Source organism: Papio anubis, chromosome 11, assembly GCF_008728515.1.
Source record: "Papio anubis isolate 15944 chromosome 11, Panubis1.0, whole genome shotgun sequence".
Lineage (NCBI taxonomy): Eukaryota > Metazoa > Chordata > Mammalia > Primates > Cercopithecidae > Papio > Papio anubis.
The window spans coordinates 22,749,815-22,821,903 of NC_044986.1; the positions used below are offsets into that span (position 1 = coordinate 22,749,815).

General features: G+C 39.3%; 1 protein-coding gene and 1 non-coding gene across 5 annotated transcripts; both read right to left on the reverse strand.

Moving 5' to 3' along the window:
* Positions 1-5,104: 5,104 nt before the first annotated feature.
* SMC3 (structural maintenance of chromosomes 3) lies at positions 5,105-43,508 on the reverse strand. Of its 4 annotated transcripts, XM_017944537.3 has the most exons (29): positions 43,359-43,508; positions 42,180-42,255; positions 37,495-37,533; positions 35,823-35,890; positions 33,438-33,509; positions 33,023-33,102; positions 32,247-32,325; positions 29,943-30,060; positions 28,868-29,043; positions 28,327-28,407; positions 27,581-27,745; positions 27,173-27,294; positions 26,740-26,953; positions 21,681-21,784; positions 21,396-21,495; positions 20,817-20,977; positions 20,205-20,346; positions 18,106-18,256; positions 14,804-14,956; positions 13,094-13,245; positions 11,591-11,749; positions 10,556-10,663; positions 9,972-10,080; positions 9,205-9,452; positions 8,911-9,123; positions 8,431-8,622; positions 8,097-8,274; positions 7,808-7,914; positions 5,105-6,922 (listed from the first exon to the last, which is right to left on the reverse strand). In XM_017944537.3, exons 1-29 carry the CDS (start codon positions 43,371-43,373, stop codon positions 6,851-6,853), a joined length of 3,654 nt encoding a protein of 1,217 aa, XP_017800026.2. In that variant the 5' UTR covers positions 43,374-43,508; the 3' UTR covers positions 5,105-6,850. The 4 variants fall into 4 exon arrangements, with proteins under 4 accessions (XP_017800026.2, XP_021799758.1, XP_021799757.1 ...); XM_021944066.2 differs by lacking the exon at positions 42,180-42,255 and having other exon boundaries at positions 43,359-43,496; XM_021944065.2 differs by lacking the exons at positions 42,180-42,255; positions 43,359-43,508 and adding an exon at positions 38,641-38,703.
* On the reverse strand, positions 34,465-34,566 carry LOC116269619. The gene has a single exon (XR_004177238.1). It is a non-coding gene; the product is annotated as a small nucleolar RNA U13 (small nucleolar RNA).
* Positions 43,509-72,089: the final 28,581 nt, after the last annotated feature.

Genomic DNA, 72,089 nt, shown 5'->3' on the forward strand with positions numbered 1-72,089 from the left:
GGGATTCTAATAAGATTTCTAATAAGAAAAGAAGTCAGCAAGTATTCCCTTCACTCTGTGAAAGAACATAAGAGGCCACCATTTAGACTGTCTTGTTGGGGAGATGACTTAAAAATGGTAAACCGAAAAGCAACATAATAGGTGAAGCCATTTCAATTAAGGGATGCCAGGTTAGAGACAGCGAATGAGGAAAATTACAATAGAACAACCTCTTCTGGGTTTATATGAGGATTCAGAAAGTATAGAGGAAGAAAACTGCTTTGAGGAGAAACAAGTAGGGCTATTGCAAGAAAGGGCTACTGTGTGATGGTTGATACTGAGTGTCAACTCGATTGAATTGAATAATGCAAAGAATTGTTGCTGGGTGTGTTTGTGAGGGTGCTGCCAAAGGAGATGAACATTTGAGTCAGTGGGCTGGGAGAGGCAGACCCACCTTCAATCTGGGTGGGCACCATCTAATCAGCTGCCAGTGCAGCTAGACTAAAACAGGCAGATGGAAAGAGCAGACTTGCTGAGACTTCCAGCCTTCATCTTTCTCCCGTGCTGGATGCTTCCTGTCCTCTAACATCGGACTCCAAGCTCTTCAGGTTTTGGACTCCTGGACTTGCACCAGCGGTTTGCCAGGGGCTCTCGGGCCTTCAGCCACAGACTGAAGGCTGCACTGTTGGCTTCCCTGCTTTTGAGGTTTTGAGACTCTGACTGGTTTCCTTGCTCCTCAGCTTGCAGACAGCCTATTGTGAGACTTCACCTTGTAATCATGTGAGTCAATACTCCTTAGTAAACTACCCTTCATATATACATCTATCCTATTCCGTCCCTCTAGAGAACCCTAATACAGACTGCCATTTTGTTAACAAGGTCCCATTAAATAGCTGCTGCATACCTTTCTAAGCAACAATCCAACCTGTTGCAAGCACTAGGTACCTTGGCTAAAAGCATCCAGTTACTGAGCTGCAGTTAACACATAGTTCAAAAACTCTTGCAACAGAGAAATCTGAAGAATATCACACCTTGACCATCTCATTGCTCCTGGAACTCTACTGTAAGAAACTAGAGTTTGTAAAACTAGACTGAAAAAATGGAGGGGTTGGCATGTGTCAAGGGCCCCCTCTAGTGACTCTGGAAAAAAAAGTGAAGTAATTTGAGATTGAGGATACTGGGAGGAAAAATAGCAGCCCAGACAGTGCTGAAGAAAGCCTCAGCCTTATCTACCTTTGCAGCCCTCATTTCTAATTCTGAGGTGGTACGATAGATTCCTGTGTTTGAAGACCTCTCCTAGCAAAGACCTCTGCCTCAGAAGTGTTAGGGACTTCCAGTACATTACACCTTAACTGCCTCTGTTAGTCCCAAATGATTTGGCCTTAAACCCATGTCCTTCGATTTTCTGTGGTGGTGGGTTTTTTTCACCCATATGTACTTCCATGTTTCCAGCCTTTATCGCCGTCATTGTTAATTGCTGAATAATTTTAGGTGTTTATTTATAAAGCCAAAGCAGGACTTGTGATCACTGCACACTTTGATGTTTGATAATCAACTTTCCAGGCACTGATCTGAACACACAGTATCCATGAGATAACATTCAAATCTTAATGTCTCTTTCCAATAGACTTATACCAACCAATGTGAGGACTTGAGGAAATATATCCATGTGCTTCTTGCAAACCTAATCGCTAGGCTGCCTCATGTCCCTGTGCAATTACTGGCTGCCACAAGGGCTCTTACACCCAGGAGACTCTCTGTCTCTAGGAAGGGGAGAGTGAGTGCCACATGGTGGCAGATTTATGGAGCAACGCTGGCATCTTTCATGCAGAAGACTGGCAGCCAGGAGTAATCCAGTCCCCCTAGGACACTGACACAAGTGATCGGAGTATACCTAAATAGGTGCAGTCTAAAGAAAACAGGAGTGGGGAGGCAAAGGGCAAAGAAAACCAGAGATGGTGAATTGTGCCCTTAAAATCTATTTCTCTGTGTCATGTGGAGGATCAGTCAACACTGTGCTCTCTCTCTCCCATTTACATAGTTAACTTGGGAGAAAGAAAGAGCTAGTGTATTAAAGAGTCTGTCCTACTTCTGAAGCAGGAAAGCCAGGACTTGGTTCTGGCTCTGTGGGTTATTAAGCTGTGTGTGCTCACTTATTCATTTGGGTCACTTACCTAATCTGGACTTCAAATTTCCTCATCTATAAAATTAAAGTATTAAACTAAAAAATGTTGTATCTCTGGATCTAAATATATCCTGTGAAGTACTTAGACAAAGTGTAGATATGAAAGCCATTTTTTTATTTTTTTGAGACGGAGTCTCGCTTAGTCGCCCAGGCTGAAGTGCAGTGACACAATCTCAGCTCACTGCAAGCTCCGCCTCCTGGGTTCATGCCATTCTCCTGCCTCAGCCTCCTGAGTAGCTGGGACTACAGGTGCATGCCACCAGGTCCGGCTAATTTTTTGTATTTTTAGTAGAGATGGGTTTCACCGTGTTAGCCAGAATGCTCTTGATCTCCTGACCTCATGATCCACCCACCTCGGCCTCTTGAAGTGTTGGGATTACAGGCATGAGCCACCATGCCTGGCTGAAAGCCATTTCTAAGAAGACATGTTTTGTGAAATCTGAGCTCTTGCCAAAATAATATTCCTTCTAGAAATGTTAACCCACTTCATCAAGAATTACTTACTGTGACCAAAATAAAAGCTGTTAATACTTCTAGGCAATAGGCAATTGAAATAGATTCTGTTCTTACTTTTCTCGGATGAAAAGAATAATTGTTTCTTCCAAAAGATGAAACTAAGGGAACAAGGACATCACTGTTGCTCAATATTCACAAAAAAGGAGAAGATAATTTCCACCTAATTACATATAACTTTAAAACAAGGGCCAGGTGCAGTGGCTCACACCTGTAATTCTAACACTTTGGGAAGCCAATGATCACTTGAGGCCAGGAGTTCAACACCAGCCTGGGTAAAGTGAGACCCCTATCTACTTAAAAGAAAAGCACATACCTGTAATTCTAGCTACCTACTTGGGAGGGTGCGGTGGGAGGAACCCTTGAGCCCAGGAGTTGGAGATGACATCGAGCTATGATTGAGCCATTGCACTCCAGCCTGAACAAGAGTGAGGTCCTGTCTTCTCTTAAAAAAAAAAAAAAAAAAAAAAAAAAAGGAAAATACCAAGTAGGGAAGGAAAGATCCTCCTAAGTAGCAGGCTAACACTTTGCTGTTACCATTTAAACTGCGTTAATGTGCAACTGGTTCCATTTACACTTGCCTCCATTTAAGATAGCGGACTAAGCATAAATACACAAACCTGGATTATTAGCATTCCAGGATAAGGAGATATGCCTGAGTAAAAAGATACAGAATGAAGAGTATTTCGTAAATGTAACACTTTTTCCTCCCAGGCTCAAGTGACCCCTTCCACCTCAGCCTCCCAAGTAGCTGGGACTACAGGTGTGGCCACCACACCCAGGTAATTTTTAAATTTTTTGTAGAAATGGGATCTCACTATGTTGCCCAGGCTGGTCTCAAACTCCTGGCTCAAATGATCCTCCTGCTCCAGCTTCTAAAAATGTTGGTATTACAGGTATGAGCCACTATACCTAGCAGAATTTTTATGAAAAGTTCTTAAATCTTTAAGACAGAACATAATCTCTGTACCTCTGTAGCAAGCACCCAACAACTGGAAGCTGTATCCTGTGTAAGACCATTTACTGGGTGATAGTGAAATCTGAATACTGTTCACTTTACTTAAACACTAGTATTCTCCCTTTGTGGGAAGCTGAATCAAAGTACTAGTCCTTTTATTTAGAATTTGTTTTGTTTTTGGATGGAGTCTCGCTGTCTCCTAGGCTGGAGTGCTGTAGCGCAATCTTAGCTCACTGCAACCTCCACTGCCCAGGTTCAAGCAATTCTCCTGCCTCAGTCTCCCAAGTAGCTGGGACTATAGGCCCGTGTCACTTCACCCAGCTGATTTTTGTATTTTTAGTAGAAATGGGGTTTCACCATGTTGGTCAGGCTGGTCTTGAGCTCTTGACCTCAAGTGATCTGCTCGCCTCGGCCTCCCAAAGTGCTGGGATTACAGGCGTGAGCCACTGCACCTGGCCTAGAGAGTTATTAAAAGAGAAACACTTTTTAAGAATTAACTAAATATTTCCAAAGACAAGTTTGCTATTGCTTACTTTTAAAAAAGGAATCCTCCCTTTCTATTTCTCCATTTTCTACTGACTATATTATTCACAGTAAAATTATTTCTATAAATTGCATCATTTTATAAAATTACTTTTTCACTAATTTTGAGTAGACAAATCCTTAACCTACATATTAACCATTTCATGTTTTACATCTTTTTCAAAAAGAGCATAAAAAGTAAATAAAAATCCTTACAAATATTCACACTGACTTCTAGGACTCTACGCTGGGAAAATAATCCTAAATTTTGGAAGTTTTATGTATAAAAGTGTTGATTTTTTAAATTCATTTTTGGTACTTTAGCCAAAAGAAAACAATCTAGTCGGATAGTTAAGTAAATTATGCTACTTCTACTTGACAGAATAGCATATGGCTATTAAAATTTTGTTTCCAAAGCATTAAAACAGCAATATTTTATACTGTATTACTAAATTAAAAATCTAAGATATAAAATTATGCACCTAGAATAAACATAAAAATAAACCACAAAACTTTTTATGAAGATTTGAAGGAAATGCCCCAAAATATTAATATTGGCAGGCCAAAGTGGAAGATCACCTGAGCCCAGGAGTTCAAGATTGCAGTGAGCTGTGATCCTGCCACTGCACTCCAGCCTGGGTGATGGGATGAGACCCCCCATCTCTTAAAATATATGTTCAATTCCACTGTGGTGAATGTAATGCATTTGTAACAGTATTAACAAAATCTGCAAGTGGAAGAATCAGTACTACTCTGAGGAAAGGACTCTCCAGCCAAAGAGAAGCACTTAGATTTTATGCATCATTGGCTAACTCCTTGGGTAAATGTCTGTCCTTCTAAGTTTCTGGGTTAAGTATGCTCAGGATTGTCACATTTTTCTATTCAGTTTCATTAGAATTAACAACTCATGACTAAGATATCGCAAAGAATATAGGCTTTTACAAAAATTTATTGTTTCATTATTAGGTGCTTTATTATTATAAATTTACTGGCATTTCATCATACTAATATCTTTTGGGAAACACTTAAGAATAATATTAAGTTTTAGAATGATGCTATGTCTGTAACATCCTTTGAATTGAATCTTGGAACTTACCTTACACCAAATTCTGTATTATAAGGGGTTGGTCATATCAGAGGAAATCTACAAATTATAAACTATACACCAAGCATTCATGATGAATATTCTTAGGTAGATGTTTAAGAAAAATTCTTGGGGAAATGTGTAAGAAAAATGGTAGAAATACTAGAAAGATATTCTAGTTACATAACCCTTTGAATAGAGTCATAGATAGAACATATACCAAATTATCTATTATAGATCAGTTATATTACAGCAAAGCTATAAAGTATAAATAATACACCGAACATTTAAACTCTAAAGATTCAGTCAAAATGAAAACCCAAAGTAAACACACATTTTAAAATTTGATTTAAAGTCCCATTACTATTTCTTTATTTTAAAAGTATCTCTCTAGGTATTTCTGGTTTCCAATGATGGAAGTGTAGCTCCTAACAAATTCTCCTACAGATAAAAAGTATAAACTGAGGCCAGGGGAAATCAACAAGAAAAAGAAATTAAAGGTAAATATTTCAAAAGGAAGAAATAAAACTGCCTCTTTCTTGCAAATGACATGACTGTCTATGTGGAAAATGTCAATCTACAAAAAGCTACAAGGACTATTAAGGTAGTCTTCCAGGGTCACAGGAGACCCACAGTGAGGGCTGCACTTCAAGACCTACTTTCAAAGAAAAGAGTACGGAAAGGGGAAAAAATGTAACCTCACAATGAAGAAAACTGGCAAATACAAGGTTGGGTAGGTGATCGAGGTAAATATCATCAGTGATAAAGCATGTTAATATGTACTATTATATGAGGTAATGAGAATACTTCACTTCTGTGGTATTAGCCTCAATCTAACCATGAGAAAAATATCAAACCCAATTTGAGGGACATTCTACAAAACATCTGAATATTCCTCAAAATTGTCAAGATATAATAAACAATGACAGAAACTCTCACAGACTAGAAGAGATGTAAGTAAATGTAATGTGGTATCCTCTGTGGGATCCTACAAAAGGAAAAGGGCCTTAGTAGAAAAACTAGTCAAATCTGAATGAAATCTTGAGTTGATAGCAATATATCAATGATAAATATACTATGGTTGGTAGGGGCTGATTTTGTGCTTCCCTTCCCAAATTCACATGTTGAAGTCCTAACCCTCAATACCTCAAATGTAACTATTTGGAGACAGGCCTTTTAAAGAGGTGATTAAGTTAAAATGAGGCCTTACATCCAATCTGATTAGTGTTCTCACTGGAAAAGACTATGACAAATGAAAAGCCACATAAAACACTAAATTAGTCACAAACCAATTATTTAATTGAAGCTATAAAAAAGGCAGTATAAGTGATAAAACAATTAGGAAAGAATATTTAGCATGTTTCAAAAGATTTAAAATAGCAGGACATTTTACAAAAAGTTGTACAGGAAATAAAATTCTTAAACTATAAGTACAAACATGACATTACAGAGTATCTTATAAAATACAAAGACAAATATAAAAGGACTATGATGCTTTAAGTCTGAAAACTATTAATAATGGCCAAATATTTAGGTTTAAATTCACAGTTCCTGGGTATGAGAATCATTACTATACACATCTCCCAAACCAGTAGGTAGTATTTTCCAATTAACCATGTGTGGTATCATCTTCTACAAAGTCTTTGGCCATCTCTGCTGTGATCACATCAATATGACTAACCTGAAGAATAAATGTTAAAAACAAAATCTGTTAAATACATCTGTTTGCATTGTATAGGGTAACATATACAGCCCATCACCTACATTTTTAAATTTTTCTTTTTTTTTTTTTTTTGAGATGGAGTCTTGCTCTTGTCGCCCAGGCTGGAGTGCAGTGGCACGATCTTGGCTCACTGCAACCTCCGCCTCCCAAATTCAAGCAATTCTTCTGCCTCAGCCTCCCAAGTAGCTGGGACTACAGGCTCACACCACCATGCCCAGCTAATTTCATATTTTTAGTAGAGACAGGGTTTCTCCATACTGGCCAGGCTGGTATCAAACTCCTGACCTGGTGATCCACCTGCCTTGGCCTCCCAAAGTGCTGGGATTACAGGCGTCAGCCACTGCGCACAGCCTATCACCTATATTTTACATATGAAGTAAAATAATTCTGAAGCACTGACTTATAAAACCTTTATTTACAGTGGTGTTTGTTCAATGCATGGATTTAAAAAATATGTATTTTAATGCTCTGAAGAAATACCATGCCTAAACATCTAAACTACCTTTTGTTCACTTTCTATTACTTTGCTATTTCATCAATAATGTTAAGGTTGGGAAGACACCCAGGAAGAGCTATGCAGTCCATACAAATGAACATATGTAATTGTTAAAGATTGTGCATTACAGAAGCACTGAATAGACTGGATAGAAAGATATGGTTTGCTAATGCCAATGAAAATAAAACGAATGCAATGCCATAAACTATTGCTAAACTTCATAGTTATTTGAAGGAAAAGTTTTTTCTTTAAAAAGACATCAGATAAGCAAAGACTTTCTAAGTTTTCTTTCACTATTTAACATAAAATCAGAATTCAACAAATTAATTACAAACTTAAAAAATTACCTTATTTCTGAACTTTACACCATAGAATTTGTCAGCTGACTCAAGCAGTTCAGGCCTAAAAGTAGTTGTAATAAACTGAGCATGTACAGCAAGTTCCATAATCATATCTGTAAAAAGGAAATAGTGCTTTAACAAATTTCTCTTTTCAGCAGAGCTGAAAATTTAAAAAGCAACTATCTTTACTCTTACTAAAATTCAAAACTGCCTGAGTTTGATTTTTTCATACATGTATCAGCAAATATTACCAGCTTATTGTTAAATACAAAACCAAAACTGTACTGAACTGTACCTGACACAGCCTTTCTGTGCTGAGCATCCAGAGCCTGGTCAATCTCATCAAACAAGTAAAATGGAGCTGGGTCACATTTCTGAATGGCAAAAATCAGAGCAAGAGCTACCAAGGATTTCTGTCCACCTGAAAGCTGTTGCATTTCTCTCATTTCACCTTGTTTTCCTGTAAATGACACCTAAGAATAAACACATGAGTTAATATCCTAAAGGGTAGAACCACCACCATCTTCCAAAAGTAACTTGCATATAATGCACCAATCAGATATGCAAAAGATACTATAAATTCTATTATGGTAATGCTCTGAGGAAAATAGAATATAAAAGTATTTTACCCTAATTCCAACTCCAGTAAACTGGTCAACTGATGGGACACTGCTTTGTGAGCCAGAACCCCTCTCACTCTCACCGCTCCCTTCTCCTTCATCTTGAGACTGACTGCCCTCCACATCTCCTTTCTTCATCACCAAAGTAGCTTTGCCACCAGGTACTAACTTCTGGAATACTTCACTGAAGTTCTTGGATACCTTAAAAAAAAAAAGACTGAAATATAAATTTTGCTTAGGTAGAATTATACATTAACAAGTAAAATATTTAAAAGCTACCAATTATTTTTTAATCTTAACAAGGATAACAGACTGGATCCTTCTAAAGGCTGTGTAAAACATTCAAGTTACTGTAAACCTATATGCTAGATTTGTTCACATGTATTAGATTCACCTGTTAATGAGGAAAAAAGCTTTAAAATCTTTACAAACTGAGTAAGAGCTGAAGCTTTTGTCCTGTGTATATTTTTACTACAAAGCAAAACATACCTGTTTGAAAGTTAACTGAATAGCTTCGTATTTCCGAAGTTCAAGTACATTCATCAGCTCCATGATCGATTTGTAACCCCTATCTAACTCTTCTTGTCGCTTTATTAACTTTTCTTTCTGCTCTGAGAAATTTACAAACTGATCCAAAGCCTTTTTGTTAACATGGCTGTACTTCTTTAATTCTGTGTTGCACTGCTCAAGTTTTCGAAACAACTAAAAAGAGAAAATATGTATTCGTATAAATAAATTTACATACCAAGCAATTTGTAACAAGACTTCAAATTTAAAACCAACCTGTTTGAGGCTCAGTGTCTGGTACTTTTCAAATGCTTCCTGGGGAAGTGATCCAAGTTCTCGAATTTTCTTCATACACTCCTCTTTCTTCTTCAGTAGCATGCCTTGCCGATTTGTCATCTTTTCCAGTTCTTTAGTATCATGATTTATAGCATCCATATGTTCTTTTTCCATATTTTTCCAGCGCTCCATACTCTTCTGAAGCTCCTTAATTCCAGCTTCTGTTTTATCAATGGAATTGTCCAAATCTAAGATGGGGGGAAAAACAAAATTAGGCTATAATATCTAGTTTAAAGCCAGTGTTACAGCGTTATTTGAGTAAAGATTTTTATGATCAAACCTACCAAAATAGATTTTAGGTTTTTGTCAGTGTTTAAAATTTTCTGTGAAAATTTATGAACCACTTAAATCAGTACAAAATTAGAACTATATATATAAGTCACTCAAATATATAATTTTCATTATTCAATGTTAATGCTTATAAACTAAAGTTATTTTCTTAGCAACTAAGTGATAAGAGAAACTTGAGTCAAGTATTTCATATTTTATCAACAAAATGAATCATTTATGGTCTCAATTGTCACAAACATTTTAGTAAAAACTTCCTATTTATAGTCAACTTACTAAATTCCATTCACTATACATTGTTTATAATGGAAAACAAAAAATCATTAGTATATGCTTCTGCCTATTTGGACATTTTATTCTGCAGTAAACAATTTTATAAAACATGTATGTAAACAAAATTTTACTACATAAAAATTCACCTTCTGATCGTGCCATAGTGTCTTTTACTCTTTTATTGATGGCTTCAAGTTCTGATGTTGTGGCAGTGAGAACAGTACCCCCTTCTGTCTCTCTCAGCTCATTAAGTTCCTATAATAAAAAAATGTAAATTCCATTAGTTTCAAATGTTATGACTGCCAACATTTTCTACAGCTATTGTCTGAACAAACATTCAAGAAAACCAAAAAATATAAATACTTCATATAATTAGAAATATACTTAAAGTATCCATTAAAGGGAAGAAAAAGACATAATTACTAGAAAATTTCTAAGCATCTAAACACCACTGAAAAACTATAACATTTACTAAGTACTCAGAATGTGCCACGATAGCAATTATATAAAACAACTATGATAATATTTAATTTACACAAGAAACTGAGGCTTAGAAATAGTAAGTGACTTGTCCAAAATCACACACTAGGTGGCAGAATTCCAACCCAAGGCCCACAGACACTAAGCTTTCTGTCCCCAAAGCCCTTGCTTTCAATCAGAGCCTCTGATATAACCACTTGCAGTAGGTCATGGCCACCAAGGAGCCCTTAAAAAAAAAACACATACACACCTGTTCTACTTGGTCCAAGCGTTTTCTCAGATTCTCATTGAGATAAGTCTCTACTCGAGTAATAATACCTTCTAATTTAATTCTTTCATTTAGCAACTGTCTGTTTTCCTAGAATTAAGAAAAAGTCTACATAAGCATGTACATTTCACACACAGGAAGAGTGCTCATCTGCTGTCCTCTCTAGTACTTGTGCTCACATTGAGCTGAAATGAAGTTTAATACATTATATTCTTCAAAAAAGCCCTATACCTTCTTCATTTTTCTCTTATCAATTCATAATGTTAAATTTTTGTGGCTGGCTCTTTTTGTAATGCTTGCTGTCAAAAACGGTTTCTTTAACTGCTTTTCATTTTTTAGAATCAGTGTTGGTGGTTTACATCTATGCAGTTTTAAAAATCTACTAAAGGCTGGGCACGGTGGCTCAAGCCTGTAATCCCAGCACTTTGGGAGGCCGAGGCGGGCGGATCACAAGGTCAGGAGATCGAGACCATCCTGGCTAACACAGTGAAACTCTGTCTTTACTAAAAAAAAAAAAAAAAGGCGTGGTGGCAGGCGCCTGTAGTCCCAGCTACTCGGAGGCTGAGGCAGGAGAATGGTGTGAACTCGGGAGGTGGAGCTTGCAGTGAGCTGAGATCGTGCCACTGCACTCCAGCCTGGGCGACAGAGCAAGAATCGTCTCAAAAAAAAAAAAAAATCAATTCAAATGTTTAATTAAAATATTAAATATGTAAAGGTAGTAAGATAAATATGGTAAGTCTTAACAAGTTCAAACTTACTAATAGCAATACTTACAACTAATAAGTAATGCTAATTAACTAAACTGTAAGGAAATGAAAATTTCTTGTATAATCCTAACCTAGCTAGAACGGTTTAGAAAAACAAAATCTTATTTACTCCTATGGGTATTAAAAGTCCAAGCCTCATTTTAATATTTTCTCAGTTCTTTTCTTTCATATTCCCCTAGTTAGCAAGAAAGGCACTTTTCACAATAGCCAATTACTAATGAATTTTTTTTCCAGTCAGCCATGTACTTACCTGCTGAAGTTGACGAATCTCATCATTCAGTGCATCTACTCTCTTCTGATCTTCCAAACTCAGTTGAGAAAGCAAATCAGTTCCCAGTTCTGCTTTCAATGATTCTCTGGTAGACTCCATAGCATGCAAGCTTGCCTCCAAACTCTGTAAGCTACGTTGCTATATGACGTTATCCGTTTATTAGTAAGGTATTAGCCTCTGGATTACTTATAGTGAAAATTTTAAAACAATCTATATTTGATCTGAGCTAAATACAAAGACATAACTCAAATATTAGGTGCCTATTAATGTGGTAATTAGGACTCTAGCAACAAAAAACATACGATGTAATAGTATAGGTGGGGCAGGGTGGGCCAGATCATATTCCATGATTAAACTATACAAAAATCTTCAGGCATACTATAACAAAAAGTTGCCGGGCACGGTGGCTCACACCTGTAATCCCAGCACTTTGGGAGGCCAAGGCGGGTGGATCACGAGGTCCAGAGTTCGAGATGAGCCTGGCCAACATGGTGAAACCCGTCTCTACTAAAAATACAAAAATTAGCTGGGTATGGAGGTGTGTGCCTGTAATCCCAGCTACTCGGGAGACTGAGGCAGGAGAATCACTTGAATCCGGGAGGCAGAGGTTGCAGTGAGCCGAGATCATGCCATTGCACTCCAGCCTAGGTGACTGGGCGAGACTCCATCCCAAAAAAAAACCAAAAGTTGTCAGAATGTGTTGGGATGGTACAACTGCAGGCACATCTTGTTTTTTTTTTTTAAGCTCTTTGTAGTTTCAGTATAATACTATGTAAAAGATTGGTCAAAACTGTCAAGTTTATGAGACCAATAACATACTATCACATAAGTTTGCTTTCTAATTTTAATACAGTCTGGACAAAATGGAATCAAATATTCAGCTAATTCCACTGTGCTTCAGATAAAAATGGTTACTGACAAAAACTGACCATCAGACAGTTATGTCATAGCTTCAAATGCCTATTTGTTCAATGCAGGTGGAAAGTCTGAACGTGCCAACAGGAGACTCTGGGTATTCACGGGTTTAAGAATGGTAAAACAGATGCAGACATCCAAAAGTATGGGTCCAGCCTGGGCACAGTGGTTCACACCTGTAATTCCAGTACTTTGAGAGGGCAAGGCAGGCGGATCACCTAAGGTCAGGAGTTTGAGACCAGCCTGGCCAACATGGTGAAACCTCATCTCTACTAAACACAAAATTAGCCGGATGTGGTGGTGCACGTCTGTAGTCCCAGCTCCTCAGGAGGCTGAGGCAGGAAAATCGCTTGAACCCAGGAGGTGGAGGCTGCAGTGAGCTGAGAACACACACTGCACTGCAGCCTGGGTGAGGGCGAGACAGAGTGAGACTCTGTCTTCAAAAAAAAAAAAAAAAAGTATGGGTCCAAACAAAAATGAAGCATAAAATTCAAGGATAACCCATATAATGTATGATCCACATTAATCTGTAACAGTTGGTCTATAACCAAAGATATACTTACGAACCTTAGGCATGAAGGTTTTCTCTGACTGCTGCCTCTTCTCTTTTAGCATCTTCATTTCTGATAATATGCTATCTCTAGATGCTTTAAATTTCCTTTGCTGGGTCTCAATCTGTTGCATTTGGTTCATCAACTGATCAATTTCATTATTAATCCATATACAAGGCTAAGGAAAATTATCTCCAGGTGGTAAATGTATCATGTTCTGAATTCTTTTTAGACACAACACCATATATCCCTTCCTTTTCTTTACCCCCAAATAACATTCATGTCCTCAAATTTATGGACCAAAACAATGCTGAACTGTATTACCCAAAATGCGTTCAATCATAAAGAAGCTTGAAACATTTCACACCCCACCATTTCACTCTCAGAATAACATGTATACTGTTTTACTAAAAGCTATACAAAACAAATTCTTGGAAAACCATAAAGGAGGCTAGGTGAAATCTAACAATATTACATACTTTTAAGTATCTTTTCATTCAACAAATGTTTACTGTTACTATGCTTAAGGCACTATGTTAAGGGTTTATGTATGAAGAGTAGTTCTTGCCATATGTGGAAGAAATAATTCAATCTAGCTGGATTATCAAACACAGGAAGATAGCTGGTACACACTGTCAACATCCTCCTTTTCCTCAGTATTTCCCCATACTCTGTGTCAACATCTTGCCAAATTCAGGCAGTTCTTTAAAGTGTGATATGCAGACCCCTACAAGGTCAAAGCTCAGGTGCTTATTTTTATTTTTCTGTGCTTGCACTGATGGCACAGAAGGTATATATCTGCAGTTTTTAAAAAATGCCAGTTTCACTTGAAGCAGTAAAAACCACTAACTTTATATCTATTCTTGATGCTCAAGTACCTGTATTTTTCAACTTGTTTGGCGAAACGGAAAGCACACATAAAGTACTTTTGTCTTATACCAAAGCACCATGGTGATTTTAAGAAAATCCACATACACAATTGTTTCATTTGTGAACTGAACTAACGACTATGGTTACTCAGACTTGGTTATCTGACAGCCATTTCCTCCACTGACATTAAATTTGCACCAAATAACTTCACGACAGTAAAATCTAACATTTTTCACCCTCCCCTGCCACCCCCCCCCCTTTTTTTTTTTTTTTGAGACAGGGTCTCACTTTGTCACCCAGACTGGAGTGCAGTGGTGCAATCTCAGCTCACTGCAACCTCCACCTCCCAGGCTCAAGTGATCTTCCTGCCTCAGCCTCCCAGGTAGCTGGGACTACAGGCCTGTGCCACCACACAAGTACAATGAACTGCCGGTCCTTACATATTTGACTTCTAAGCAGTATGTAACATTACTGATGCCTCTCACTCTCTTCCTTAAAACATTATCTCTTGCTTACATAAATTTAACAAGAAAAAAAATCAAAAAACACTACCAAGGTTTTCCTTATACAATTCACTAACTGATCCTTCTCAGTTTCCTCTTTCTTTGCCTGATACAACCTGTATTTTGGTGTTCTATGGGTTCTTTTCTTCCAAGTGACTTGATGGTATTAGCTACTTAACACTTAAACAATCATTAAAATAGCTTTTAGTCTTTAAAAGCTAAACAAACATAAGCCCTGAACTTAAAACACAAAGTTTTAATATATATGTGAAAAAACAAAAGATTATATATGGCAACCAAAACACAGTTCTTTCCCCACAATATCTATCATTATACACAAAACAAAAAGATATTTTCAATATTTCTGCGCAGGTTTTCATTGAGCTTTGCTTCAAGTTCGCCTAGTTCTTCTTCTGCTTTTCTAACATCTTTCTGCAATTCAAGTCGAGACTTCCTTGTGTCATAATAACCCCCAGTTAGAGCACCTCGATGACTGACCTGGTCACCTATAAACAAAACATATGTGATAGGTCTGTATAACTTTTATTCAATGATAAATTGACTTATAATGAAAAAAACTAACCTGCAGGCTTTAAGTACATAATGAGAATTGAAAAGAATTTAAACCTCCCTGAAAAAATTGCTTTTCAATGCTAAAATTTCCTTTTTTTTGAGACAGAGTCTTACTCTCTTGCTCAGGCTGGAGTGCAGTGCTGTGGCCACAGCTCACTGCAGCCTCAAACTCCTGGATTCAAGTGATCCTCCTGCTTCAGCCTCCTGAGTGGCTAGGAACAGGTGTGTACCACCACACCTTTTTTGTAGAGGCCAGGTCTTGCTATGTGCCCAGGTGGTTCTCAAACTTCCAGCCTCAAGTGACCCTCCTGCTTCAGCCTCTCAAGTATCTGGGATTACAGGGTCAAGCCACTGTGCCTAGACAAAACTCGCAGTTTTTTTTTTTTTTTTTTCTAACAAAAACTCGTAGTTGAACCTGAACATCTACCAGAGAGCAAGGAAGTACTGAAGACTAATGAGGACATATTAGTAGGACACAGGACCTAGCCTGAAATTTCCACTGGCCCTATTTAGGAAAATCTGAGCATCAAAATAACAATACCAGTATAATAACACATTTTATTTTTTAAAAAATAATCCATGAATCACAGTGATACTTTTAAAAAAATGAAAAGTGGAGACTCTTCTCTACAGAAAAGTGACAGCTAATAAATGCAGTAGCAATAACAGAATTCAAGAATCACCATTTTTAAACTCCCAGTGTAATAACTGATTCAGGCAAGAGTCAACAAAGGTGCTAAAGTAACTGGTAAAGTTGTTGGGATAACTTGACATTCATGTAGTCTTGAAGAATAATCTCACATATTATTAAACTACAAAGGGGCAAAAGGGGTACCTTTACAATGGAGAGATCTGCAGGTGATCAAACCTAGTATCGCTAACAATGAGACACATTATATGGCACCATAAGTATATACATTCATGTTAACAATAAACGATGAGGAAGCAAGAAGACAAATCCAGAAAAAGGAACTTTTCTGGATTTTTCTAGGTGGGGAGAAGGGAGGAGTAACTGTCTTATATTTAAAGAATCTAAAGAGAAGACACTACATGCATACTTGATTGAATCCTAGATAGAAAAATATTTTAGAAAAACAAAGCTTGAATATGGATACTTTTAGAAGATATTAGGTTAATGTTAAATTTCTTAGGTGTAACAATGATACTGTGGCTATACAAAAGAATGTTCTTATTGTTAGGAGATGCATGCTTAAATTTTAGAGATGAAGTGTCATGTTTTACTTATTCTCAGATGGTTCAAAACCACAACAAAATGTACATATACAGAAACAAAGCTTGGGGGGAGACGGGTTTACCTACTTTCTTTAACAAATAAAGAGAAAAAAAAAAAAATTGAGGGCAGGTAAACTTATATACTGGAGGTTTCTTAACCTGAATTCCAAAGATAAAATTCAGAAGATCTGTGATTCGAATAGGAAAAAAATTTACATCTTTATTTTTATTAACCTCAAAATGAGATTTAACATTTCCTTCTATAATGAACAGGACAAGAACCACAGTAGTAGTATTAGTACCTGTGACTTTACCAAAAGAAGAGCTATTTTCATATTAGATTACACTTATCAGATTTCAAAATAGTTTACATGTATCAGTACTTCAAACTTATGGTAGTTATTAGACCCACTACTAAATCTTGTTTTTTGAATACATTAAAGAATTATTATTTTTTTGAGACAGAGTCTCGCTGTGTCTCCCAGACTGGAGTGCAGTGGCACAATCTCGGCTCACTGCAAGCTCCACCTCCCAGGTTCACACCATTCTCCTGTCTCAGCCTCCCGAGTAGCTGGGATTACAGGCGCCCGCCACTATGCCCGGCTAATATTTTGTATTTTTAGTAGAAACGGAGTTTCACCGTGTTAGCCAGGATGGTCTCGATCTCCTGACCTCGTGATCCACCCACCTCGGCCTCCCAAAGTGCTGGGATTACAGGCGTGAGCCACCACGCCCAGCCAAAGAATTATATTTTTTTAAATAATCTTGCCAATACATCTTTGTGATCCAAAGTATTTTATTCTAAGCATTAAAAATTGTGTTGAATGTGGCTTTTGCTGTAGAAAAGAAAAAAAGTAAAAAAAAAAAAAAAAAAAAAATTGTGAGGAAGTATCCATAGGCTTCAAATAGCCAAAGCAGTCCACACTGCAGAAAAGGTTAAGAACCCCTGCTACATACCAAATGATTACATTTCAGAGACATCAACTAAGTATTAAGTACAAACCCTGTCTGGACTCTTAATTGAACAAACCAACTATTTAAAAAACGATAAAATAATTGAAAATAAATGTTTCTTTTCTTTTCTTTTTTTTGAGACAGGGTCTTGCTCTATCACCCAGGCTGGAGTGCAAGGGTGTGATCTTGGCTCACTGCACCCTCTGCCTCCCGCGTTTAAGCCACTCTCATGCCTCAGCCTCCTGAGTAGTTGGGATTACAGGCGCACACCACCACACCCAGCTAATTTTTTGTATTTTTAGTAGAGATGGGGTTTCGCCATGCTGGCTAGGCTAGTCTTGAATTCCCGGCATCAAGTGATCCACTTGCCTCGGCTTCCCAAAGTGCTGGGGTTACAGATGTGAGCCATCACACCCGGCCAAAGGCAAAGGATGAATTTTTCGAATACTCTCAAAACCAGAATCCCTCCAAAATACTGTTAAGATATATTCATCAGACATGCATATAGCTCAAGTGACATATTACACAGATTATATGTCTCTCTGTTTTTTGAGACAGTCTCATTCTGTCACCCAGGCTGGAGTGCAGTGGCGTGATCTCGGCTCACTGCAACCACTGCCTCCCGCGTTCAAGCGATTCTCCTGCCCCAGCCTCCTGAGTAGCTGGGACTACAGGTGCACACCACCACACCCAGCAAATCTTCGTATTTTTAGTGGAGACAGGGTTTCGCCTCGTTAGCCAGGCTGGTCTTGAACTCCTGACTTCAGGTGATCCACCCGTCTCAGCCTCCCCAAGTGCTGGGGTTACAGGCGTGAGCCACTGTGCCCAGCCAGATTATGTTTTAAATGATTTGTTAGAATTTATCTGTTTAAAGCTAAGAATTAGTATTACAAACCTTCCAAAGTAATACAGTCCATAGTGAAAGCACGGGCCAGCTGGGTTGAAACTTCCATGCTACGACAAATAAGAGTCTTTCCAAAAACATGTTTGAAAGCTTTGTCGAATCTGGAATTGTACCTCAGTTTGCTGATCATAGGAATAGCATCCTAAAAATGAAATTTTGTGAACAGAGAGATCACAGTTAACTAAAAACTTAGAATTATAAAAGTACATCTTTATGAAATACAAATAAACCAAACACCATTATATTTCAAAATTATTGGGGTTTTTCCTGAAGTAGTTAGAAGACTCATTCCACTAGAATATCCTGGTAATTTTGCTCATGTAATCAAGGTTTTCAACAGTAGAACCTAATAGCATAAAGAGTTTAGTGGTTCTGTAGCTAGACTGCCCAAATTCAAACACTGGTTTCACCATTTATCAGATGTGTGCTGTGGAGAAGTTGCTTAACTTCCTCAAATAATAGTTACTTCATCTACAAAACTGTAGACAATACATACCTTCCTTATAAAGTTGTGAAGCCTAAATGAGTTAATATATGCAAAACTTAGGATAGTATCTCTCACATAAAAGGGCTAAATATAAACAGCATTTCCTCAATGTTTTAATTTTACATATTTTATATATCTAAATTAGATATTCAGGAAAATATTTTGTCAGATAGAATTTCATTTTCTCTCTCCTAAACTGTTAGAACAGGATTTTTGGAATTTTTTAAATTATGAAAATATATCTCATATACAGAAAAATGTAGTTAAGTGTTCAGTGTAAATTAATAAAGAGAACACCAACATAACCACTACACAGCACAAGAAACAGAGCACTGCTGACACCCCAGAAGCCATGGGTGTGCTCCTTTCCTAATCACACAGCATTTAACTACGGTGGTTACCTGCCAGAAATGACCACTGCCATGACTGTGTTAATCACTTCCTTGTACTTCCTAGTTCAATTGTTTTTTTTTTTGAGACAGAGTCTTGCTCTGTTGCCAGGATGAAGTACAGTGGCATGATCTTGGCTCACTGCAACCTCTGCCTCCCCAGTTCAAGCGATTTTCCTGCCTCAGCCTTCCAAGTACCTGGGATTACAGCTGCCCACTACCATGTCCAGCTAATTTTTTGTATTTTTAGTAGAGACAGGGTTTTGCCATGTTGGCCAGGCTGGTCTTGAACTCCTAACCTCAGGTGATCCGCCCACCTCCCCCTCCCAAAGTGAGGGGATTACAGGCATGAGCCACCAAGCCCCGTCCTCATCTAAGTTTGGTTTTGTTTACGTAGCGTAAACAGAACCACACCCCATGTATTCCTTTGTGTCTCGTTCCATTCATACATCATGTTTTTGAGACCCAATTTTTCTTACCCAAACTTCAAAAACAATTTATAGATGTGATAACAGAAAAAGCCAGACCCTTTGATAGCTTACAGGATTCTTAATGTTCCACTTAAATTACTGATCATTTCAGCTTTAACTTCAGGGGATGGTAAAACAGTTGATACTACCATCAACATTCTGAAGTCAAGTACCTCAAAGCAATTACACTGTTCTAAGAATGGTGTCTGAAGAATATTTTTAATCCACCTAAAGTTCACTAGCTAGTAACAGCAATATTATGTTTCTGAAGTCTATCACCTTACTAGCCATTTTTTTCATTTAATTTGTTTTTAAAATATATCAAGACACTTTAAATCTTTACATGACAGTTCCTTGGGAATTTTTCTCCAACTCCCTAACCTTAATTATGTCACTCCCAGATATACTCTCAAAGTATCCTGTACTTACGCTTTTAACACTGTACATTTGCAATGATTTGTTTCGTATCTTGGCTTTTTTCTCCTTTTTAAATGATCCTCCCACCTCAGCCTCCCAAGTAGCTGGGATTACAGGCGCACATCACTACACCACGGATCATGGCTGTGACTTCTGTCTCCCTCCCCAAAACCCACTCAGCACTAAGGTCCATGGGAAGACAGGTATTTTTATCTCATAGACCATTGAATCCCAGTGTGTAGTGACTGGGCACTAGCATGTGTTAGACTATGTGACAAAAAAATAACATTATAAAAGAGAAATAGACCTTATCACACATTGACTCACATTGGTTTCAGGATAGGCAGTATCCCTGACATCTAACTTGTTAAGAGGCAGAAAAGTAACCTCTCCAGGAAGATTCATTTTATTAAACTCCATTAAAATCTTCGTGCTGACTTCATCTGAATCAACAATGTGATAAAATAACCTGAATATAAAGAGAGTAAGACAAATCTTTATTGGTACTTTTTTTTTTTTTTTTTGAGACAGGGTCTTCCCATGTTGCCCAAACTGATCTTGAACTCCTAGACTCAAGGAATCCTCCCACCTCAGCCTCCTGCATAGCTGGGACTGAAGGTGTGCACTTTTAAAGTGTTATAAACACTTAAGCATCAAACAATTAACTTTTTTGCTATATAATCCAAATAATTTTGGAAAAAAATAAGACTACTTTAAAAATTCCAATGGCGGAGGAGAAACTCCCAAAAGGGGAAAGTTCTAGCTTCTATAATTAGGAACAAATACTTAGCATCTACTTCTTTAATTAGAAAGTCAAATAAGGAACCGAGATATAAAAAGATAATGGAAGGTATGATGCACAAAAACTACAAAAGTTGTTTCTTAGACTATTCTTATTCCCTCTTCTAAAAATGCTAAATATCAAGCAAAAGCTTTAACCTGTTTCCAGCAGTGACTTCCACGCATGTGTAGAAAGCTGGTTCACATTCAAAGTTATTCATCACAATGCCATGATAGCCATTTTGAACATGCTGGTTTATTCCTTTTCGACGAAAGTGGTCTAGCACTTTGTTTATGCTGTCTATTCCATTTAAAATGGCCTGTAAATTGTCAGAAATGAAAAATATTAAAATTTTATCATCAGTGAGACTCCTGGTAAGGAATGACACTACAACAACATACATTTTAAAAAATACCAGTGATTAAACTAAACATCCTCTCCAACAAACACATTACCTCCTCACTATATGCCAACTACATGTAACACCTTATATGATAGGTCCTGTTCTATAACAGTAGTGTTAAAAATGGGCTCTTTATCTGAAAATCAGAAGTGCTACTATTTATAGTATGTGTAGTAATAAAACTATTTAAATCTCATTTAATATTTAGAAGATAATTTGGACTCCTATTTATCACTTGCAACCCACGACCTACACTTGAAAGGTAATAAATTCTTACATAACGATGAACTCAATGACTCAGTGTAAACAGAAGTGATGAAAAGAACCTGCCTACCTTTCCCGTTGCCGCTCTAAGAAGTTGTTGCTTCTTTTCAAGATCTTCTCTTTTAGCAGCAAGTGCTTGCTGTTCTGCATTCTCTTCTCTCCACAAGTAGCTAATAAATAAAAATTAGACTGTCTTTAATTTTAAACACATATGAGGATGCATTAATAGTATACAGTTTAGAATCAAAATATAGAAAACAAGCCTGACTGGTTAATTTGTAACTTAAAGACCACATAACACCTAGTAACAAATATTATTCAAAAAATTAATGCATATTTTAGTCTAAATACTAACTTTCTTTCACTTTGTAATTCATCTTTCTTATTTTTTACTTCATAATATTTTCTGTCCAGTTCTTCTACTCGAGCTTTGACTTCATTAAGATCCTGGTCCAGTTTCTACGGAAATAAAAATAAATTTAAAATTCAGTTTCATCCAACAAATCTACCCTGATAGAAAGCAGATCAGTGGTTGCAGACGGATGGAGGAGGGAGACAAAAGGTGAGGGAGGAATTACAAAGGGGTATGGAAAACACTTGGGTAATAAACATGTTTACTGTCTTTTTTTTTTTTTTTTTTTTTTGAGACAGAGTCTCGCTCTGTCGCCCAGGCTGGAGTGCAGTGGCGCGATCTCGGCTCACTGCAAGCTCCGCCTCCCGGGTTCACGCCATTCTCCTGCCTCAGCCTCCCGAGTAGCTGGGACTACAGGCGCCCACAACCGCGCCCGGCTAATTTTTTGTATTTTTAGTAGAGACGGGGTTTCACCGTGGTCTCGATCTCCTGACCTTGTGATCCGCCCGCCTCGGCCTCCCAAAGTGCTGGGATTACAGGCGTGAGCCACCGCGCCCGGCCACATGTTTACTGTCTTAACTGTGGTGATGGTTTTACAGATGTATATGTGTCAAAACTCATCAAATTATATTTTTGCCACTTTCCTGACTAGGAAAAATTATGTACACTAAATATGTACAATTTACTGTATGTGAATTATACCTCAATGATGCTGTTGAAAAATCCAATTTCAGTTTTGTTTTTTTTTTTTTTTTTTTTTGAGACGGAGTCTCGCTCTGTCGCCCAGGCTGGAGTGCAGTGGCCGGATCTCAGCTCACTGCAAGCTCCGCCTCCCGGGTTTACGCCATTCTCCTGCCTCACCCTCTCGAGAGCTGGGACTACAGGCGCCCGCCACCTCGCCCAGCTAGTTTTTTGTATTTTTTCAGTAGAGACGGGGTTTCACCGTGTTAGCCAGGATGGTCTCAATCTCCTGACCTCATGATTCACCCGTCTCGACCTCCCAAAGTGCTGGGATTACAGGCTTGAGCCACTGCGCCCGGCCTTCAGTTTTTAAAAGTTGTCTTTAGGCAAATGAGAATACCACCAGAAAACAAAAACCATTAAATACTCTAAAACATGTTGCTAAAATAAAAGTTAATTTGTTCATTAGTGATCTAAATCTTCCTATTTCTATAATATACACTCCAGAATTGTAGAAAAAAAATTCTAAGTTCTCATAATAGTGCATTATACACTTTCATACGGCCCCTTCTACACACACACACAACAGAACACAAAAACTATTTTCAACTATTTTACATTCAAGAAAAATGAGTTTAAAATCTTGGCAGAACCTATAACAAATCTAGAAGAATCTAACGTAAGATGCTGTTTCCTTAAGGAGAGTTAATGAACTATATTTAGTAAATTATACTGAGCTGAAAAAAAAAAATTCAATATCCTAATTGGCTAGAGTTTAAGGAAGCTGACACTTCATCCACTTAGTGAAGTTACCAAAAGCCTAGTATGTACCAGGCATTCTTATAAGAGCTGGGGAATCATCAAAGACCAAAGCAAACAAAAATCCTTGCCTTTTTGGGAAGCAATAAAACAAGCAAAATAAATCTGAAGATCATCCTTTAGGGGAAGGGCTTCAAACTGCTTCATGAGTTGATTATATTCATCTGTCTGTATTATAACTAATTATTGTCAGATATCAAAGTAATTGTAAATAGTCCCACAGAGTACTAACAATTATTAGTCCTCAGTAGTAACACTGACTTTTTGTCCAAAATTTTAATGGACAAAAAGTCAATGGTACTACTAATTCCACTGACAAAAAGTCAATGTTACTACTGAGTCATAAAATCTTAGATAATCGGCCAGGTGCGGTGGCTCACACCTGTAATCCCAGCACTTTGGGAGGCTGAGGTGGGCAGATCATGAGGTCAAGAGCTCAAGACCATCCTGGACAACATCGTGAAACCCCATCTCTACTAAAAATACAAACATCAGCCAGGCGTGGTGGCGCGTGCCTGTAGTCCCAGCTACTCGGTAAGGCTAAGGTAGGAGAATCACCTGAACCCGGGAGGTAGAGGTTGCAGTGAGCCGAGATTGTGCCACTGTACTCTACCCTGGTGACAGAGCAAGACTCTGTCTCAAAAAAAAATCTTGGATAATCAGAATGACTTTCAACATCTTGGATAATTAAACCCTTTAATTCTACACATGAGGAACTTGGGACTCAGTGGTATCTGAAACCATAAGAGTAAACAAATTCCCTATGTAAAATTTAACTTTTCTACAGCAATTACTTAATTCATCCCCAGGTTATCTCAACACATGCTAAAAGAACAATGTAAATCTTGAAGAGTCAGTTTTCCTAAATTAATGTTTCAGCTTTCACAGTCCTAAACAATTCAAAGACTGTTGTGTTACTAACCAGCATTACAGCTTACAGTATTTCTAAAGTCCTACGTACTTTGTTTTTTTTCCAGGTATATCTGAACACTAATGGTTCCCTTTCTGAAACCATGATGCTACTCAGAACCAGTAATAAAGTAAGCTACCTATATTAAATTCAAAATACGTTTTGTAGACTTGAAATGCATTACACCACCTGGAAAAGAAAAAACATTTAGTATTTAGTTTGCACTGAAACTATCCAAAAGCTTCCCCTTCTCCACAGCAGTTGCTAGGGCCAAAATACCACCGACATAAGTTAGAAAAGTCTAAAAACTTAGTTTGGTAAGTATGTATGATATATATCACATAAATGAACCATAATAAAGCATAATAAAACCACCAAAACTACATTTTATTTTTCATACTGCAGGTTTTAAAAATACACTGTGGAAAAATTAATTTAGAATTATACCAAGAGGCAAAAGGCTATTTACATAATACAATCAGCACTATAAAATCATCTATGTCCAAAGGAAAGGCTTCATCTTCACAAGTGGTCATTTTGATAACCAAAAGTGTGACTGGAATATTGGAAAATAAATGAACTTCAAGCATGACAAAAAATGAATACTCTCACTGGAGGCTCCTTCAAAAAGGGCATCTGCTGAGGTTAGTTTCATAAACTCAAGAGAAAATACATTTTATTTCAAGAAAGGACGTGTAACTATTACAGTTCAGACTACACTAACCATATAAAGAACTACCTAAAATAACCCAAGTTTTCCACTCCCTCCACAAAGTACCATAACTAAAGCCCACAGCACGACTGGACTTCCAAAAACAGCAGGCTACACTCCTGGCAATTTTACCTACCTGTTTTTTATGCTTACAGAGGCTGTTGCGTTTGCTCCCCACTAAATTTTTTTTTTGTTTATGTAAATGAGAATATGAGTACAAAGAAAACAGCTCTTTAAAACTTCACTGAGGTTTTGGATATATTTAAAGGTAAGTCACCAAAAACTTGAAGTGGGCAAATCACTACAAAAGATTAGGGGCTGGGCATGGTGGCTCACACCTATAATCCCAGCACTTTGGAAGGCCGAGGCGGGCGGGTCACAAGGTCAGGAGATCGAGACCACCCTGGCTAACACAGTGAAACCCCATTCTACTAAAAATACAAAAAATTAGCCAGGCGTGGTGGTACGTGCCTGTGGTCCCAGCTACTTGGGAGGTTGCAGCAGCAGAACTGCTTGAACCCGGGAGGTGGAGGTTGCAGTAAGCAGAGATCACGTCACTGCACTCCAGCCGGGGCAACAGAGCAAGACTCCGTCTCCAAAAGAGAGATTAGGGACAAATAATTACATATAATATACAATTAATGAGTACATAAGTACTAATATATGTACTTTATAACAAATAATTTAAAATGTCAAGTCCCAAAGTCAAGAAAAAACTAAAGAACTGGTCCAGATTAAAGCAGATAAAAGAAACATAACAACTAAATGTAACATATGATGCTGGAATACCAAAAAATGAAGTTTAAAAAAAAAAAAGTTACACCAGGCATGGTGGCTCACGCCTGCAATCCCAGCACTTTGGGAGGCCAAGGCGGGTGGATCACGAGATCAGGAGTTCAAGACCAGCCTGACCAAGATGGTGAAACCCCGCCTCTACCAAAAATACAAAAAATTAGCCAGGCGTGGTGGCGGCCACCTGTAATCCCAGCCACTTGGCAGGCTGAGGCAGAGAACTGCCTGAACCTGGGAGGTGGAGGTTGCAATGAGCCTTGTCTCCAAAAAAAAAAAAGTTACTAGCAGCCAGGCGCAGTGGCTCATGCCTGTAACCCCAGCACTTTGGGAAGCCAAGGCGGGTGGATCACCTGATGTTGGGAGTTTGAGACCAGCATGACCAACATGTAGAAACCCCATCTCTACTAAAAATACAAACTTAGTGGGCTTGGTGGTGCATGCCTGTAATCCCAGTTACCCAGGAGGCAGAGGTTACAGTGAGCCGAGATCGCGCCATTGCACTCCAGCCTGGGCAACAACAGCGAAACTCCATCTCAAAAAAAAAAAAAAAAAGTTACTAACAAGTTGTTTTAGACATATGTGACATCTTGTCAAAATTAAGGGTATGTAAGACACATGCTACCAATTCATAAAAACATATTTTAAGCTGGGCATGGTGGCTCACGCCTGTAATCCCAGCAGTTTGGGAGGCCAAGGTGGGAGGATTGCTTAAGCCCAAGATTTCGAGACCAGCGTAGGCTACATGGCAAGACCTTGTCTCTACAAAAAAAAAATTTTGCTGGGCATGGTGATACATGCTTGTGGTCCCAGTTAGGAGGCTAAGGATAGAGGATCGCTAAGCCTGGAAGGTGGAGGCTGCAGTGAGTTGTGTTTGTACCACTGCACTCCAGACTGGGTGATGGAACAAGACCCTATCTCAAAAACATTAAAAATACATACAATTTAATATACTTAATCTACATAAAGGCTCAATGACATGAACATTCTTAAAAAAGAACTATATTGTGCAGGCCTTTTCTAAATAAGTATCTGTCATATATTTTAAGGTCACATGTAGACTTATTTATAAACAAAACTTGAAGTAGATAAAACTAAACATGTTTATCTCTTCTAAAAGATTTTTACAAAGTGGCTATAAATGTTCTTACATTATACTGCTCCAGATTTTTCTCTTTATTTGCTTCAGTGTCTTCCAAATCCTTATGTATAGCAGCAATCTGTCTTTTCTTGTCATTAATAGCCTGATCTAAAGACTTGAGTTCCTTTTTAATCCACTTATCCCTTTCTTCTTTTGATGTAAACTGGCTTCCTCGACCCTGCTTTGCATAAAGATCCGTTCTTTCCTGGGTAGCTTGAGCCAATCTACACAAAATAGAAGAGAATGGGATGAAAGGAGAATAATAACCAAGTTTAATTGTAACCAATAATGTCAACTGTACACAGAAACATAAAGCCATTTTTCGAAACGATACAAAAAGAATTAAGTGTAAAAAGCAGCTACTATATAATTGAGCTCCTTGGACTATCTAGTTTTATATAATATGATGAAGAAAGTTAAAGTGTTGGTCAAAGTTCTCAGACCTAGCAATTCCTCGTTCTTCTTTCTCTTTTACACTGTTGAATTTAGGTTCTGTTTCTGCCAGTTCTTTCTGCTTTTCTTCTATTTTTTCAAGCAGCTTCTGCCTCTCTTTTAATAAACGTTTCTGTAAATAAAGATAAGTAAAAATGCAAACTGCTTTAAAATTTTTGCATAATTTAGGTCTAGCACGTTTTCTCATGAAAAAAACTTCATAAAAAAACCCACCTGTAACATGAAACTTTTTAAATGTAACAAAGGGACAGTACTAAGTTGTTACTTGAGTACAAATTATGTTAACATAGCAAAGCTTAAAAAAAATTCCAGGACATACCAGTCACAGAAAGGACTGTCTTCTGCAGTTCCTACTCACCTGAACATTCATGTCTTTCATTTTTAGCATTTTAACTTACCCTTTGTTCACTGTTGCCTGCTAGTTCATCTTGTAAATCCTTGGCTTTAAGCTCCAACTTAGTCCTCTGCTTAATTTGTTCTTGTCTTTCAGCACTAAGCTGTTCTTTTTCTTCTTTCATAGCTGAAATTTTTGTTTTCAATTCTCTAACTTGGCGTTCAATATCCTATTCAAAAGTATTAAACAGAAAATAAGTCAGGCAATTAGAAGTACGACAGCAGAATTGTGACACCATTAATTCTCTTTCACTTAACATTTAGTACTACTCTTCAATATTCAATTCCTCTAACTCCCCCTTGTGGTAATCATTCCATAATTCTGGTACAAAAGGGTTTACTATGGTCAAAAACTATACGATGGCTGGACATGGTTGCTCATGCCCGTAATCTCAGCACTTTGGGAGGCCCAGATGGGAGGGATCCGTGAGCCTGTCTTTAAAAAAAACAAACAAACAAAAACTTCAGGAGGCTGAGGCAGAAGGATCACTTGAGCCCAGGAGTTCATGACCAGCCTGGGCAACATGGCAAGACCTTGTCTCTACAATACATTTAAAAACTAGACAGGTGTGGTGGTACACACCTGTGCTTCCAGCTACTTGAGAAGCTGAGGCAAGACGATCGCCTAAGTCTGGTAAGCCAAGGCTACAATGAGCCATAATGGCACCATGCACTCCAGCCTGGATGACAGAACAAGACCCTGTCTCAAAAGAAAAAAGTAAGTTTACATGAACCTTGTTTAGAATCTTACCTCCATTTTATCTCTTGCATCCTGTTGAGCATCTCTTAACTGTCTGGATTTTTCTCCACTAGTCTCTCGCTTAGCAGAAAGCTAAGAAGAAAAAAAAAGTTATATCTAACTCATTTTGTATTTAGTAAATATTTCATAACATCTAATAACAATTTTTATATGAAAATAAACCAGAAGTAACCAAATTTTTTACAAAAATTTTAAAAGTGATTTTTAACTAGAAAACTGAAGCACTACCTAAATTTTTGTACAAAATGTCAGCAATACTAATTACAAAATACATTCTAAAACTACAAGAAACCTTCAAAATGATTTTCCTCTTATCTGCCTAATAACACCATCTGATTATATTTCAGATAATACTATACAGCAACAACCACGTGGCTATTTTCTTTAAAAGAAAAAACTTGCTGACTAATAAATTCATTGAGAGGTTAAGTTTCTATTTAAAATCACTGAAAAGTGTAATTACGGCCTGAGTTTAACAAATTCACAAAAACAAAATTAATCTGATTTTAAGTGTCAAAGGTAAATATTTTACCTCATCAAGTTTAGCACGAGTCTCGTTAAGTTCCTGATTGTAAATGGTATATTCCAGGGCTCGTCTCATTTTATCCCACTTCTGATACTGAGCTAGTTCTTCCTTTTCTTCCTCTAAAGTATGTAATCTCTCTTCAATGTATTTTAACAACTCATTGATTTTTTCCCGTTTGCCCTCTTAAACGAAATAAGGAGAGAGATGGAAGAATTGAATAAAATTTTTATGTAGTATCACTTCTTCAACATACCTTGAAGTAAATTCTTAAGAACCGTAGCATTATTTCTCTGATGTAATGTGGTAACCAAATTTAAAATACTAAAATAGCAATTAACCCGTTTATGCTGGAGGTTGTAAATTCTTTTCTGTGAAAAATCAGACCTTGGCGATGACCTCGGGCAGTAGATATAGGTAATACCCACAAGCTTAGGATTCCAATAACGGAATGCTAGGCATAAATGGGTTAAGATCCTTTATTATGAAAAGCAACACAGAACAAATTTACACATGGTGACACTGGTTCTTTTATAACATGTAGTAAGGGCCTCAGTTTAAGCTTCCTTTTAAAAAGTCAGTGTGCTGGCTGGGCATGGAGGCTCATACGAGTAATCCCAGCACTTTGAGAGGCCAAGGCAGGCAATGAAGTCAGGAGTTCGAGATCAGCCTGGACAACACGGTGAAACCCTGTCTCTACTAAAAATACAAATATTAACTGGGTGTGGTGGTAGGCACCTGTAATCCCAGCTACTTGGGGAGGCTAAGGCAGAAGAATCACTTGAACCTGGGAGACAGGTTGCAATAAGTGGAGATCACACCACTGCACTCCAGGCTGGGTGACAGAGCAAGGCTCCATCTCAAAAAAAAAAAAAAAAAAAAAAAAAACTCAGTGTGCCTTTCCATAATATTTTTAAAAGCTACTAACATCATTGGTGTTATAGATTCTCAATTTTTATTAATAACAGCATTATCTACTGCTGCTGTATACTAAACACCTACTATATTCCTATTATGGAGCTACTCTGTCACAAAAACAGTAATTTGTAACAAAAAAAATAAGGCAGAAACACATTTATTTTACCTGTTTCTTTCATTAAGGAGATGCTTTCTTCCTTTCGTTCATCATACACTCTAGTACCAGCTACTTCTCTTAATAGCTTTAATCTCTGAGAATCTGGTGCTGTTGCCATCTGGTTGATCTAAAATTTTTAGAAAACTAATCATTATATAGCTGTAGCCTCTGTTTAAGAACAAGAACTCCACGTTGAAAGGTTTTTAATACACATGAAGTTTGGATATCCCTTATGCAAAAGCGTTAGAAACCACAAGTGTTACAGATTTTACATTTTTTCAGGTTTTGGAATATTTGCATTTATACTTACCAGCTGAGCAACCCAAATCCAAAAATTTGAAATCCAAAATGTTCCAACAAGCATTTCCTTTGTATGTCACATCCACACTCAAAAGGTTTCAGACTGTGGAGCATTTTGTATTTCAGACTTTTGAATTTGTGACATGCCAAGTTTTAAATAGATTATGATTTGCCTAATGTCATTTGTATAGCACATATGCCTACATATCTATGTCTCCTTTACTTAAATTTACCAAATAAAATCCAAATACAACTGTTACGTTCATAATTCTCCTTTATGAAATAGGGCTAACAAGTGAAGGAGTTATCTCACACCACCATCTTTTTCTTAGTCAATATGATAAGGTACAAAAGATGAGCTCCATTCTCAAAAAACAAAGTATTTTTATAAGGGGAAACCATCACTGACTACACTTTTTTTTAAAGCTATAATAATATACTAACAGTACAATTCTCCCCCACTTTCCATGGGGAATTGGTTCTAGGACCCCCTGCAGATACCAAAATCCAAGAATGCTCAAGTCCCTTATATAAAATGGCACAGTATTTGCATAAAACCTATGCACATCCTTCCGTACACTTTAATCTCCAGATTAATTGTAACACAATATAAATGCTATGTAAACAGTTATACTGTAGTTTTAAATTTGTATTATTTCTTGAACTGTTTTAAAATTTTGTTTATTTTAAATATTTTTGATCCATGGTTGGTTGAATTTGCAGATGTAGAACCCACAGATACAGAAGGCTAACGATATGACAAAATGGTATGCTTTAAATATAGAGAGAATGGTACAACTTAAGTGCCATGCAACTTAATACATAACAAGTATCCCTAAACATCAAAAATGATACCACTGCATTAAAAAATTGAAATTATCTCTAAGAAAATATGGTCTATCAAAAGTATCTACATCAAAGAATCATCCTACAGATCCTCATTATTGCGTGCTCCAATTATACATATTTGTTCAAGCAATTTACTCACTTAAAAACTATTTATCACATGACTACAACATATGTGCCACTGCTGGGGCACTGGAAAAGAGCAAACAAAGCAGAAAAGGTCCCGCCCTCATGGAGCTTACATTCTAGTGGAAAAAGACAGAAAATAAGTATTAACAGTATAAGTGTTACGAAGAAAAATAAAACAGATTAAGGAAATAAAGCACATAGGGTTGAGGGGAAGGCAATGCTTTTAGATGAGGCAATCAAGGATGGCACAGGGGCAGAAACTGAGATGAAGTAAAAAGGCCTACATTGAGAGCAGAGGGATCTCAGAAAAGTGCTCTTTCAAATCAGCCTCCATTTAAAAAAATGCCTCTCCCACAAATAGTAAAATCGGGAAAAAAACTTGTTCTTCCAGTACCACATTTTCTAAAACTGAAACTCCATATTCTTCCTAATCACTTCTTCCGAATGCTAACTTTCCAATACATACCAAAAAAAAAAAAAACCTACAGTATAAAATAAGTGAATATTCTGAGAATTTTCCCTAGTCCAAAAAAAGTGAAAGTACATGAGAAGAGAGCAGAACAATCAGCTAAAAAAGTATGTAGTTTGGCTGCTGAAAAAATGTAAAAAAACACAATCCCTATTAGGGAAAATAACATGTAGCAAAATAGCAGATTTCTGGTAATGTTAGCTTTTCAGTATTTTAATTGTGATAAATAACTGGGTAACACAAAATATTAATTTTAGGAAGTTTTTCAAATCTGATTTTTATAGAATTCCTACAATATTCTTAATTATTGCAACTTTCATAAGCCAATAATGTCTTCCCATACTTTCACCTCAGTAAGTAATACCAGTCGCTAGGAAAACAAGATCCACTTAATATGCTGAAATACTTCCATCTCAACATGCAATGGACAGACGTATTTGGTACTTTATGGCCATGTAAAAGATATGGCCATTTTTGCTTCAGCTTAACCACTCGAATCAACCAAATTCATCACTCAAGAATTACTCAGAAAACAAATTCTATTAAAAAAGGACATACAATTGTTTTACCTTTCCTTGTTTAACAATATAATAAGGATTGCTTCGAGAAAAACCAGCGCTTTCAAGGAGGTTCATCACATCATTTTTCCTGTTGACAAACAATGAAATTATATTCAGGTAATTTTAAAGCACCATTAAGCAATAAGTAGACTAGCCCCTGGGTTGATAGCATTAGGGAGGGCAGATCAGTAATTATAAACCATCTGTATCATCCTCAGAACTTTCTGATTCTTACGTTTATCCTCTATATTGATTTGTCGAAGATTTTATTCCTCATATATGAAGCAGGTAAAATAATACTTTTTTGTAAGGAAATCATAAAGAAAAATGCGACTGGGCAGTGGCTCATGCCTATAATCCCAGCACTTTGGGAGGCCAAGGCAGGCAGATCACAAGGTCAAGAGTTCAAGACCAGCCTGCCAACATGGTGAAACCCCATCTCTACTAAGAATACAAAAATTAGCCAGGTGTGGTGGCGCGTGCCTGCAATCCTAGCTACTCAGGAGGCTGAGGCAGGAGAATAGCTTGAACCGGGGAGGGGGAGGTTGCTGTGAGCTGAGATTGCACCACTGCACTCCAGCCTGGGCAACAGAGTGAGACTCCATATTAGGAAAAAGAAAGAAAAATGCTGGCTGGGCGTGATGGCTCATGTCTGTAATCCCAGCACTTTAGGAGGCCAAGGTGGATCACTTGAGGCCAAGAGTTCAATACCAACCTGGCCAACATAGCAACACCCCATCTCTATTTAAGTACACATTCACTTCTTTAAAAAGAAAAATGCTTACGTGACCATCTTCTTGTCTAAGAAATACTGATCCTTTTTGGCACCAATAACTCTTCGAAGTGAAACTTCCTCTTTATCGATCTAAGAGAAAATGTAAAAGCCCAAAGTTTAATAGTGAAGGAGAAAACTTTTTAAATAAGGTCATTTTAAAGTCCTTGACCATAACTATTGATTTTAAAATTTCAATTATCTCACTAAAGATAATACTACGAATACTTAATACTCTTAACCAAGACACTTTTCACAACTTGTACATTCCCATTTGTTAACAGAGTATTCACTGTAATTTTAAGATAAAATCTATAAAAACTGTAATTATAACCAATTATAAAAGCTTAAAAAGTTTCAAAGTATGAAGATTAGCTACTCCAATTAAATTCTCAGCATTATTTAAAAAAAAAAAAAAGGTTACTTACTGGTAACCGGTTGTCTGAATTATCAAAAATAATCTCCACAAAAGCAGAAATAACACGAGGACCAGTACCTTCCTAAAAATGAAAAAAGTGAGAAATTTTTCACTTAATAGTATATTCATATCCTTTAAAAGGATTCTTAAAGTCTAGGGCATAATAACAAGTCTGATTCAATGGAGAAAAATTTCTACTAGACTCATATATATACACACACACTAATGTCTCTGCTGTTTTGGCAAGAGGGATACAAACTTTGGGGATATCCCCAGAGAGATAGTATATATTCCTCTTGCCAAAACAGCAGAGATGTTAGATTAGGATAACAAAAATTCTCAACCAAATAGTTTCTGATTCTAAATAAAAAATAAGAACTATGCAAGACATGTCAAAGTTAGATATCCTTAAATTTGATTCTACAGACCACTTTATTAGACTGGAAGACCGGGGCCATTTAATTCTACCTATTTGCTAATACCTAACATACCATAAGACTTCTCTTACAGTCTCATTTTAATGCTGCAAAGAAATCCTAATAAATCATGGGATAATTACCAAAAGTCTGTTTTTTAAAAAAATTTGAGACATTCTACAGTTTTAAATCTATTATAGAAATACACACATTTAACATGTGTCACATTTAAACCAATCTGTGACACAAAAACTATGGTACCAAGTCCAGATGCCTTCCAGATTATAGAAACTGTTACTATGTAGTAAATACAATGAAGAACTGTACCAAAGAGGTTATTATTTTAATGCCAATCTGAAAAACCTAAAAAGTTTTCTATGGGAAATCAATTCTGATTACTGGGCTACAAATTCAAACTAAACAAGGGGAAAAGACAGACAAGAGATAAACGAAACAACTTCCTATGTGTGAGAAACACTGTTAAGATATATTGAGGAATTTCATTTTCCAGTCTTTAATAAGCAATATTCAAACCAGAAGGATTAATTACATCATTTTTTGTAGTCTTTCACGATTTTCTATCCTAAAATTACTTTAGTCCATTACTCATATTTTTTTCCACATAACATTGGTAATGTGCCAACATCCTAACAAGGTTTGAGGGAGGCATGACTCACATGAACACGAAAACCCAATCATCGTGCTTATGAATTACAAAAGGACCTATTTAATAAAATATTCTCACATTACTGTAAATAAACAGGTGGTCCCCAACTCAAGATGGTTCAACTTAACAAGGGTGTGAAAGCAATTTACCATCAGTAGAAACCATAATTTGAGTACCCATAAAATCACTTTTTTTTTTTTTTTTTTTACTTTCAGCACAGTATTCAATAAATTATATGAGAGATTCAACACTTTATTATAAAACAGACTTTGTGTTAGATCATTTTGCTCAACCATAGGTTAATGTCCATTTCTGACTTACGGTATTTTCAGTTTATGATGGGTTTATCAGGACATAACCCCACTGTAAGCTGCAGAACATCTCTACTGTTTTTCATACTGGAAAATGATGTTTACTATCTAAGTACAAATATGGCTAAAACAACAAACAACTTGTATGTTGTTTAGTTTGCAATGGTTGTTTCTCTATGCTCCCAATTTTTGGTTCTGCATCTTAAAGTTCCTAATCTCCAGTCTCAAACTCCTCTTCTTTCTCCTCAGCAAACGTGCTTTTAAGCCTTTACAGATCACATCCTTAAAGAAATTTATATGGAAGACATACCCACCTATAGGTAAATCCTATAATTTTCTCCTAAACATCGTATAAAAATTAGGCCTTTATCTGGCATTAACATGTTAAGCTAAATTTCATAGCAGAATAAAACACTTATGAGATATATCACGTCTCCTTTAAGAAATTTATATGGAGGACATATCTATAGGCAAATCCTGTAATTTTCTCCTAACCACTGCATAAAAATTGGGCTTTTGGCCGGGCACGGTGGCTCAAGCCTGTAATCCCAGCACTTTGAGAGGCCGAGACGGACGGATCACGAGGTCAGGAGATCGAGACTATCCTGGCTAATACGGTGAAACCCCATCTCTACTAAAAAATACAAAAAAACTAGCCGGGCGAGGTGGCGGGCACCTGTAGTCCCAGCTACTCGGGAGGCTGAGGCAGGAGAATGGCGTAAACCCGGGAGGCGGAGCTTGCAGTGAGCTGAGATCCGGCCACTGCACTCCAGCCTGGGCGACAGAGCGAGACTCCATCTCAAAAAAAAAAAAAAATTGGGCTTTTATCTGGCATTAACATGTTAAGATAAATTTCACAGCAGAGTAACACACTTATGAGATAGACTGTGTCTGGTTCACAAAGAATCTGAAATTTGAACAAATGCTTTTTTAACCAGCATGGAAAATTTATTTTTAAAATACATTTAATATCAATAATGTCTTAAAGCAGTCTCACTCACATGCAATAAAGCCAACCGCTGTTCTGGACGAAGATGACTAAACTCATCACTGAGAACAAACTGAATTGCTGGAAATACAAAAACAACTATTAGTATACCCTAAAAAAGTGTTTATAACTTATTTATAACTTCCCACACCTCAATAGAACATAGTGTGTCTGGTAACAGACAATGCAAATAAATTATCTGTTTCATATAGACAAAAGGAAATGCAGAAAACGTGCCTGCACATAAGACTAATCAGGTAGGAAGTGATATAAGAAAAATACTGAGTTTTCATTGAAACATTTAAAGTAAGAAAATAAAGAGAAAGCACCGAGATACACGAAAACAGACAAGCAAAACTAAGGTATACTTCCGGCTCAAAGTGTACACTGACCAGATTAGGTTAACACTGTATTTGCTTTATTCCCCACTAGACATAAATGATATGAGTTAAAATCTTTTTTAACAAAATAAGATGTATGAGAATATGCTTAAGTGGATACTTTACCAAAAGAAATAAAACTAAGGAAATACAAGGAAATGTTTGAGATGCCCAACTTCTACTACACTTCTTATATTACACTGAGCTCTGTAAGAAGGGGCCATTCCTACTTCCATATAGAGTACCTAACTGGACCACCCTGCCTAGGAAGTGGAACTCTTTACTCAGCTGTTCTTGTCCCAATCCACCCAAGAGACCTCGGCATTGTGTGTATGTGCGGGGCAGGGGGGAGGGGGTTGCTCGCATCAGCAAGTACGTGCATAAGCATTAATGTGTGTGCTGTGGACACAGGTCGGGGTGAGGAGACTTCACACTGCCCTCAACCCTGGAGATTCTGAAATACTTCCACTTCAGTCCTCTCTCTCATCATTGCCAAATTACAACCACAACAGGATATACAGGCTAGAGAGTGCCTTTCAGATTTGTGTGCACAGAAGGGACAGAACCTTTACTCTTATTAAGCCAGTCCACTAAATGCTCCTTTCCCTCAAGCATTACCCCAACTAAAAAGTTCATATTTTTCAACCTACTCCTTAACAGTCTAATTTTGTTAAAATGTTTTTCTCCTCAAAGGATTTGTTAACAGAAGCATTGCTATTTATACTTAAATGCAATTTATCTTCAGAGAGAATTTTCGAAGCTCTATTTACTATCTTCAAACTGACAACAGTCTGTTCAGTTTCAAGTTTTTTATATCTCTTCATCCTTTACAAAGATGACTGGTTTAGAAAACGTTTTTAAAAAGGTGAAATAAGAAAGATGAACCATTTTCCAAAACAATACTATGAACTATTCTACTGCATTTATATACATTTAAAATATGCATTTATAACACTTATATATTACATTCAAGTTTAAAAAGCAATTTCTTACATACTATTGCATTCCATTCTTACAAACCATCTAAGGTAGACAGGGCAAACATCCAAACATCTCCATTTTTAAAGTGAAAAGAACAATTTGAGAGGCTACGTGCTTTGCCCAGTCTCACATAGCTAATCAGCCACTGGGTATAAAGCAGAATTCAGATCTGTACACTCTAAACCCTCTACACTAAGCTGCAATCCCATATAAAGTATTTCTTGGGTTTCATGCATACATAACCTCAGAAAATTAATGATTTCAATAAACTACCCTAAGATACCCAGGTCTTAATATATTTACAATTCAAAAAACAATACCTACCATAAAAAAAGTTACTTTTTCCAGATCCATTTCTGCCCACTGGAAAATTTCAAAAAGTACAAGTTATTTTACATAAAAACCAATAAAGGTAAAACTGTTTACCTTTTTAAAAATACTCAAAATTTTTAAAATCCCATTTTCTAATACATCTTAACATCTGAAATTAAACAACGGTGAACAAAAGAAACCAATAAAACAACTATAATCACCAAATGAATTCAATTTTGTACAGACTTCTAATAGTTTTTTTCTTTAAAGATATTTCACAGTTGATCCTTTTCCTCTTACCCAATAGTTTACAATGAATAGGAGTAGCTAAATATACTACCTGGCTCTTATAATTTATCATATTACAACGGATATATAATTCTATTTAACTATATATATGTTTAACAATTGAAAGATTCATATATTGCTAACATTCTAAAACAATCATTTTAAATCCTTACAGTGTTCTCATGTTTACAATCAACCCTATATTATCATGTGTAGTCTCACAGAACCACAAAAGTATAAATAATTTTAAGGTACTTTTTGACTAACAAAATTCAAATATAAGCAATTCAATACTTAAAAGGATATCAAATCCTTTTGATTTTAAGTAAGTGTATTTGTTTAGTGAAATTTTCAGTGTTAAGACTCATAAATAACTATGTCAGTCTTCTCAATCTTGAGCCAGAAATATTCTGAGCAAATTAACCACACAGTTACCACCTTTAAAGCAAAGTAAATCCCAAAAAGATCATGTCATGCCAGAAAGGACACACTTTTTAAAAAAACGCATATGACAGACGTAGGAGCCAGCTTGAAAGGGGCTTTCAGTAGCTAAATCTAGGGGTAATCTGAGCACCAAAATGACTAAATAAATTATAAATTATTGGTGGGGGGAATAATCCATGCATCCATACCAATAATAAAATGATAAATAAGTAGGTAAGGAAGGAGGAGAATTACCAAATGCCAAGTTGTAAATGTGAAAGGAGATCTGGAAATGAAAAATCATTTTGTGACCATCAGAATAAAGGCAAGGGTCATCAACAGATTCTAAATGTAGGCACAAAGTTTGAAAAGGAGCACAAGATTTACATGGTCCAAAAGCATCTGCCTATATTACTTATTAGTTGCAAGGGAAAAAATAATACCTACACAGTGGAAACATTAGACCTTGACTGGGTGATCAAAAGTAATATCAGTAAGAGTCAGACCTCATGTGCCTCCAGATGTGATATCCTGAAAGGGATACAACATCACTTATGTCTTAATTCTCAAAAACAACAATGTTGTAAAAGACAAAAGCTGTGGAAATGATCCAGATTAAAGGAGACTAAAGAAGCATGACAACTATGCAACGCCTGCTCCTAAATTAGATCCTGCACTGGAAGGGGGAAAATGCTATCAAGAACATTTCTGGGTCAGTCAACATAACTGTAAAATGGACAGATTTTTACTATGAATTAAATTTACTTAAGTTGTAAACTGTACTTTGATTATGAAAGAGACTATCCCTCCTCTTAGAAAGTACACATTAAAGTCAGAGATAAAGGACTGTGGCATAAATAACTTACTCTAAGGAAAAAAGTGTGTAGAGAGTGGAAATGATATAGCAAGTGGGGAAAATGTTAACAATAGGTGAATCTAGGTAAAGGGTTTATGAGTAGTCTCTGTACAGTTCTTATTGGGGCAATTTTTCTGTAAATTTGAAACTATTTCTAAATAAAAGTTTAAGATGACAATTTATCATTAAATGAATAAATATTTCAAACCATAATCCATCTATAAATAACTGAAATTTTAAGAATTTCTTTGTAAGAATTACTCTTACCTATAGAGTGGAACACTACATAGCAATTTTAAAGGATGCTGAATATTTAATAAAGAAAGATATTTCAAGATTTATCCTGAAGGAGAATAACAATTATCAATAAATTATATGATGAACCCATTTTTATTTAAAAAGGCTTAATTACAGATGTATACAAAGACTAAAAACAAATTGAGGCAAATACAGTTTATATATGGCCCCAGATTCATCTTTCTCAACCCAGGCCTTGGCTGCCAATCAATGGAGAGGCTCAGTCTACTAACACCTCTGGTAGATTCAAGCTACCTTGGGAGTACATTCAGGTACTCCTGAATTGTGAAGATGGAAAGGAGGCTATAACTCCCTGACTACTTCCGGGTGTTAGTTCCCAGGGAACCATAATCCAAAAGTTTGGAGGCATTAACGCCGGATGTAGAAAACTTTGACCAATGAAAGACAGGTGCCAGCAAACAAATCCTTGTCCAAATCCAAATCCATTCCTCTATCATCTGACCTTTCTAAGGCATGGTGGGTCCACAAAGTCTGTAAGTTATTCAACATGACTGCAAACCATCTGTGTCTTCTTTAGAAATCTGTGACCAGCTTTTCTCTTCATTCTTGCCCTCAAACTGCACCTCCCATTAAAGCCTTAGCAGCTAAGCCTGTCTGTGCTGTTTTCTAGGAAACCAGGACTAACCACAAGTATAGACTGTTATTATTAAGAATGGTTATCTCTGAAGAATCATGGTGTGCAGTAAAAAACAAAGAATGGTTACCTCTGGGTAAAAGGATTATAGTTTATCTTAATTTTCTTCCTTTTAGCTTTTCCATAATGTTCTATAACTAACATGTATTTCTTTTGTTAAAAGGTTAGGGGGAAAAAATCCCTAAAAAGATACATGTTTGATGCATATACCCAAGAGATATTTTTTAATAGTCAACATCATTCATCAATCAAAGTGGTATGCTTTCACCAAATATTTTTAAGGCAAATCTCAGTACATAACTACTTTTGGTCTTTCTTACATTACTAATGTGCCTGGTTTTAAAACATGTTTAATCAGGAGTTATCTTGGGTTCATTTGTTTTAAAAACCATTTTCCTTTGTAATAGTGACTGTTAACAAATCTAATGCTGCAATCACAGTAGTAAAACAGCTAACTGATAATAGCTAAAACAATGGTATTTGATGGACCTTATAGATAAAATGTAATCATTCTAGCTAATAAGTTATTTTACAGATGATTTATAAAATCACACAAATGAAATATTAAGATACTTATTTTAAGGTGCGAGTTAAAGAAAATATAAATCTAGTAATTCTTATTTTTCTACATTTCTAAAGATTTTCCGATTGATGAAAAAAATCAGAAAGTACTTGTATGTAAGCAAAACTCCAGTATAATTAAGCCACCCTATGGCATGTCAATTCAATTAAATGACTTCAGTAGACAGAGCACAAGTGGGAAAAAAAGTATGTCTTCTTTATTCCCAACTACAAGGCTGCTATTGATAAATCAAGGGCAAAAAAAACCTGCCTTCAATTTTATAATTTTATACAAAATAAAGTATGATTCTCTGAGGGTCTTCTGGAAACAGTAATATGAATCTCACCTGCGTGTCACAGACTGAATTGTGCTCCCCTGAAACAACTGACATCTTAAACCCGAATGTGACAGTATTTGGACATGGGGGCCCCTGGAAGATGATTATGGTTAAATGAGGACATGAGGATGGAGTCATGTGAGCACACAGCAAGAGAGCAGCTGTCTGTAAGCCAGGAAGAGCACCTCACCAGAACCTAACCATGCAGGTATCCTGATGATGGATGTCTGACCTCCAGACTGAGAGAAAAAAAAATATCTTGTTTAAGCCACCAGTCTACGGTATTTTGTTATGGCTGCCTTGGCAAACTAATATACCCCTTAGTCTGGACTCTGTACAGCAAAACTGTGTCAATAGCAGTCTGTTTTTCTGGTGTCCAGAAGCACTCCTTTCATCTATCCTGTAAAATACTCAGCAGAATGTCAGAAAACATCTTTGTTAGCTGTATCAGCAAAATGCACACTACAACCTGAGCCATCTATAATGACTACATATTGTTAATGGCAATCACCATTAGCCCTTTATCCTCACACTTACATAAGGGTTCTCATTTAATCTTCCCAACAGCCCTATCAGACAGGTTTACAAATGAGAAAACTGAAGCTTCTCAAAGTCTCAAAAAGAACGCGTGACTGGGATTTTTTTTTTTTAATTATTATACTAGGGTACATGTGCACAACATGCAGGTTTGTTACATAGGTGTACACATGTGCCATGTTGGTGTGCTGCACCCATCAACTCGACATTTACATTAGGTATTTCTCCTAATGCTATCCCTCCCCCAGCCCCCCACCCCCCTACAACTGGGATTGGAACCCCATTCTGTTATGCTCTAAAATTTATGCTCTTCCAATCTAGCTACATGGTCTGTCCTTAGAGACACTGAACTAGAGGGTGGGGGGGAGGGCAGGAATTCTGGGATCTACTTTGTGAATAAAAACTGTCTTGTGTCTGAAATAAGGCAACAGTCAGCATTTTAAGATATATAACAAGAACAGAAGGGCGCAAATGCTTTAAAACACTCTTACACATACATACAAGGCTACCCAGATAAAAAATGGGTAACTTATGAGTGTCTTATCCAAACATTTTAAGTTCATAAAAATAAGCAATTCATCAGTGCAATAAGACAGAAAAGTTATTTCAAGCAGAAAAATATACATAACTTTACTTAACATTCAAAGACAATTCCTGTCTCCTTAAGGCAATATACAAATCGACAGAATTTACGTTATCTGTATAGACTATAAATATGACCGAGTAAACCAAGAACACTTACCAATCACATTATGTTTTGAACTGAAGGGATCTACAATTGTTTGATCTCTGTAACTTCGAAAACCCTGGATAATCACCTAGTAAATAAAAAACTTTTGAGAACTCACCCCCCCAAAAACAATACATTAACATTTTTCTCTTGAATTTCTTTCTTGTTTCTCATTTAATGCAATATAGAAAACCTGCAATTTCATATAAGAAAAATTCATTTTGGAAAGTGGTGATTAAAAATCTGCTTTGAAAAAAAAAAAAAAAAGTCCATTCATCGGTAATCTTTGCCAGTGCAATGCTGCTGGGTTTTATTTTTTTTAGGCGTTATAGTTGTCAACCTGTTAAGGATCTTTCAAAATCAAGAACACTGTGTGAGCCTAACTGGAACACTAGACACTGCAGTACAATAGCAAGTCTATCCAGCAGGCCGACCGGCCCCAGCTCTCCTGACTCCAAGACCACCGAGTGCTGCTTTCAGTCACTCACACCGGCCAGCCAGAAAGAGCCCACGTTCCAAAGGAGTGCTCAGAGCCCGACAGATCCAACAGAAAACCGTCTCCAAGGCCGTGTGCCTGGGCTCATCTTTGTGGTGGACTCCCGCGCGGGAAGACCCTTTTGACAGAAGTAAACAACCGGGGGAGGCGGCGCTCCGCATCCTGCAAGCAGGAGGGTCCCGCTCACTTCGCGGGTTAATCCGGGAGAGGAACGGCCCCCCGCAGTGACACCTGACACCCCCCAGCCTGTGCCCCCAAGGCCGCCCCCGAGCCGGGGAGGCCACGCTTCCACATATCCCACGCACATGACCCGTACGAGGCCACCCGTGCAGGACCACACAGCCCTTACGCCCGCGGCCGCCCCGGCGCGGTGCCCCCGCCAGCTTTCGGGCCGCCCGGGAAGGCCCAGTCCCACCCAGCGGCCCGCCCGCCCTTCCACACCTCTCGGAGATCCTGCCTCTCCCAGACCAGCGCCAGCGGAGAGGCCCAGGCTGCAGAGGAGCACCCCAATTCTCCGCGACCCCGCAGCCGGGGCACTCGCGGGGCCTGGGGTCCCCTCCTCCCCCACAGTCCCCGCCCAGCCCTGGTCCAGCCTGTGGAGAGAGGGAAAGACTGCGGGTGGCGCCGCAACACTCCCGCCTCAAGGAGCAGTCCCTACCGGCCCATGACGGGGTGGAAGGACGCGAAGGCCTTACCTGCTTTATGTACATGATTCCGGGCCCCTGGCCTGGAAGGAGACTTGCCCCGGAGCAGCGACCGCCCGGCTGCAGGGTCAGGTGAGGCGCCTACGCGACCCCTCCCCCAAAGCGCCGCTCGCTCCCCTCCAGCCAAACAAAATGGCGGCGCTCGTGGAGGCGGAGTCCGCGCCTCGGAAGGAACCACCTTGCAGCCCTCACAGGGCGTAGGAGGAGTCAAGTTCAGGTCTGCTCTTTCTTTTAGGCAAAACCAGTCTTCCACAGCGTTGTTTGATGGATTTCATTTGAATATAGAATTCTGTAGCTAACGCTTTCCTGAGACTTAGTCAAAAGCTTCACTTGGAGAAGCCATGACCGTAAGGTTGGTCCGTACCCCCTCCGAGCGCGGGGCCAATGGTCGCGTCCACGAGGGAGTAAGGTTCCGCGCCAAAGCCGAGTGGGAGACTCCGAGGGCCAGTAGCGCTGCGGGCCGTCGGCCACGTGATTCCGCACTGTTTAAAAAAGGGGACCGCGCGCGCTGTGCCAGTTCTGGAACACATGGAATGCTAGTGACTGTTGGGATTCTGTGCACAGAGTCCCTGCTGCCCCTTTGTTATAGCTCTCCCTAGGAACGTTTACAATCTTAGCACGCCCCAAGCTGGTTCCGAACTGCCCACTCGCAGGACAACCCCGAAGGGATTTGTCAATGCTCGAAAATTTGTTTTAATATGTGTTAATTAATTCCCTCCGTAACTGTTTCTACTCTGCCATCTGCTATAAATCTAGGCAGATCTGTATAATTGCAACAAAGATTTAGGTAAGGCTGAAAGGTTTTAGTCTACTTTAAAAACAAAAAAAACAGCCTGGATTAGGTGCTAGTGGCAACCCTAGGTCTCTCTGATTCCTATCAGTCTTGGGAGAAAAACATCATTTGTTTAAAAAATGGATCTCTGAGCTCTGAAATTACTTGCTGGGAAGAGAACAAAATACCCAGATCATCCCCAGCCCTCCGGCCCGCTGCTGGAGGCAATTCTGGCCTTGATTATTTCTAGATTGAACTATTTTTAATAGCCTCCTAACTGCCTCTGTTAACCAGGGTATCTCCCTAGGAGTCCTTTATGTGGAGCCCGGATAAAATCCTATCCAGCCCTTGCTTTAAAATAAATAAATAAATAAATAGGCCAGGTTGAGTGGCTCACTCGTGTAATCCCAGCACTTTGGGAGGCCGAGGGGGGAGGATCACCTGAGGTCAGGAGTTCAAGACCAGCCTGGCCAACACGGCGAAACCCCCGTCTCTACTCAAAATATAAAAATTAGCCAGGCGTCGTGGCGGGAGCCTGTAATCTCAGCTACTTAGGAGGCTGGGGCAGGAGAATTGCTTGAATCCAGGAGGCAGAGGTTGCGGTGAACCAAGATTGCACCACTGCACTCCTGCCTGGGCAACAGAGGGAGACTCTGTCTCAAAATAAATAAATAAATATTTAAGCATTTTCTTTTCTTTCTTCTATTTTTTTTTTTCTGACAGGATCTCGCTCTGTCACCCAGGGTGGAGCATAGTGGCTCGGTCATGGTTCACCACAGCCTCGAACTCCTGTATTCAAGCCATCCTCTCACCTCAGCCTAGGGCTGTGGCCACCAAGCCCAGCTAACTTTTTTTTTTTTTAAGAGACTGGGTCTCCTTATATTGCCCAGGGTAGTCTCTAACTTCTGGCCTCAAGGGATCCTCCCACCTCTGCCTCCCTAAATGCTGGAATTACAGGCATGAACTACTGCACCCAATCTAAACATTTTACTTCTAGATTTTAGTTGTATTATTTAAAGCTTAGGCCAGATGTGGTGGCTCACACCTGTAATCCCAGCACTTTGGGAGGCCCAGGTGGGTGGATAACTTGATGTCAGAAGTTTGAGAACAGTCTGGCCAACATGGCAAAGCTCCATCTCTACTAAAAATACCGAAATTAGCTGGACGCAGTGGCGGGTGCCTGTGATCGCAGTTACCTGGGAGGCTGAGGCAGGAGAATCACTTGAACCCAGGAGGCAGAGGTTGCAGTGAGCTGAGATTGTGACACTGCACTCCAGCCTGGGTGATGGAGAGAGACTCTATCTCAAAAAAAAAAAAAAAAAAAAAAAAAGTTTTAAGCCTCTAATTCTTAGTCTACAAAATGAAGATGATAAAACTTCATCATATTCAGAATTACAAACAGGGTGTATAAGATAATCCTATTTACCTAAAATTGTTTTTACCTATGTAGGTAAAATATGAAAAGATGGTGACTAAAACATGGCTTTCACAGTGATGGGAGTTTTACTTTCTTCCTTAGGCTTTTCCATATTAAATGAATCTTATACAATTAGCTTATATTATTTATATAGGCAGAATAAAAGATCAGTGAAAAACCTAAAATAATCAAAAGGTGAGCCGGGCGTGGAGGCTCAAGCCTGTAATCCCAGCACTTTGGGAGGCCGAGACGGTCGGATCACGAGATCAGGAGATCGAGACCATCCTGGCTAACATGGTGAAACCCCGTCTCTACTAAAAAATACAAAAAACTAGCCGGGCGAGGTGGCGGGCGCGTGTAGTCCCAGCTACTCGGGAGGCTGAGGCAAGAGAATGGCATAAACCCGGGAGGCAGAGCTTGCAGTGAGCTGAGATCCGGCCACTGCACTCCAGCCTGGGCAATAGACCGAGACTCCGTCTCAAAAAAAAAAAAAAAATCAAAAGGTGATTTTAAGAATGTAATGCTTTTGTTTATATTTACATATTTTTTGTCTGTCTCTGCAAGAATATAAATCCAAGAGAGAAGGGACTTCGTTTTGTTCCTGCTGTTATTTAGTAACTAATTCACAGAAAGTACTCAGTAAATACTTATGAGTGAAAAATGCACAGAAGCAAAGTACTTACCACTGTGCAGGGCTCACATATGCCAGCTATTGGTGTTTAAAAGCTCCCTATGTCCCCATTTCACCCACCTTTCATCCCCCTTAGGAGCATCATTATCTTCTGGTAAGTACGTAGGCGTAGAACATATTGATCTCCTTTAGCCAGGATGAATAGTTCTTCAAACCTATGAACTATCTGGAAGCAAAGGGACATTCCTGAAAGAAACTGCCACCATAAAGCAGAATGCCAGCTGCACAGTGCCTACTAGCTCATAGCTAAACAACGGAAAACTGCAGCCTTTGAAACAGTGCCCCAAAGAATTAAAGAAGCCTGTGACTAACAAACTCTCGAGTTTGCAGGATAGCAGATGAGAAAAGAAACAACTTGCTGAAACTCCCTCCACTTGTAATATTAAAAAACTGGCTGAAATTGCTTGGAACCAATATGACCAAGTGGAGTTTGCGCAAATGATTTGCTGACATCACAGCCTGAATTTCCAGTGCATGGTTCATACGAACTCCCCCTGAAGTTGACATATGATCCATGTGGTGGCATGAAGAGGTAACTGTGCATGCCTCAGCACTTTCTAGACCTCCCCTTTCCTTCTGCCAATCACCTACTAATCCCAGAATCCACCGATGAATTTTTTTCTAATAAAATTGCTACCTTAAACCTAGTACAGAGAGACACATTCGAGCTGGATTCCTGTCTTTTTAGTCAACTTGCAATAAAAAGCTTTTCTCAAAAACCTGGTATCATACTATTGGCTTCTAGCACATCAAGCCCTGAGCCCTTTTTGCTTGGTAACATCATTTTACATCTAAACATCCCATTAACAACACATGGCATCACCTCAGTGCTTTTCTTTCTCTCTCCCAACCCCACCTCGGATTGATTCGGCATGATCACTTAGACACACTGGAGTGGGAGGGAGGAAAAAGAGATATTAATCATAAGTCTCTTTAAGAATGGAGTCTTTAATGCTCAAAGCACAGACACATAGCAATCATAATCCCGTATATTTGTGTAGCTCCTCACCCACTTCAAAGTGCTATCATGTGTATGGTCTGTCTTAGGTTTTTTCACTGATGCTGTGAGGAGCAAGAGTACCTATTTTGCATTGGGTTGGAAACCCAAGGGTCTTAAATGCTGACTCCATTTGACAAATTCTATGACTTGGGACATGTCATTTTACCATGTGACTTTAGTTTTCCTGTAAATAAAATGGGAATATTCTCTGCCTTTCCAGGCAGCAAAGATGCAGATAGAGATTTGCCCCAACAGGCAGTGATCAGACTTTGGGAGTGCTGGCCCACATCCCGGCTCTACCACTTGCTGACGTATGACCTGGGGAAGATTAACCTCCTGAAACCTGTTTCCTCATCTATAAGTAAAGATTTTAATGACATCTATGGAAATTTCCTTGCAGATAAATTAGGATGATTTATTTAAAATAACTGGCACAAGACATAATGTTAGCTATTTTTGTTATTAGTTCATAGCCAAATTTGTATTCAGCAAATCCCTGGGAAAAGACAGCAAAGCGCTTTCAGTTTAGAAAGGTCAAAATGCCAGGAGAAAACTGACCAAAGACTCTGGGACCACCCAACCCCTCATTATTCATTTATTCATTCATTGAACAGATATTTACTGATTACCTCTAGCGTGAATGTGTCTTTTTTTTTTTAAGACGAATCTCGCTCTGTCGCCCAGGCTGGAGTGCAGTGGCACAATCTCGGTTCACTGCAAGCTTCGCCTCCCCGGTTCACACCATTCTCCTGCCTCAGCCTTCCCAGTAGCTGGGATTACAGGCGCCCGCCACCATGCCCAGCTAATTTTTTTGTATTTTTAGTAGAGACAGGGTTTCAACGTGTTAGCCAGGATGGTCTGGATCTCCTGACCTTGTGATCCGCCCGCCTCAGCCTCCCAAAGTGCTGGGATTACAGGTGTGAGCCACCGCGCCCGGCATGAATGTGTCTTAATAGTGTTGAGGAGGAAGAAACTTTTCCTCTGCCCTTTTCATGTTTATGGATGAGGTGTGGAGTAGGGGGGTATCCATGAACATAAGAGGGCGGAGCTGAAGGCTTGGTGGTGAGTCCTAGCTACTCCGGAGGCTGAGGCGGGAGGACGACTTGAACCCAGGAGTTCAAGGCTGCAGTGAATCATTAATGTGCCACTGCCCTCCAGCCTGGATGACACATTAGCAAAAGAAAGAAACAGATTTTAGTCACTTACGTACATGTGGGAGTTCACAAAGAAATGTGACTCAAAAAGGCAGTTACAATTTGGGGCTTATATACCCCAAATGGAGTTTGAGACCAGCCTAGCCAACATGGAGAAACCCCATCTCTGCTAAAAATACAAAAATTACATGGGCATGGTGGCCTGCAACTGTAATCCCAGCTACTAGGGAGGCTGAGGCAGGAGAATGGCTTGAACCCAGGAGGCGGAGGTTGCAGTGAGCTAAGATCACGCCACTGCACTTCAGCCTGGACTCCATCTCAAAAAAGAGAGAAAAAAAAATCCATTTTGACTGTGTGCTCATTGGTCAGGGAAATAGCCACAGGATGGGTTTACGGACCCAGTGCAACCAATGTGAAACAGACTTGACCCAGGACTTCATTTATCACCTGGCCTTTGTAAGCCTTCACTGGATCAGGGAGCCATAAACATGTTTGAGCTCACTGTCAGCTCAGATCCTATGTCCAACAGCATTCAAAAGATCCGGGTGTTCCCCTTTTCCTAGGGTTCAGTACTCTGTTAAGTTTTAGGGTCAGATTGAAGGAAATGATACTGAATATACCCAAGGGGAAAATACACCTTCCTTAGGACTCAGCTTCCCCTTCAGTTGATAGGCTGTGGTGTGAGATCTGCCTCCCGTACATAAACTGGATGAGGGGTTGACACTTCTCATTGCAGTGACTGATATCGGCCTGTGCTCGCTCAAGCCTAATCTAATTTGGTATGTAAGTGAAGCTGTACACACTGTCACTGGTTGCCGACTTATCTCACTCCTAGGACAACATGGTCTATGAGCCATAGCCACAAACCCCTATGGATCATAGACTTAAACGCGTCCTAAGACAAAATTATAATGAATTTAGTTTAAAGATCTTAATTGGCTTTACTTGTGATTCTAGAATCAGGCAACACCTCCTTCTATGAAAAAGAATGCATATTCTGGTGAGTTGAGCAGAGAATCATGGCTTTCTAGGTAGAAAAGGGCTGAGGAAAGCTGACAGAAAACAAAACACAGTTGTTTCAAAGTTGCTCTCCTTGTAAAAGTTGAAGCAGAGGAAGCTTCCTCATCATACTGGCTAAAACAGGCCTATTTGGGAATTTGGCTATTTTCTCTCTTGATTTCTTGAAAGGTCAGATAAACAACTTAGTTTTGGCGTGGTGATGTGGAACTTCAATATGAGTGAATCAGTTTTGGTTTGGTCTATTGGGTCTAGTGCAGGAGCTCCATGAAAACCAATGACCTTCTATAAATTTTATTTAACAAACCTAAGAGCTAAAACTGCAAAACTCCTAGATGAAAACATAGGAGTAAATTGTTGTGACTTTGTGTTGGCAGTAGTTTCTGTAATATATCGCCAAAGCACAAGTAACACACACAAAGAAGATTAATTGTACTTCCTCAAAACTGTTGTTCACTAAGAGAAGTGAAAAGACAAGCTATAGACTGGGAGAAAATATTTGCAAATTATATACCTGACAATTTACGTGTGTGTGTGTGTGTGTGTGTGTATCCAAACTATATAAAGAACTCTTACAACTCAACCATGAAAGACAAACAACCCATTTTAAAAATGGGCAAAATATTTGAATACACATTTCTCCAAAGAAAATAAACAAATGGCCAATAAATGTGTGAAAAGATGCTTCACATCATTAGTCATCAAAGGAATGTCAATCAAAACCACAATCAGATACCACTTCATACCCACTAGGATGGCTAAAATAAAAAGACAGACAATAACAGGTGTTCGCTGGGATACGGAGAAATTAAAAGCCTCGTATGTTGCTGGTGGGATTGTAAGATGACGCAGCCACTTTGGAAAACATATAGGCACTTTCCAGAATAGGAAAATCCACAGAGACAGAAACAGGTCAGTGGCTGCCTGGGGCTGGGGATTGGAAGGGAAGGTTTGAAAATGGAGTACAGGTTTGTTTTTTAGGGGAGGAAGGAAAGTGTTGAAAATATACTAAAATTATATTGTAATGATGGTTGCATGACTTCTTGAATATAGTGAAAACAACTCAACCGCATACTTTAAATGGGTACATTTTATTGTATGTGAAACATATCTTAATAAAGCTGGAAAAACCTAGGAAAAGATTTCAACAGTGAATATTTTAACCATACCAATATTTAGACCACGTACAGATGACAATGTATAGATTATCTAAGTCATTCTTGAACCATTTCATAAAATATAACAGTGCTGTATCTAATTGAAATACATTATAATTTCAAATGTGCTATTGAAATCTCAGGTTTAGATCATCTTTACACAAAGCTTGAGCTATTTAGATTAATGCAGAAATCCAAATTCTGGCATAGAATCAAATATGCCATGTTCCAGATTCCCAATTTTTTATTCAGTAGTAACTGTATCACTAGAAAGTTCAACACAAAACTACATTATTTAACATAGTGTAAGCTGATACATTTTCTGGTTTAAATTATCTTGTATAATTTAAAAGGCATTTAATACAAAATCCCTAAATCTGGTATTTTTGGAAGAAAGCAATGAAATGCAAAAAACAAGTTACTAAGAAGAGGGAGGTCTGGCCAGGCATAGTGGCTCATGCCTGTAATCCCAGCACTTTGGGAGGCCGAGGTGGGCGGATCACGAGGTCAAGAGATCGAGACCATCTTGGTCAACATGGTGAAAATCCATCTCTACTAAAAATATAAAAATTAACTGGGCATGGTGGTGTGCACCTTTAGTCCCAGCTACTCAGGAGGCTAAGGCAGGAGAATCGCTTGAGCCCAGGAGGCAGAGGTTGCAGTGAGCTGAGATCGTGACACTGCACTCCAGCCTGGGCAACAGAGCAAGACTCCGTCTCAAAACAGGAAAAAAAAAAAGAGAGAGCGAGAGAGAAGTGAACTACAGACACATGATACAGGGACATAGCTGAATCTCCAAAATATTATATTGAGTGTGGCCGGGGGCAGTAACTCATGCCTGTAATCCCAACACTTAGGGATGCAGAGGCAGGAGGAAGGCTTGAGCCCAAAAGTTTGACACCAGCCCAGGCAGCATAGCAAGACTCCATTCTCCACAAAAAGGAAAAAATGTATGTATTATACTGAGTGAAAATAGCTTTCCCCTGATGCATACATACTGTATAATTCTATCTATATGAAGTTCTTGAACAGATGAAACACATCTATGGTGGAAAAAAATCAACTCTGACAAATGAGGGCATATAGGTTCAGAAAAAAATCAGAAAAGTGATTGCTTCAGGGAGAGTTGGAAAGAACCAGGAAGGAACATAGGGAATTTTCTGGGAGATGATGATAATGTTCTGTATCTTTATAGAGATTTGGATTCCACGGTTTATGCATTTGTCAAAACTCAGTTAAGAATTTTGGAGGAGCTTCTGAAGACTTTTAGGGAATAGGCAGTTACCCTGTGATTCTCTCTGAGCGTGTACATGTTAAATAAATTTGTATGCCTTTTCTCTTATTAATCTGCCTCATGTCAGTGATTTTCGAACCTCCAGGGGAGCCAGGGCCTTGACCCCTATACCTCTCATTTCTGGACATCCAGTAACTTGGATGCTTGCAATGAAATATGTTTTTGGCAACCTTTATTTTAATATCCAGCAAAACTGAAGTGGAAATTATTCAATTTTCAACCTCCCACAGAGTATTACATGAGACTCACCTAACCCTGGAACTAAAATTCTTGCAGTTCTTCTGAATGGTACACAGAAATACTAGAATGTTCATAAAGGAAAGGACATTAACGAGGAAAAAAACACCTTGAGTCCTGTGGGGGAAAGAAAAGAGCACAAGGCCTGGAGAGTCAAGAAGCTGGAGTTCTCAACTTTCCTGAGCCTGGGTTGTATCAGCTCTAAAATAGGAATAAAAATATCTGCCTCACATGTTTTCTGTGAGTTGAAATGAGATGAGGAAGGTGCAAGACCCTAGAAACAATGACTGGCCCTATCGTAGACTCTTGGTCAGCATGGTTGAGTCACAGTCCTGATGGGGTGAAGTGGGGTCAGGCAGGAAAGTGACATGGAAAATGTCTGCAGACTGGGGTGGATTTGGGTTCACAAAGAGGAAGGATGAAGGCATTTCAGCAGAGGAGAACCACTCACCTGAAGGCACTGAAGAGTGTAGGAGCCTGTGGTGTGTGTTAAAAATCCTATCTAAGGCCAGGTGCTATGGCTCACGCCTGTAATCCCAGCACTTTGGGAGCCTAAGGCAGGTGGATCAGGAGGTCAGGAGTTCGAGACCAGCCTGACCAACATGAAGAAACCCCGTTTCTACTAAAAATACAACAAGTAGGTGGGAGTGGTGGTGCGCACCTGTAATCCCGGCTACTCAGGAGGCTGAGTCAGGAAAATCACTTTGAACCGGGGAGGCAGAGGTTGCAATGAGCTAAAATCACACCTCTGCACTCCAGCCTGAGTGACAGAAAGAGACTCCGTCTAAAAAAAATTTAAAAAAATAAAAAAAATTTAAAAATCCTATCTAAGGAAATCCCTGACAGCTAATTCAGCGGAATTGCTGATGGAAAGAAGAGTGCAGGGTGACTAGCCATAGAATTCTCCCTTCCTTCTTTTTTCTTCCATAGGAGATGAAAGCAGGAGTCTTGCTTTTTGGTGGAGGAATGGCAGGAAAAGCAAACCAGATAAGCCACTCACCTAGTGAAAGAGCCCCAGCCTGGAAATCAGCAACTGGTCCCAGATCTGTCACCAACTGTGCTGCAGACCCATGGGTGTAATGGCTCTGTCTGTGCTTCAGTTTCCCTGTTGGCCACATGGAAATCATATCCCTTTATTTCCTTAATTCATTTATCGGCAAATTAAAAAGTAGGAAAACTCCCTAAACTCCATGGTTATACAAATTTAAGATGTTACTAGTGCACAGCCCAGTCTGAGTGAGAAAATGTGGTGGTGATGCAGAGAAGCTTGGAAACTGAAAAGTTTGAAGGAACTAGCAATATGGGTTGTTGCTTAAGAATGAAAAGGAAGGCCGGGCACGGTGGCTCACGGCTGTAATCCCAGCACTTTGGGAGGCCGAGGCGGGCGGATCACAAGGTCAGGAGCTCAAGACCATCCTGGCTAACACGGTGAAACCCCGTCTCCACCAAAAATACAAAAAATTCTCCGGGCATGGTGGCGGGCGCCTGTAATCCCAGCTACTAGGGAGGCTGATACAAAAAATTCTCCGGGCGTGGTGGCGGGCGCCTGTAATCCCAGCTACTTGGGAAGCTGAGGCAGGAGAATGGCGTGAGCCCGGGAGGCGGAGCTTGCAGTGAGCTGAGATCGCACCACTGCACTCCAGCCTGGGCACAGAGCAAGACCTTGTGTCTACAAATAGTAATAAAATACTTTTTTAAAGTAAAAAAAAAATTTTGTCCAGGTGCGGTGGCCAGGTAGCTTCAAGGAAAGATTTAGAAAAGAGAGACAAATTCTTTCATTGCTTCTCTCACAGATACCTGGGAGACATTGCAAGACCTCTTTGGGGACCTTAGTATCGCAGAAGTTCTACAGTTCTACAGCTGCAAGTAATGGATTCTGCCAAATCCAGGGAGCTTGGAAAAGGTTCTAACAGCAGAGGGCTGTTACCTGTGCCCAGACTTCTGGCCATATTTCAAAAAATTTCTGAGGCTGTAGACTCTTTCACACAACAACAATGTAGTTGGTGCAGTAAAATATCTGGTGCAATAAAGACTCCAACAACAGCAAAGGTGAGGTACAGGGCAAGGGTGAAGTGCATATACGATGTACCTTGATGTCATAGTTTCTCATTGCCCTCCTTATCTCCCCTCTACTGCTAAGAGATTCCAGTCTCATGAATAAGAAAGAGATACCTCACTATTGCCCAGTTCCTATTCAATTCTCATGGTACCCAAGAGATAGAGCTGGCACCCCAGAGATGTTCCCAAATTATAGTTCTGTCTTGGTGATGCCTGGGACTGTCAAATCACCCAAGAGAAAACCTAGGACACTCCCATCCTGGAAGATGGAAGAAGAACATTTGTGAGAAGGTGGGATTTAGAAAAGAGAGACACACTCTTTCATTGCTTCTGTCACAGAAGAGAGATAACTAGGCGATGTTGCAGGACCTGTTTTGGGACTTTAGAGAAAAACCTTACAAAGGAGCCTTTTCAGATACTTGTAACAAGCCCCCAGAACTAAAGACTGGACTCATACCTCACAGGAAATACAGGTCCTCAGCCCTCCACTGAATGATGCCAGGAAAATTGTCATTATTGGAAAAACCCGGTAATTTTAAAAAGAAGTGCCCAAGAAACTCTCAATAACCTTCATTTTACTTATCTACTTAAAATTAACTTTGTGCCACCATAATCTTCAAATTTTTATTTTAAAAAACTCAATTCTCATATGAGCATGTGTCATAGTTTGATTTAACTTATTAATGAGGGAATCACTAAAATGACAAAGCTGGTTTAGAAGAGAATGTAAGAAACTCAAATTTACACAGGCATTAGAAAAAAAAGAGTGCTGAAATATTATTCCTAGGTTAGACACAAAACTAGTAAATATTCTACAGGGTGATAAACTATAACCTTTAAGGTTATCTTTTTCTAAAGGTCAAAAGAAATTCATCATATCGTATCAGTTTTCTTCCATTTTCTACAGCATTGTAAACCATCTAGGCCTTAAGCAATTGTGAATACTGAGTCATTAATTATATTGAAAGGCCTTGCAAATTTTTGTTGTTGTTGTAGTTCCAGGTTTTGCATTACTTTTCTGAATAAGGACCTTAAGAATAAAAGAAAAGTTAGAGAGAAAATTCTTGGTGATCTTAAACATTCTCTAAAAGCTAAAGACCAAACCCTTTCACCCTTAGAGATGGTTACAAGCATTCTCTCTCCACTGAGCTAATCACAGTAGGAAAATTGCAACTATTACGAAAAACTGATCATTGGAAAAATAATTGACTGAATAAATGGGTAATCCTCCATATATTGCTCTTACACTTGTACCAAATCCTCACAGCCTTCATATTCCATATAAATGCAATCACAAAATACGTGGCCTTTTGTGTCTGACTTCTTTCACGTAGCATAATGTTTTCAGGACTCATACATGTTGTAGCATGTATCAGTTACTTCTCCTCTCTCTTTTACTTTTTCTTTTTTTCTTTTGATAGGGTCTTGCTCTGTTACCCAGGCTGGAGTGCAGTGGTATGGTCACAGCTCACAGCAGCCTCAACCGCCTGGGCTCATGCGATTCTTCCACTTCATCTTCTGAGTAGCGGGGATTATAGGCGCATGCCACCATGCCCAGATAATTTCGAATTTTTTGTAGAAACGGGGTTTCACCACGTTGCCCAGCCTGATTTCAAACTCCTGAGCTCAAGTGATCCAACTGTCTCAGCCTCCCAAGTGCTGGGATTACACATGTGAGCCACCGTGCCCAGACTTTGCCTGTTTTTTATTTAGGTTCTTTCTTTTTATTGTTAAGTTGTAAGAATTCTTTGTATGTTCTGATCCTAGACCCTTATGAGGTACATGATTTGCAAATATATTCTCCCATTTCTGTGGATTATCTTTTTACTTTGTTAATAATGTCCTTTGAAACACATACATTTTTTATTTTAATATAGTCTAATTTATCTGTTTTTTTTTTTTTCCTTTGGTTGCTTGTGGTTTTCCTATCTAAGAAGCCATTGCTTAACATTTGGTCCAGTTTTTATTACTGGTATCTGTGAAAGTCTTCATCTGACTATTTCACACTGCCTGGAAAATACTTCTAGGAGAAATACCCACAAGATTTCATTCAGGCCTTTGCTCAATTGTCACCATATAAGGAAGGTCTCCTCTGACCACCCTATCTAAAGTAACACCACCTCCTGGTCACTCAGCATATTTTATATGACTTTGTCTTTCTTCAGAGCACTCACGAAGTGACACAGGGAGTCATTTTCACTGACTGCATTACCAGCTCCCCATTGGAATGTGTGCTCCTGGAGAGAAGGAATTTTGGTTTACTTTGTTAACTGCTGGTTACTCAGTGCCCAGCACAGACTCGTGATAGGTGATCAATAATCATTTATTAAGTTAATGATTCCCCACATCCTAACCAACACAATGTTATCAAACTTTTTGGTCTTTGCCAATCTGAAACGTGGAAAATGGCATTTTAATGTCTTTTAATTTGCATTCTTATTCCTGTGAGCGAGGTTTAGCACCTTTTCATACATTTGAAAATCATTTTTACTTCTATCTCTAGAAACACCATTGTTTTCAATAGATGCTATCATAAGAAATATATATACACCCTTTCACAAGAGTAATAGATGTCACAGTAGCGTTTGGTTGTTCTGTACTTCATCAGAGTTTAAAAAAGTGCCTGTTGAATGAATGAAGCCTGAATACCAAAAGCACAACAACTAGTTGCTGAAGGCAGGCTCCATGAAAGTTCTTGATGTTTAGAAGGAGTCTTCATAATTGAAGGGGATCCACCGGGCATGGTGGCTCACACCTGTAATCCCAGCACTTTGGGAGGCCAAGGTGGGCATATCACCTGAGGTTAGGAGTTTGAGACCAGCCTGGTTGACACGGTGAAACCCCGTCTCTACTAAAAATAGAAAAAATTAGCCAGGCGTGGTGGTGCGTGCCTGTAATCCCAGCTACTCAGAAGACTGAGGCAGGAGAATCACTGAACCCAGGAGGCAGAGGTTGCAGTGAGCCAAGATCGCGCTGTTGCACTCCAGCCTGAGCAACAAGAATGAATCTCTGTCTCAATAATAATAATAATAGTAATTGAAGGGGATCTGAAACATGCAGGTTACTCCGCATCTGCCCATGGACTTTATTTTAGTTTCCTCCACAAGTGAAGCCTGACGTCAGGATTTGGGTGCAGGTGGTTTAAATGGGAGGCGATCCCAGGGAGCAGAAGTGATGGAGTAGGAAGAGTGAGACAGGGAAGACAGAAAAGCCAATAACTTATGCTCTGTTGAACCGGTTACTTGCATGAACACTGGAAATCAAGCCCACTGGGAAACTTCTGAGGAAATGTATATAGCATACCTGTATTCATCCGTTTTCATGCTGCTGATAAAGATATACCTGAGACTGGGTAATTTATAAAGAAAAAGACGTTTAATAGACTCACAGTTCCACGTGGTTGCAAAGTCCTCACAATCATGGCAGAAGGCAAAAGGCATGTCTTTTTTTTTTTTTTTTTTTTTTAGAGGGAGTCTCACTCTGTTGCCCAGGCTGGAGTGCAGTGGTACAATCTCGGCTCACTGCAACCTCCGCCTCCCAGGTTCAAGCAATTCTCTGCCTCAGCCTCCTGAGTAGCTGGGATTACAGATGCCTGCTACCATGCCTGGCTAATTTTTGTATTTTTAGTAGAGACAGGGTTTCACCATCTTGACCAGGCTGGTCTTAAATTCCTGACCTCATGATCCACTCACCTCGGCCTCCCAAAGTGCTGGGATTACAGGTGTGAGCCATTGCGCCCGGCCCAAAAGGCATGTCTTATATGGCGGCAGATAAGAGAGAATGAGAGCCAAGCAAAAGGGGAAATCCCTTGAAAAATCATCAGATCTCGTGAGACTTACTCACTACCACGTGAACAGTATGGGGAAGCCACTCCCATGATTCAATTATCTCCCACCAGGTCCCTCCCATAACACATGGGAATTATGGGAGCTACAATTCAAGATGAGATTTCAGTGGGGACACAGCCAAACCATATCAATACCTCAGAATTGTCCCACCAAAGTGCAGGGACATGGAGACTCTCATCCACCAATTCTCATCTCTCACTGACTGAAGGTTGCCCTCAGAGGTCATTGCACCTCTGCTTGGCTGTGCAGACTTCCTTGGCCTCAGAGAAGGAATGGAGGCAGAAAACCAGGTAGCTGGCATAGCACTTGGGCAGGGAGTCTGTTAACATGCATGAAAGTATCCACAGCCTGTTGTGCTGAGGGCTCATGTGTAGCCCTTCCTTTGTTATTCTTTAGTCTACCAGTGCTTCCTCATACTTTTGTCTTGTCTCCCCACCTGGATTTCACACAACTTGAAGGACAGACTGTTAGCTAGTCTAAGGTGTATCATACAGTCCCTTGGAATTACATAGTGGCTTATACATTTGTTGGTTATTTTTCATTCTTGACAACATGTGGTAATCATGGTTCTACAGAAAAGGAAGAAAGACATGCTTAAGTGCTTTGAAATTTATACCTAGCTGACCTTGCCTTTTGTTGCCCAGGGCACTAAATTTGCCTTCATCCTTTCATTTGTACGTCCCTGAAAAGGAAGCTACAAAGAACTTATCAGCCCTGAGACAGATATCCAGGTGAACATTAGCTATAGAAATGCATTGAGCTGAAGAGTTGGAAGTCATGAAATAAAATCTCTGCTAGCTGCAGATAATGTCCAAGGTCACAGTTACCTTCTGAACTGCTTCGTTAAGGGGATAAAGAATAGTCAGTGAGGGTCCTGATTATATCATCTAAGCTAGCTTTGTGGTCACCATAATAACTTCCTTGGGAAGAAAGCTAGTGGTTCTACTATTTGGAAGGAAAGACCATGTTTCAGTGCCAAGGCTTGACTCTAGCTAATCAAGACAGTGCTGCTGTGTATGACTGTGTAGACTGCACTGCATAGCTCCCAGGTGCACAATTCTCAGAGTGGTGTGATATGGGGACCCATAGATAAGGATCTCAGATGCAAGCTCCTCCAAGGGGAAAGGATTGAGAAAGGCGAGCACTGGGGGGTGCCTGTGCTCATTGAATGTGGATGATGAACTGGTCCCTCTCCCCGTGGGTTGGTCCTGAGGAAGACAGTGAAGGCTGGGAATCCGTGGCCGGGAAGACATCAGCCTCCCTTACACCAGTGAGTTAGTGATGATAGTCATAGCATCTACTCTGTACCAGGCTCTCTGCTGAACACTTCACATGAGTAATCTCATTTAATCTTTTCAAAAACCCACTTGATAGATGGAAAAAACTGAATTAAAGTAGGAAATGAAGGGGGCATTAGACTAAGAGAAAGGTGGTCCAGCACTTACACACCAGTGGGCCTCAGCAAGCCACTTAGTTCTTCTTAGTCAGCACTATTCGAAGCGTGCTCCGTAGACCCCTGCAGTCCACAAATGGTTACCGGTTCACCAGGACAGCAGTACCTAATTGCAAGCAGGCATTTAGAAACTTTAAAGCAGTTTTACATTCAAGTGCTTTAGGGAACCTGTCTCACTGAGCAAAGGGATAGACCAGTTCAGGTGCTGACCATGAGCTGTATGGCAGTAGGACTGTGCTACAGTGTGTGGTATTTTAAAGCTAGTCGGTCAACTGACAGCCAAAGACATGTAAAAATCTGAGAAAACAAGAGCATTTATTTCTTTTGATATTTTCTTGTTTTTACTTATTATCTATAATGTTTTTGTAAAAACTAATTTTTTTTTTAGTTTATAATTTTTTTTTTTTTTTTTTGAGATGGAGTCTCCCTCTGTTGCCTAGGCTGGAATGCAGTGGCGCCATCTTGGCTCACTGCAAACTCCACCTCCTGGGTTCACACCATTCTCCTGCCTCAGCTTCCCGAGTGGCTGGGACTACAGGCGCCCGCCACCATGCACAGCTAATTTTTTTGTATTTTTTTAGTACAGATGGGGTTTCACACTGCGTTAGCCAGGATGGTCTTGAGCTGTGACCTCGTAATCCACCTGCCTTGGCCCCCCAAAGTGCTGGGATTACAGGTGTAAGCCACCATGCCTGGCCTAGTTTATAATTTTAAAATCTTCAGTTTCCTGGGTGGAACCAGAGAAAGTGTTGAAGAAAAGAAAAAGAAGGTTCCTGCTGTGCCAGAAACCTTTAAGAAAAAGTGAAGGCATTTTGCAGAGCTGAAGATAAGGATGCTTCGCAAGGAAGGAAGGAAGCTTATCTATGAAGAAGCCAAACACTATCACTAGGAATATAGACAGATGTCTAGAACTGAGATATGAATAGCTAGAATGGCAAGAAAAGCTGGCAACTTCTGTGTACCTGCAGAACCCAAATTGGCATTGATCATCAGGATCAGAGGTCTCAGTGGTGGCAGCCCAAGGGTCCAAAAGCTGTTGCAGCTTCTTTGCCTTGTCAGATCTTCACAAGAACCTTTGTTAAGTTCAACAATGCTTCAATTAACATGCTGAGGATCGTAGAACCATATATTGCATGACAGTCTCCGAACTTGAATTCAGTAAATGAACTAGTCTCCAAGTGTGGTTACAGCAAAATCAATACGAAGCGAATTGTCTTGACAGATAACACTTTGATGGCTTGATGTCTTGGTAAATATGACATCATCTGCACAGTGGATCTGATTCATGAGGTCTATGCTGTTGGAAAATGCTTCAAAGAAGCAAATAACTTCCTCAGGCCTTTCAAATTATCCTCTCCATGAGGAGGAATGAAGGAAAAGACCACGCATTTTGTAGAAAGTGGAGATGCTGGCAACAGAGACAACCAGATCAAAAGGCTCCTTAGAAGGATGAACTAAGGTGTCTGCCATGATTATTTTTGTAATCTGGTCAGTTAATAAACAGTACTGTTTTCAAATTGAAAAATATAAATAAAATAAAAATATTAGCTATATTAGGAAGCAGACTTTCATAATAATTTTTTACTGTAATTTACAAATGTCAAAACAAACTTCACCAGACTTATTTTAATCAAGAAAAGACACACCTTTGTGAATGCGCAGCAGCAGCAGTAGTAAAACAGATGCTGACTATGGAAGTGATTTCAAAGAAATTAAACTACTACAAAGAGTTTGTACTAGTTTTACTCAGAAGTATAATTCCTCACATATTGAGTTCAGTTTTGTAGCCATAATTGATACTAGTATTCTAAAACTATCGTGTATTATTTACAGAGATATACTAGCTAATAAAGCTCATAAGACCATCAACCTTATGTAGCATTTACATAGAAAATAAAAGAAGTAAATTCAAAACCTAAGTAATACCTTGAAAGAATGTTGAATTTTAAAAACTCATAAGAACAGATGCTCAATATTTCACATATAAACATTAGTAATGTATGAGCATCTTATAAAGTAGCACTTTAGGATGCTAAAATTTTAAAAGGAAGACTTTAGCACAAGGCTGTATCAAAGATCTTTGAAATTATGAGTGAATACGTGGCAAAGAAAGTAACTCAAATATCATTTTTCATGGCTGGATGAATTCAATAACTAGCTAATGACATGACAGATTAACTCACAGAATAACACAGCTAGCAAAGTAGTTTTCACTGCGAGTTACTGAATGCCCACATACTGCTAACATGACAATTAACATAGTATATATGCAATTTGAACATAGTGGAAGAATTTTTTTCAGTTTCATTGATGACAAGCACAACAAGTCCTAAATGTATAAAACTATAAAGGATTACACTGACAAGGAATGTGGTTTAAGACTGCTGTAGGAAATGATCTAATGTGCAGCCTCATTGACAGAAAAACATACTAAGTTTGAAGAAGAATGTAAATCAACGCGCTGCTTTTTTTTTTTATCAAGGAAGTTTTATAATGAAAAAATGTTAGCTGAACTAAACAGTGTCTAGTTACATAGCACAAAATAGTTAGCAAAGGATAATGCATGAAATTTGAGATGATTCTCTTATAATATGTGTTGATATGGAAGCTGATCATAAACAACTGTTATAGGTGAGATACAATGCTTACTGAAGAGAAAAGTACTATTAGGAATGTTTGATTGTGAAACAAACTCTTAGTGTTTCTAGAAAGTAAAACAAACAAACAAACAAACATTTTTATAAGGTCCCAACCTTTTAAAAATGTGGTTTGGACAATAGGCATGTTTCTTTGTGTGATATTTTTGGCATTTTAAATGCTTTTACTACTTCTAAGCAGGGAAAAAAATGCAGTATGATTTTCAATGGCAAGGAAGATTGAAGGGCAAAACTGACAGAAGCTTGGAAGAACAGAATATCCAGAGATCGTTACAACATGCCCCATAGTTTAGCAACAATTATCAGTGATGTTAGTGACAATCTTGGTATTGCATATCTGTAAAATGTTATGGTCAAACAAGTTATGGAGTTATGGAACATTTACATTTTATTTCCATCAAAAGAAGATTCACGGATGGGAAATTCATAGATCCATAATCTGTTGCTTTCATTGAAAGACAATTTAACTGTACAGGATAAACTGGCAATTGAATAACTGATGAATTTTGAAAACACAGAATCATTTGCTTCATTTTGAAGAAAAGCAAAAGATGGAAATCCTGAGCTTCCTAAAACTGTCTTAAAATCTCTTTTTCCATTCCCATTAACAAAGCTCGGTGAGACTGGTTCTCCACTAAGCTCTTAATAAAACAAAACATGGAAGCCAGGTGTTGTGGTAGGTGCCTGGAGTCCTTCCTAGCTACTGGCGGGGGATGGGGGACGGCGGTAGGGGGCGGCCCTGAGGCTGGAGGATCGCTTGAGCCCAGGAGGCTTCAGGGAGCTATGATCTTGCCACTGCACTCCAGCCTCAGTGGCACAGTGAGACCCCATTTCTAAAATAAATAAATAAATAAAATAATTTTCCTTTATAAAATTACAACAACAACAAAAAAAAATGGAAGCAATCTCATCACACATTCTACTTTGCAAGTAGCACTGTAGTCCATTCTGGGTGGGTTAAATAGGTTGGCAAGCAATAACTTATGTATTTGTCCATTAAGAATGCTCAATATTGATATGCATGGTGTTCATTCAAAGTGGAGAAACACTGTTTTACTCATAATTTTTCATTTAGTTATAATTGCAGAACAACAAAAATTATGAATGCAATAGCAATTTATATATTAATCATATAATACATTCAATAAACATGTACAGATTTTGCAATTATTTTTCCCTATGTTATGTTTATTCTGATTCTGTTTATTGAAATGCAATCTTGTCTGCTGGATATGATAATGAAATTTGGTTTTAATTTTGTATATCTTTGTTTTTAATGTAATATGTCCAGTATTAATAATTCATTTTTATTGTACAATTGATTGGCTTGCAGATTAATTTTTTTAAAAAAACTGGTCCTTCGCCAATTTGAAAAGCACTGTTCTGTACGTCAACTTTATCTGTAAAGTGAGGATGAACTGCCAACTTTGGAGCAATCACAATTTTGGATTATATAAAGTCCAGTGAGTTATCAGAAAAAAAGGTGCCACTTTCAACATCAGCATCAGGCGAATGGTTATTCTGAGTGTCATATCTTCATCTTTACCACTAGAGGGCGGTCAAGAAGTTCTTGTAATTGTGGGATGCATCACAAAGCCAAAATTGCTCTTAGACCCTAAGAGATTGAAGCACGCAGGAAAACACACACACACAGTAAGATCAATTACCCAGTGAACATTTGTTGGTCACCAATACCATCCTGTAACACACTAAGACTCAATGCAGAAGTCAAAACTCAGGGTCTATTTGTAGCTAAAATTCAAAATAGTAGGTAAAATTGGGATGGACACAAGATTAAAGAGAGAGCTTCGCATGATGAAGAGTCCTGAAGACTGGTTGCATACTAACATCAACATACATTTAAAAATGCTTAAGATGGTAAATTTTGTGTCATGTGTATTTTATCACAATTTACAGGGGTGGGAGGAAGAGAAAGAGAGAGATTGCTTCTTGAGGCCAGAAGCCTGGAGTGGGCACGAACTGTTTCTACCCAACCAACAGCTCTAGCTCACAAGACGTGGAGGGGAGAGGTGGAGGTACACAGGCCAACGCATCACAGGGGTTGTGGAGCCTTTGCCAAGGGACACACACTCACATACAAATGCACTTTTATTCTTAGTTCTGCCACGTATCTTAGCCCATCACTCTGCCCCAGTTTTTCAACCCCTGAAAAGCTTAGGGAGCCCTTTGCATAATCAGTTCATTCACTCATTCATTCATTCACTCATTAATTTATCTGCTCAACGTTAACTGAGCACCCACTCTGTTCCAGGCATCCTGTGAGGCGCTGGGGTACAGCTATGATAAGACAATGTCTGCCCTTAAGGTGTTTACAGAGCATTGCCCTTTCTAGTTGAGGCCTCGAAGGGTCCTAGGAACTGTTTTTGTTTCAAGTCAGCATCTCCTTCAGTCAGTGACAGGTAGGCCATTTGGAGCTGCTGTCTCTAAAGTATTCTCTTGAAACCGTAGGAAGACAAGGACACAAGAGGGAGAATAACCACAGAACCACAAAGGGATCCAAGTTGCCTTGACAACAGGATCAGAGGAAATAGCCAAGCCCTTGAGGTGCCAGGACTGGACTCTGAGCCTGGGCTGACTGTCCATTCAATGTCACCTTTTGACTTTGACAGGACTTCACTGAAGTGAGTCTTTGAAATCCAAAGGAAGAGGGGCCCACGCACTGAGGAACTCATCCCACATCCATCCCAGCCTTGTTCTGATTCTGGAGGAACACAGGATGTCCTCACTCCAAAGGCTGCCAGAGACTGCTGGAGGCTGCACAGGAAAATAGGCAAGAGTCTGGCTTATGATTCTAACAAGCTTCAGTTAAACTCGGGCTGGGCCTCAGAGTAGCTGTGTAACAACAGATGTCTGTCTAAGCCTCAGTTTCTCTATTTGTAAAGTAGAAATAATAATAATAGTATATAGCACCTCAGGGGGTGTTATGAGGATGAAATTACAAAATAAATGTGAAGTTCTTAGCACAGTGCTTGGCATGCAATAAGCACACACTTAATGTTGTTTTCAAAAGAAAAAAAAAAAAAAGCTGAGCTGGACTCCATCTTTTCAAATGAGAGAACTAAGGCCCAGCAGCTTAATAATAGTGGAAAGTTGATGAATTGTGGAATTATACCTAGTTTTGTCTCTCCCAGTAGACTTTGGGAAACTCACTTAGTCTCTCTAAACCTCCGTTTTCTCATCTGTGAAATGAAACAACCAGGACTAACTGAGCGGATGTTAAGCACCTGGCACCAGAACCTGGCATATTGCATTGTCCAGTAAAATGTTCATTTTTTTTTTTTTTTTCCTCTCTGTGGTTGTCCAGAGTCAAACTTGGTTCTAACTTTAAAATTGCAGCCCTCAAGGACTTTGTGCTCACCTTCACGATGCAAGCTTGGAAGTCAAGCAGATCTCAACTCAAATCCATTTCCTGACCTTGGGCACGTTACTCAGCTTTTTTCTTTCTGTGGCGGTTTACTAGTCTGTAAAATGAAGATCATAATAGTACCTCCTTCCCAGTGCTGGCATGAGGATTATGTTTTCTTTTGAAGTGTCCCATAAATGTTTATAATTATGTCCTGCAGTCATGGCCCTGATCAAGAGGCTCTCGAGTAGATAAGTAGTATGCTTATATTTTGGTTTATTTGTGTGCTAGGCTGTTATCAGAGCTGGGATTCACCGAGTTAGACAAGACTCCTGCTCTTGAGTTGCCCATAGTCTCAGAGAAGAGACTTAAGCAATGGATGGCCTCATGACTGTGGTCAAGGGTTTTAAGGAGACGCTGGTTGGCCAGTGGTTAAAGAGTACAGATTCTGGAGCCAGACAGCTGAAGATTGACCTCAGTCCTGCCACTCTGTGATCTTGTGCAAGATGTATTTAACCTCTCTGCCTCCATAAAATAAGGATAGCAATAGCACTTGGTCCATAGGGCTATTATGGAAAGTTGAATGGGTTCATATCTGCAAAAGGCTTAGAACAGGGCCTGGCACATAGTAAGCACTCTATGCAGGCTCCTTCAATGAATAAAAGCTTACATGCAGGCCGGGCGCGGTGGCTCATGCCTGTAATCGCAGCACTTTGGGAGGCTGAGACTGGTGGATCATGAGGTCAGGAGATCGAGACCATCCTGGCTACCATGGTGAAACCCCATCTCTACTAAAAATACAAAAAAATTAGCCGGGCGTGGTGGCGGGCGCCTGTAGTCCCAGCTACTTGGGAGGCTGAGGCAGGAGAATGACATGAACCCGGCAGGTGGAGCTTGCAGTGAATTGAGATTGTGCCACTGCACTCCGGCCTGGGCTACACAGTGAGACTCCTTCTCAAAAAATAAAAAAATAAAAACTTACATACAAATGACATTGGTAGCATTCAGAGGAGAGAGTATAGTTCTAGAGGAGGAAATAAAGAAACGCGTAAGAAATTGAGTACAGTTTCTATACCTCAGTCCCCCTGGATTTCACTCAAAATATTTCTACCAGCCAAACCTGGAAAGGATCGTAAAGAGTTTTTTTATCGGAGACTCATGGTTTGCAGATAAGGAAACTCAGGCCAGAGAAAGTGGCTTGCCCAGGTGAGGTGGGCAGAATAATAATCCCCCAACTGTCCACATCCTAATTCCTAGAACGTATGAATATGAAACCTTACATGACAAAACTGATTAAATTCAGGATTTTGAGATGGGGAGATTATCCTGGAACATCTGGAGTGGCCCAGTGTAATCACAAGGGTCCTGATAAGGGAAAGAAGAAGACAGGGGAGTTGGGAAAACAGAGGTGATGACAGAAGCAGAGGTTGAAGTGACACAGGCCAATGAGCCAAGGCACATGTGTGACCAACGCCTTTGCTTGTACCACATCTCCTTCCTCCAGGGGTGCCCTTCCTTTGATCTGAGTTCTCATTTCCTGCTATTTGTCCCAAGGACCAAATTTCCTACTTTCAGCTTTGATAAAATGCTGTCCTCCCCAGTCCACCTTTGCAAACAATGTTGGAGACCCTTACCCTCAGAAACGAAGTGTAAAGAGAAAATGAGTGATATCCGCTATCCGCAGAAACCACTCACCTTCAACAAGATTTGTGAATGTGGCTAATGACATTTGAGAAATGTAGCCAAGAGTAGATAAGCAGTAATCGAATTACTGACCACGGATCCTCCGTAACACGAGATTGGTGACTGGGCTGGGAAATTAGCAGGAGACCATTTTCTCCAGAGCTTATGTCTCCAGAATTAGACTGGGTAGAAGAGGCCTTGCGAGGCCCAGACACCAAATCTATGTATTTGTACAGAAATATCTCTAGAAGAGAAAGTGATTGCTAGGGTACTGGCTGCCGAATAGAAAACAAAAAACCCAGGGTTGGCCTGCAATCAAGATAACAAACTGATGGCCGGGTGCAGTGGCTCCCACCTGTAATCCCTGCACTTTGGGAGGCCAAGGTGGGCTGATCACAAGGTCAGGAGTTCGAGACCAGCCTGACCAACGTGGTGAAACCCTGTCTCTACTAAAAATACAAAAATCAGCCGGGTGTGGTGGTGGGCGCCTGTAATCCCAGTTAACTCTGGAGGCTGAGACAGGAGAATCACTTGAACCTGGCAACTGGAGGTTGCAGTGAGCTGAGATCATGCCACTGTACTCCAGCCTGGGTGACAGAGGGAGACTCCGTCTCAAAAACAAATAATAAAAATAAAAGTAAAAATAAAAATAACGAACTGGGTAGGTAGGAACAGAAAATGGCTGGAACTTTTGAAAGGCTGTTTGTCAATATGGACCAACGATTCTCCTTCAGGAAATTTATCACTGGGGAATAGTGAAAGTTGCTCAGCTCAGGGCCAGGCGCGGTAGGTAGCTCATGCCTGTAATCCCAGCACTTTGGGAGGCCAAGGTGGGTGGATCACCTGAGGTCAACAGTGCTGGCTAACATGGTAGAACTCTGTCTCCACTAAAAATACAAAAATTAGCTGGGTCTGATGGCGCTCGCCTGTAGTCCCAGCTACCTGGAGGCTGAGGCAGGAGAATCACTTGAACCCGGGACGCGGAGTTTGCAATGATCCGAGATCATGCCATTGCACTCCAGCCCGGGCTTCAGAGCAAGACTCTGTCTAAAAAAAAGAAAAAAAAAAAAAAAGGAAAAGAAAGAAAGTTGCTCAGCTGCTAAGATGTTCATTTTTGCATTGTTTATAATGGAGACACTGCTCAACAATATGAGGTTGGTTAAATAAAAGATGACGACCAGGCTCAGTAGCTCATGCCTGTAATCCCAGCACTTCGGGAGGCCAAGGCAGGTGGATTCCCTTGAGCCCAGGAGTTCAAGACCAACCTGGGCAACATGGAGAGATCCTGCCTCTACAAAAAAAAAAAAAATTAAAAAATTAACTGAGTGTGATGACGCATGCCTGTAGTCCCAGCTACCTGGGAGGCTGAGGTGGGAGCATCACCTGAGCCCTGGAGGTTGATCAACACCACACACAGTGAGGTGTGATCGTGCCACTGCCCTCCAGCCTGGGTGACAGAGTGAGACCCTGTCTGAAAAAATAAATAATAAGGCTGGGCATGGTGCCTCATGCCTGTAATCCCAGCACTTTGGGAGGGTGAGGAGGGCAGATTGCTTGAGGTCAGAAGTTCAAGAGCAGTCTGGCCAACTTGGTGAAACCCAGTCTCTACTAAAAATACAAAAGTTAGCTGGGTGTGGTGGCACATGCCTGTAATCCCCAGCTACTTGGGAGACCGAGGCAGGAAAATCGCTGAAACTTGGGAGTCAGAGGCTGCAGTGAGCCAAGACCGCACCACTGCATTCCAGCCTGGGTGATGGAGTGAGACTCTGTCCAAAAAAAGAAAGAAGAAAAAAATATATATATATATATATGATATGGCCATATCATGTCTGACTTTTTCTTTTTAATCATGCGGTAGAGGATGTGAAGATATCAGATGATGTCAATATATGGTCATAAGTTAAAAGTGTCAGTTTTAAGACACCACGGGAGTAGGATCCTGTTTTTGTTTTTAAAAACAATAACACATAAAAAGGCCTGGAGGGACACATACGAAAATGCTACTAACAGTTATCTCTGGCTGATGGAATTGTGGGAGATTTTAGTTTTTTCCTTTTGGCTTATCAAACATTTTCCATATTCAGTAATTAACATGATGTATCACCTTGCAGTTGAAAATTATCTGTGAAAATAACTAAAAGGAAGTGCGCATTTGGTGATATCTAGTTTGTGCCTGGACTTTTCCATATGTTATCTCATTTACTCTTTAAAACAGCTGTGTGAGTTAGGTGTTATGGTGCCCATTTTATTTGTGGAGAAACTGACATAGACTTTTAGGTAACTTGCCCAAAGTCACATAGTTAGTAAGTGCTGGAGCCATGATTTCCAGCCAATTTCATCTGACCACCCGCTTTTTACTACACCACTTGCCTCCCTCTAAATAATTCCCAGGTCCCTTTGTAGTCTTTCGACATTCTGAGCAACCTTTTGCTTATACAGTGGTCTCAACTTGCCTCATCCATCAGGAGAGAACAATAGTGCAGCAGCAGTAATCTTGTTGCTGCTGGACTCAAGGAATTGGCTTATAAACTAACACATCCATTTCCTGTTTCATTATTCCCACTCTTGTTGATTACTTAGAATAAATTGGTCTCTCAGGATCTGATTAGGGCTGCAGGAACTGGTGGATTAACACAGGGCCAGACCTGAGGCCATGCTGGTGGGCTCTGGCTAGCCTGGCTGGTTTCCTGCCCAGCCTCCTTCACTCTGGCTCCCATTGAAGGGAGTGGGTCATTTGAAATAAGCTCTGTCTTTGGTACATACCAGTAGCTGGATGATGCCCCAGCATATGTTAACCCAGGGCATTGGGAGGAATGTTCAGTTTCCCGTATGTAGGGATGGAGTCTCTGTGCCACCCAGGCTGGTCTCAAACTCCTGCCTTGGCATCCCAAAGTGCTGGGGTTACAGGCGTGAGGCACCTTGCCCAGCCTGGAAGAGCTGCTTTTAACTAAATAGTATTTGTCTGAAAGAAAGAGAGAGAGAGGGAGAGAGAGAGAGAGAGAGAGAGGAGGAGGAAGGAAAGAAGGAAAGAAGGAAAGAAAAGAAAGAAAGAAAGAAAGAAAGAAAAAGAGAGAGAGAGAGAGAAAGAAAAGAAGGAAAGAAGGAGAAAGAAAGGAAAAGGAAAGGAAAGGAAAAGAAAAGAAAAGAAAAGAGAAGAAAAGAAGAAAACAATGTAATCTTTTGCCAATAGCCTTTAGTCCCTTTTGTGGCTGTCAATTGTTGCACCCAAAATGACTCATTTCTCTGACTCCTCTCTTGGGGGATGGGGTTCTTGCCTGCCTTCATCACCAGCCTACTTTTAACTGATGAGTTATTGAGCTCTATACTGGAAAGTAAACATTTCAGTGTTATGAAAAGGGTTTGTAAACTGAAAGTCTATAAATCTGAGAAAAAGGTCAAGAGCCTCTTGTAAGAAGCATCACACACTTGCAATATCCGGTACTCTGTTACACCACTTAAATCACCTACTGTGTTGCTGGAAGCACTTTGGGAACTTTTTAACCTCAGTGTTTTTATTTTAGTTTCTATAACTAACACATACATATGATAAAAATGGCATTAAGGGATGAATAGTGTCCCTCTCACCCAAGACCCTTGTCCTCTGGCCTCCCTCTCCAGAGGTGAACACATAACCAGTTTCCTGAGTATCCTTGTGCAAAGTCACTAGACACCTGGAAGGCATTTTATTTATTGTTTATAGAATATGCATTTATATACTGCCTTAAAGAAACACGCCATTTCATTCTTCCTGACCCTATTCATTCTATTAATTCAACCAAGGGCCAGCACCAGGGATACAAGAACCAATAAGGCTGTCGTGCCTTTCAAGGAGCTCATAGCTGAGCACAGGGGAACATACATGTAAATAGGACTGAACACAGAGTGCCCTGATGGGTGGCTAAAATGCCCCTTGGTGCCCCCGAGTTGGTCCTGATCCAGTCATCCCTGGTGCTATCTTGTGACAGTGTGGCTGGTTTTCCAGATGTAGCTGCAGGGCTCCTGCAAGACCTCCAAGCCAGGGGCAAGCTTGCCTTCCTGGAGAAAAGGGTAACTCTTTTCCTCAAAGTCCCCAAAGGGACCCCAGAGGTCCATCCCACAGCCTGTGACCCCCAGCCTGGAGCAGGCCTTTGCAGTCCCTTCCAAAGTACTTGGAATGCCCACCCTAGCATCATCAGACCAGAAAAGACTTCATAGGGTAAGCCACTTTCTTTCCGGATTCTCACAGATCTTGTCCCCATCATAGGGACTTCTGGCCTCTTTGGGAACACAACAGTGACTGGGCACTTCCTCCCAGGGAAGCCCTCTTAGTGGTCACACAACATAAATGGTTAGAAAGAGCTTCCCTATATTGGCCAACACATGTGGTCCAGTGACGTCTATCCACTGCAGGATTATCCAACAGGTAGACCACACGGGGCTATGGCACCAGCAAAGTGGAGGCAACAGAAAGTGAGAAAAAAAGACACTGATAAAATAGGGCTGAAGTGGTCATTATGGAAATAATCAGAACATTACCGAATTTCCTTATGCTTGTTTTTATTTATTTTTTCTTTTTTAAACTTTTTATTATGTACTAATATATGATATTTACGTGTAAATAGTTTTGGGACATGTGATAATTTCATACATTCATATAATTTATAAAGATCAAATCAGTATACTTGGGATGTCCATCACCTTAAATGTTTAATCTTTTCCTTATGCTGGAAATGTTCAAATTATTCTCTTCTAGCTATTTTGAAATGTACAATAGATGATTATAAATTATAGTTGCCCTCCTTATGTATCAAACACTAGGTCTTATGTATTCTATCAAATGGTATGTTTGTACCCATTAAACAATTTATCTTCATCCCCAGTTCCCTTCGCCTTCCCAGCCTCTAGTAACCACCAATCTACTCTCTCTCTTTATGAGATCCA

Bases quoted from the DNA above. Each gene is read 5' to 3' on its own strand.
- SMC3 (XM_017944537.3), bottom strand. The intron at 28,408-28,867 runs GTAAAATATTTA...TTTTCTTCTTAG, and splicing joins CTCGTGCTAAACTTGATGAG to CTTTCTGCTAAGCGAGAGAC. The intron at 21,785-26,739 runs GTAAGAACATTT...TTATTTCCGTAG, and splicing joins AAAATCTGGAGCAGTATAAT to AAACTGGACCAGGATCTTAA.